Source organism: Rutidosis leptorrhynchoides, chromosome 4, assembly GCF_046630445.1.
Source record: "Rutidosis leptorrhynchoides isolate AG116_Rl617_1_P2 chromosome 4, CSIRO_AGI_Rlap_v1, whole genome shotgun sequence".
Taxonomy (NCBI): domain Eukaryota; kingdom Viridiplantae; phylum Streptophyta; class Magnoliopsida; order Asterales; family Asteraceae; genus Rutidosis; species Rutidosis leptorrhynchoides.
Genome location: NC_092336.1, coordinates 42,115,673 through 42,187,761, shown reverse-complemented (window position 1 = coordinate 42,187,761; position 72,089 = coordinate 42,115,673). Strand labels below are relative to the sequence as shown.

The window sequence follows — 72,089 nt, the reverse complement described above, 5'->3', positions numbered from 1 at the left end:
GTAACAATTTCTCCTTGAAGTCTCACGGCTTTAGATGCCGGAAAGAATCTTTTAAGAAATTTCTCAACTAAAACATCCCATGTGTCAATCGCCCCTTCAGGTAACGATTCTAACCAATCTTTGGCTTCTCCCTTTAAAGTCCAGGGAAACAACATGAGATAGATCTGTTCATCCTCAACTTCTCGGATTTTGAATAGTGTACAGATCCTATTAAACGTACGAAGATGTTCGTTTGGATCTTCCTTCGGCGCACCACTATATTGGCACTGATTAGTTACCATGTGTAGGATTTGTCCTTTGATTTCATAATCTGGCGCATTAATGTCTGGCTTAATAATGGCGTGACCTTGGCCCGTGCGTATGACTCTCATTCGGTCTTCCATACTTAGAGGTTCCAGATTTTCCATAATTGAATTTGTTGAATACGAATCACTAGAAGATTCTGATTTAATGGTTTGTGGTTCAGGAGGAATGATTAGTGGTTCTGGATCTTGGAATTGTCCCTGAATATTCTCCGGATTCTCAATTGTGAGGTCGGGTTCAAAAGATGGATTATCGGAAATTTGAGTTGGAGTTCTTGGTCGACTAGATGATGATTCTAAAGAAAAATCAACGGCGACAATATTGGCTAGATGTCTTGATCGAGTTATAGGTGGAGAACGTATGAAAGGTGGTGAACGTTTTACTCGGTGCATTCACTGAATATCCTATTAGTTTTTAAAAGGAAAGAAAAATTATAAAAGTTATCCAATTAATAGACTTTTCTGATTTTGCCCACGTTTCGAATAGCCAAAAGATGCAGCAGAGGGGCAGGATTCGTTTGGTCTCAATATAATTGAGTACTGTTTGGCTCCAATAACCCGGTCCATGTACAAATCCAACTATTACTACGAACCAGAAAATTTTGATGTCTATCAATTTAACCACTTAAAATAAATTTTTGTAATTTTAAGAAATTTAGATAAGAAGTAGAATAAAAATCTTATCCTAAAACTAGAATAGCGAGAAATAAGAAAGAAAAAAAAAACGCGTCGAAAAAGGTCGAAAAATAAAAGGTCGAAAATAGGCGTCGAAAAATAAAAATAAGAAAGTAGCGCGAAAAACGGCGTCGCAAAATTCTAATGCACATAAATCTTAGTCTAAGGAATAAGCACTTAAGGGATTTTACGGCAAACCTAAAAATTCTAGAAATAAAAATAACTATGGCAAAACTAAACTTAATACTAAAAATTGTAACTAGAGATACTATTAAATACGATACATTTTTACACAAGATATTTATTTATTTATAGAATGGATATACTTAAACCTTGCTACAACACTTATAGGCAGTGTACCTAATCGTACAGTAGTGTAGTTTGTAGTAAGTCCGGTTCGTTCCACAGGGAATCTTTTTAAACAAAGCTTAACGCTATATTAGTTTACTTTTATAAAAATACAAATATATATATAAGTAATATTATTATTATAAAGGGGGGTTTTTACCGTTTAATGACCGGTTTGTCGATTTTAAAATTTTAGTCGCAGTTAAAACCAAATGTAAAATAATAAATAAATACAAGACTTAATTTAAAACGTAAAGTAAATAACGATAATGAAATTGCGAATAATAAAAGTGCGATAAAATAAACTTGCGATAATTAAAAAGTACGATAATTAAAAGTGCAATTAAATATAATAACAATAAATAAAAATGCGATAATTAGAAGTGCAATTAAATATAAAATAAAGGAAATTAAATATGAAATAAAATAATTATGCTTATTTAAACTTCTGTAATCATGATGTTTGACGTGTTGATTTTAGTTTTATGCCCATGGGTTAATTGTCCTTTGTCCTGGATTATTTAATATGTCCATACGGATTTGTCCATAATAGTCCATCAGTCATAAATATAAAGAGCGAAAGCTTTCGTCAAACTATTCTTATTCCCGAAGTCAAATATTCCAACTAATTGGGGATTCGAATTGTAACAAGGTTTTAATACTTTGTTTAATTAATACACCAGGTTATCGACTGCGTGTAAACCAAGGTTTTACTACTTTGTTAACAATTACACCAATTACCCTTGAATGTAATCCACCCCTATTTTAATGAGTCCATTGACTATTAATCCATCCCCGTGTCCGGCAAATGAACAATAATTCGTACTTATAAATATCCCGCCCATCGTGTCCGATTAAGCGTATGTGGTTATATATAAATACGTCGAATTATAAGTTTGTATATTAAATTAACAAGGTATTGTTTAGTTAATATAAAACCCATTAATAGCCCATATTCTAATTTCCACAAGTGTCGTTCTTTTATTCAAACCCCAATTATGGTACAAAGCCCAATTACCTAATTTTAGTAATTAGCCCAACATCATGATTACTTCGGATTAAATAAGCATAATAATAACTTAGCTACGAGACATTAATGTAAAAAGGTTGAACATAACTTACAATGATTAAAAATAGCGTAGCGTTACACGGACAGAATTTCGACTTACACCCTTATAACATTCGCTAACATACCCTTATTATTAGAATTATAATTAAAATTAAAATTAAAATATAAATAAATATAAATATTACGATATAGATAGAGAGATGGATGGATTTTTTGTTAATTTTTGCGATCAGAATTCGTTTGCTTTTATAGGGATTTTGAAATTTTGGGGCTCCGCGACTCGCGGCATTTTTGCCTTCAAACTCCGCGAGTCGCGGAGATTGAAATTACAGCTCAGTCCCTTTTGGAGTCTTTCTTGCCGACGGTTTTAATTATAAATATAATATATTAAATAATTATAAGAATTATTTAAATATTATATTATATTTATGTGCATAGTTGACTTGTAATTTTTAGTCCGTTGCGTCGAGCATTGAGAGTTGACTCTGGTCCCGGTTCCGGATTTTTGAACGTCCTTGCGTACAATTTAATATCTTGTACTTTGCGTTTTGAATCTTGTACTTTTGTAATTTCGAGACGTTTCTTGTCAATAATTGGAACCTTTTTTATTGTCTTTTGTACTTTTGAGCTTTTTGGTCGTTTGCGTCTTCAATTCGTCGAATCTGTCTTTTGTATTCACCTTTTATTATTTAAACGAATATCACTTGTAAATAGAACAATTGCAACTAAAAGCTTGTCTTTCTTGAGGAATAATGCTATGAAATATATGTTTGTTTTTAGCATTATCAAATATTCCCACACTTGAGCGTTGCTTGTCCTCAAGCAATATCGTCTTGCAATACTAGAATCACTTCTTTATTCTTCACACTTTGTACATCAGTGATTTCTATACGGCGGTATAAACAATGGTAGTAACGATATGGTTTACAGTCCCACATGACTATAAAAATTTAGATCCATTAAGAAAATTGGATCTTTATGAAAACATTTGATCTTTTGAAAATTAAATCTAGTTTTTACCCTAGATAAGTTTTCCGAAATAACCCTTTACCGGTGTTTGCAAAATATTTTTGTGGGTTTGGTGGGTTTCAGATTTGAAAATTTTAGCTCAAAACTTGCGGTTTTGTGTCACCCACTTGCTAACCTTGTATTTGGAAAGCAACACGTCCAGTTTACTTGTCCCGTATATTACCTTTCGGTAAACTACCGTTCGGTTGTAAAGGAAAGCGTTGTACAAGCAACTGTTAAGGCAATGTCCCCTGACATGCTTTTAATTGTGGTCTATAACGTGTCGGACGCAATTACTATCCTTGGTAGGAGCAATAGTAAAGCTCACCCTTATGATTTTTCGGTCTGGCACAAGGTCTTGTCTTTGACCATGCTATGCAACCACCGTTCTTACGGTTAACACCCGATTTAGTTCAGGTGACCTAATGAATTCCAGGTGAATTCCTAGGATTTTACGTTCAAAGGTAATGAACGCATTGAAAATAGGGTTTTCAGAAAACAAATCGGTTTATAATTTTGATCAAAATATTTTCTCGTTCAAGCTCGAGTTTAGATATCATTGAATTCCATGAGTTTGTAATTCTCAATCTTTAAGGTCAATCTCAAGGATTGAGTTATATCAGGCTTAAAAGCTGATTTTTGATCTTTTAAGGAGATTATCCTTTCGGGGGATCTGATTCATTAGTCTTATCAAGCTAATTTGCATGGTGCCCCCCCATTTTACGAGATAAATCCTTCTCATTGTTAGGATAAATCTGACCACTTGGCGACCCTGTTTAATGCTGAGGTCCGTGGATTTCCTGCTGATTTTAGTGATGACTTTTCTAGATTTTTCGTCAACCTACAGCTGGTCTGGACGACAACTTCCTGACCTAAATCAAGAAGCGCGTTTCTTTTTCGGAAGACTTTACTTCCTTTTAATGATGGAATTGATTCATCGTGTAGATCCATCTCTTCTTTTCTTTCATCGGGTAGAACAGTTTAGTTTAGTTCAAAGCAAAAGTATTTTCAGTTATTTGTTACAGATATATGTGACATATGTTTAAGATAACTTGGTAAATTTTCCCACACTTGGCTTTTATTTTCCTTTTTATCGTCCTCTATTCCATTTTAAATGAATTTTAACATTTTGGTTTGTTTCTCAATTTATGTCCTTTCCGAGGTTACAATAATTTCGGTGTTAAAACCTAGTTTTATCGTTCATAAATATGTATAAACATGATTTTGAGTTCATTTAATTGAAAATTTTGAAAAATTTTACTAGAATTGGGTAGTCAGTATAGTATATAAGACTAGGGCTGTTCTTTATTATCAGAGAGCACTAGATTCTAATACAACTACTGCTTTACTAGTATTTTTAATGGTAACCAAGTTTTAAGATAAAAATTTTAAAATCCGAAAGAATTTAACCCCTTCCCACACTTAAGATCTTGCAATGCCCTCATTTGCAAGAAATCAGTAACAATTTAAATTATTGAGGGTGATTTGTGTGAAAATGATTAAATTTTTACCAAAGTTTCCAAATATATTGGCGTTTGTTTGCTGAATGATAAATGGTGCACATCATTTGTTCATTCCGTCTCGTTGTTATTTCACATATATTTTGCATCTTGTCGTCAAAATTAGTTGCTTTTGCTGAACTTAATGCCAGTCTTTGAAAATGCGTTGTTTTACCCTGTTCTGTACATAAGATAAACTGCAAACATATATACATATTTTTGAAGTTTGGAATATTACCCCACATTCAAAAATTATTAAAATCTAAGAATAAAAGTTAGAAAATTATAAAAACTATTACAATATTAACATAAGTATTAAATGTATCAACATTACAAATTACAAAATAAAAAAAAAAACTAAGTAGACTAGGGATGATACTGGTACCAATAGGGGTTCCAGGCATAACCATAGGTGCTATAGAATGCTTCGGCAGGGTTATACGTTGGATACGGTGGTTGCATCTCTATAGACCAGGGAGGGAAGATGAGTTTCGGTGTAGGAATATAGTTTCTACCTATATGTTGGCAATGAGCTATGATTTGGTTCTGATGAACTTGCCAATCTTCAAATGCTCTCTGTCTAGCATTTTTGTACTCCTGTGAAGCTATAAACCTTTGCATTTCTTGCATCTCATTTCTCCCTCCTACATTACCTTGCTGTTGGTTTCTCTCAACCTGTGGATGTCTACCATGGTATGGTACTGCGGCGTTATTTCGCCTCTTCAAAACTTTCGCACCATGGTATACATTTAAACCTATAGTATCGCGGGGTTCTGGTTCTTCTACTAATAATCCCCCCCGACTTATATCCACACCGAGATATTCACCAATCAAAGTAATAAAAATACCACCTCCTATTATGCTATGCGGTCGCATCCCCCTAACCATAGCTGATAAATAATAACCCACACAATACGGTATACTTACAGCGCTTTGTTGGTCTCGAATACACATATGGTAAAACAAATCCTGTTCATTTACCTTTTCCTTGTTCTTACCTCTTTGTGTAATCGAATTAGCTAAAAACCTATGAATCACTCTTAATTCAGCTCTATCTATATCCAAATAAGAGTAATTTCCCCCTTTGAAATGGTGATGGCTTGTCATTTGACTCCACACACCGTGTGTATCAAAATTTTTATCTATCTTTCTACCGTTTAGTATCAACCCTCTACAATCAGCAGATGCTAACTCCTCAGGCGTATATATACGTAAAGCCTGAGCCATGTCTAGTAAAGACATGTGGCGCATCGAACCGCCTAACAAAAATCTAATAAAAGATTGATCGATTAAACTAGTTACCCGATCATTCAACTCTATACTACACAACAATTCTTCACACCATACTTTATATACAGGTCTACGCATGGTGAATAAACGTACCCAGTCATTAAAAGTAGAATTACCATACCTCTGTACAAGTAATTCCCTAATTGGCCCGGCCAATTCTACAGCTTCTAAGGGTCCCCATTCTATGACCCTCGGTACCTCAACAACCTTAGAATGAAGAGTATGCAAACCCCTTTGGTATTTTGGATAATCTATCCAAAGTCTGTCAAATCTCAGGTTCGGGTGCAACTCTTCCAAGTGCATATCAGAAAAGGTCATGACTGGATGAGGTATATCCTGCTTGTAGTAGTTATCCACCTCCTGTTGTTCTGCATTCTCAGCAGGAGCATTGCGAGCTTGGGATGAAGATTCACCCCTTTCAGTCTGCAAAATACATCAAACACAATTTTTGTGCATCCATATATGCATTAGTGTCAGCAAAATCATCAATCAAAATAATTACAATGACATGATCAATTTATATCAAACTTAAGCTCATTTTCACATTTTTATCAAATCTACACTTTTTCAAATAAGCATATACGAAAATGTTCGTCAAGTTCATAAGCATTCAACTCAAATAACATGTCAAAATAATCATTACTAGCAATTAAACAAGTTTCAAATGGCATTATCTTTCAAAAATCAAGTTCATGAATTTTTGGACTTGAAAAAGTCCACTTTAATTCTCAAAATCATGTTTAGGCTCAAAGTTTGGATCATTTAACTACCTAGACATGTTACACTACTTAATTTAGCAACAATTCATGACAAAAATCGGCCTTAACCTGTTTATATCAAAAAGCCCCAAATTTGCTCAAGAACACAAACCCTAGATTACTCAAAATTTGAAGTTTAAGGCTTCTAATCATGTTAAACAGCATCAATCTAGGTTATACAAGCATAATACATAAAGAATTTAAGCTTAATTACACTAAAAAGCATCAAAATTAAATTGGGGAAAAATTGCTCAAGAACACTAATTTCGGATTAAATGGTGTTTAGGTGTAGAAATTTACCGTTTTTCTTGAGTAATTCCTAGATAGCATCCTTCTCAACATGATTTTAGCAAAAGATTTGATGATTAACGGTTAAAAATTGTGATTTTGGGGTGTATTTTTCGGGTTTTTTCGAGCAGTTTTCGCAGTGTTTTTTTTTTCTGTGTTGGGACTGATCAGTTCGGGTGTTTATATTTTTTTTCTGATTTTTGGTCCTCCCACGACTCGCGGTGTTTGGACCCTTCAAACTCCGCGAGTCGCGGAGTTTGCTTTTTTTTTTTTTTATATCATTAACTTATAAAACAATTAAGTAAATAATTTTTAAAATTTTTGTTTCCCTTGTTATTTAGGACGAGGTCATTTCGGATCGATGTCCTAGTCCTTCCTTCGACAAAAATTTTAAAATTTGTCTTTTTGTAGCGATTGTTTTAAAGGCTAAGATTTTTGGGTTTTTTTTTTTTTTATGTTTTTGGCATACTTTAATTCAATAAGATTAAAAATAATGATTATAAAAGTTCCCGTCCCTCCCTCGGGTAAAGCAATTTCGGTTCAAAGACCTAATCTTCAACTTACGACGAATTTTAAAAATCATATTTTTAACTTAATGAGATAAAGTAAATTTTTGTTTTTAAATTCACACAATTTAAATATGAAATTCAAAATTAATATTAAAAATTCACACCAAACTTAAAATTTAAAATGCATAAAATTAAAAATTCATATTTTAAAAATAAAAAAAATTCACACCAATCTTAATTTAAAAATTCATATTATAAATTCACACCAAACTTATATTAATTTTTCAAATATTTACAATTTTAAATATATTGTTTTTACAAAGTTTACAATATTAATTTAAGATTTAAATATTAATTTTAAAAAACATGGTAAAAATAAAATTAAAAATCTTTTTGGCTTTTTATCCCACTTTAATCAATCAAATATTATCAAAAATATGCGCCCCTCTTTTCGGTAAAGTAATTTCGGTTTCAAAACCTAATTTAACTCATGACGAATTTTTGAAATATTTTGGGTTGATTGATTAAAGATATTTATACCTTAAGAATAAACGTTAAATTTCGCAGTGATGTAATAAATTTTTGTATGATATCAATAATTTCGGTCGCCAAACCTAATTTTATTCAATACCAATTTAATACTTTTTAGCGAACAAATTAGCGTTTATTATCAAAAGGTAAAAAATAAAAATAAAAAATAAAAACTGTACAGACTTACCTGTGAAATAGATTTCTTAGTTATATGATCTATCCCATTCATAAGATAGTCGGTTTAATTGGTTTTCCATAGCTACATAGGCGTAACCCCTAGCATTCAGTGTCTTTTCTTCTAAACATATGAACGGTCCGTCTCTGCATAAAGTAACAAATTCGGTGTTTGAATAGGTTTGATTATTTGAACATTTACCTCCATGTGACCATTTTCCGCATTTGTGACATCTTTCTAGGTGTCGTGCTCTTCTTTTCGCTGCGGATTTTGATTTTCCTTTATCAAATTGTAACTTATTATCTTTGCATCTGGATTCTTTTCTAACTCCGTCCATTCTTTCTCTGATTACTGATACTATTTCACTCGGAAGTGTGTCATTATTACGTTTAGTGATCAAAGCGTGTAGCATTAGACCATGGTTTAGTTCACAGGCAGTCTTCATTTCGTAAAAACCTAAAAAAATAAAAATTCAGAATGGGGGGAGAAGACTAGTTCTTTAGGGTCTGCTAGGGAAAGACCATTCGGATTCCATTTTCGAGAACTACACGAAAACAGACAATCTAACTCTAACAGAAATACATAAACCTTTAAAGACTTGATTCTCCCCACACTTAGTTACCTGTGGTGTCAAAATTGTGATTAACATTATTTTCAATTGAATCATCAACAACTTGTATATCTTTGACTTTTACTTCAATCCATTTGTTGATTTCCTCCGTAACTTTCACAAATTCAACTAACATTGCCTTTTCTTTTGACGATAAATTGGATATTAATCGGTTATATAACTTAAAGTTTCCTTTAATCTTAGCATCGTGAATCCGTTTATAAAGTTTCTTCGTTGAATTGTTAAAAATGGGTTCATCTAATTTCGTATCATCAACGGCATTCTTTGTGATTGGATCATCATTAAGTGTTTCTTCATCTTCCCCACACTTATGCATTTTTATTGGTCTAACAGTTTTGGTTTGTGGAGATCTAAACTTTTGGTTCACAAAGGTGATCGATGTATCACCATCCCTAAGTGTTATTCTACCTTCTCTTACATCAATGAATGTCTCGGTGGTTGCTAAAAATGGGCGACCTAGAATTAGAGGAACATCAAGGTTTTCCTCTATATTAATCACTATGAAGTTTGCAACCAAGGTCAAACTTCCCACGTTAACAAGTAAATTATTTGCTATTCCACCCGGGTGTTTAATGGTTTGGTCAAATGATTGAACACCTATTTTGGTTGGTTTTAATTTACCCATGCCTAATCTTTTGTATAAGGAAAGAGGCATAATATTTGCACTTGCTCCTAAATCTGCGAGTCCATTATATACAGCACCATCATTAAGTAAGCAAGAAATGATAAATTTACCCGGGTCTCCTGCTTTAGTAAGTCGAGTTGGTTTGTAAACTTTTTTCGGGTGTTCTTTCCTTGGTTCTTTCATTTCTATTTGAATTTCTTGTTCACATTTTTCTTCGTTTCTTGGAATGGGAGGTTTGTATAGGAATTCTTCTTCATCAATCAAATTTGAATCCTCCCTATATTCCACTTTTGATTTTTCATATGTTGTTGATAACATATTTATGTTTTCATTTTGAAGGTTTTCTTGGGTGGTGAAATTATGATTAACTTCATTGTCAACTTCCATCGGACCATGTATGTAATGTTTAACTCTGTGACCATTAACTTTAAATTCAATCCCATTTGAATTTATTAATTCTATCGTTCAGTATGGGAAAACTCTTTTGACTATGAATGGTCCAGACCATCTTGATTTCAATTTTCCAGGAAATAGCTTGAATCGTGAATTGAAAAGAAGAACTCTGTCTCCTTCTTTAAATTCTTTTGAACTTCTGATTCTTTTATCATGCCATTTCTTCGTTCTTTCTTTATAGATTAACGAATTTTCGTATGCTTCATGTCTTAATTCTTCTAATTCGTTTAGTTGACTTAATCGTAGACGTCCGGCTTCATGTAAATCAAGATTACATGTCTTCAAAGCCCAAAATGCTTTGTGTTCAATTTCTACTGGAAGATGACATGCTTTTCCATAAACAAGTCTAAAAGGTGTGGTTCCAATTGGAGTTTTGTAGGCTGTTCTAAAAGCCCAGAGTGCATCCTCTAATTTAATGGACCATTCCTTCGGATTTGATCCTACGGTTTTCTCTAGAATACGTTTTTAAGCTCGGTTGGTATTTTCAAGTTGTCCACTTGTTTGTGGATGATATGCGGTGGAGATTTTATGAGTTACTCCATATCTTTTAAGAACTTTCTCAAGTTGATTATTACATAAATGAGTACCCCGATCACTTATTAAAGCTTTCGGTGTTCCAAACCTTGCAAAAAGACGTTTTAAAAAGTTGACTACAACTCGTGCATCGTTAGTTGGGAGAGCTTGTGCTTCCGCCCATTTAGATACATAATCAATGGCTACGAGTATATATAGATTATTATGAGATTTTGGAAATGGACCCATAAAGTCAATACCCCAAATGTCAAATACTTCACATACTTGGATGACATTTTGTGGCATTTCATCACGTTGACTTATTTTTCCGGCCCTTTGACAAGCATCACAGGATTTGCAAAGAAGGTGTGCGTCTTTGTAAATTGTAGGCCAATAGAATCCAGCATCATAAACTTTTCTTGCTGTTAGTTGAGGCCCATAATGCCCTCCTGTTGGTCCTGTGTGACAATGGTTTAATATTTTACTAGCTTCATCTCCAAATACACATCGGCGTATTATTCCATCGGGACAACTTTTAAACAGATGTGGATCTTCCCAAAAATAGTGTTTTATATCACTGAAGAATTTCTTTCGTCTTTGGTATGATAATCCTTTTTCAAGGAATCCACATACTAAATAGTTTGCATAGTCTGCAAACCATAGAATTTCATTATAATCTATCTTCAATAGATATTCATCAGGAAAGTTGTCTTGTATGGCCGATTCATTTAGAACTTCTAATTCGGGATTTTCAAGACGAGAAAGATGATCAGCGGCGAGATTTTCTGCTCCTCTTTTATCTCGGATTTCAATATCAAACTCTTGTAAGAGTAAGATCCAACGGATTAGTCTTGGTTTAGAATCTTGTTTTGAAAATAGGTATCTAAGAGCAGAATGGTCGGTATAGACCACCGTTTTTGCTAGAACGAGATATGATCGAAATTTGTCAAAAGCAAAGACAATAGCAAGGAGTTCTTTTTCAGTAGTTGTATAGTTTGTTTGTGCTCCTTGTAACGTCTTACTAGCATAATATATAGGTTGAAATCGTTTTTCAATCCTTTGTCCTAAAACGGCTCCCATTGCAAAATCACTTGCATCGCACATTAGTTCAAATGGTAGATTCCAATTTGGTGTTATCATGATCGGCGCATTAGTAAGTTTTTCTTTAAGAATATTAAAAGATTTGATACACTCATCTGAAAAGATGAATGGAGCATCCTTTCGGTAAACTACCGTCTGGTTGTAAAGGAAAACGTTGAACAAGCAACTGTTAAGGCAATGTCCAATGACATGCATTTGTTCATGGTCTACAACGTGTCGGATGCAGTTACTATCCTTTGTAGGAGCAATAGTAAAAATCACCCTATAATTTTTCGGTCTGGCACAAGGTCCTGTCTTTGACCATGCTATGCAACCACCGTTCTTACGGTTGAAATATGTGTTCGTTTTTAGCATTATCAAATATTCCCACACTTGAGCGTTGATTGTCCTCAAGCAATATAGAACTTGAATATACACTTTACTAGAATCACTTCTTTCTTCTTCACACTTTGTACATCAGTGATTTTGATACGGCGGTATGAACAATGATAGTAACATTGTGGTTTACAGTCCCACATGACTATAAAAATTTAGATCCTTTAGGAAATTGGATCTTTATGAAAACATTTGATCTTTTGAAAATACATTCTAGCTTTTACCCTAGATAAGTTTTCCGTAATAACCCTTCACCGGTGTTTGCAAAATGTTTTTGCGGGTTTTCTTGTTTTTTTTTTAAATTTTAGCTCAAAACTTATGGTTAAGGCAATGTCTAATGACATGCTTTTGATTATGGTCTATATCGTGTCGAATGCAATTACTATCCTTTGTAGGAGCAATATTAAAGATCACCCTATAGTTTTTCGGTCTGGCACAAGGTCCTGTCTTCGACCATGCTATGCAACCACCGTTCTTACGGTTGACACCCGATTTGGTTCAGGTGACCTAATGAATTCCGGTGAATTCTTAGGATTTTACGTTCAATGGTAATGAACGCATTAAAAATGGGTTTTTAGAAAAAAAAATCGGTTTTAATTTGATCAAAATATTTTCTCGTTCAAGCTCGAGTTTAGATATCATTGAATTCCATGAGTTTGAATTCTCAATCTTTAAGGTTAATCTCAAGGATTGAGTAATATCAGTCTTAAAAGCTGATTTTTGATCTTTAAGGAGATTATCCTTTCTGGGGATCTGATTCATTAGTCTTATAAGCTAATTTGCACGGTGCCCCCCCATTGTACGAGACAGATCCTCTCATGGTTAGGATAAGTCTGACCACTTGGCGACCCTGTTTGATGCTGAGGTTCGTGGATTTCCAGCTGATTTTCGAAAAAAAATTTCAAGGTTTTTCGTAGTCTCTACAACTGGTCTGGACAACAACTTCCTGACCTAAATCAAGAAGCACGTGTCTTTTTCTCTTGGAAGACTTTACTTCCTTTTAAATTCCATTTATATTACAATAAACTGGGTAAAACTGATTAATATCGTCCAAAACAAAATTATCTTCAATTATTTGTACAAAAATATGTGACATATGTTCTAAATAACTTGGTAATTTTTCCCACACTTGGCTTTTATTTTCCATTCTTTATTTTTTTATTTTCCTCTATTCCATTTTAAATGAATTCAAGCGTTTTGAGTTGTTTCTCAATTTATGTCCTTTCCGAGGTAGCAATAATTTCGGTGTTAACACCTAGTTTTATCGTTCATAAATATGTATAACATGATTTTGAATTCATTTATTTGAAAATTTTTAAAAATTTTACTAGAATTGGGTAGTCAGTATATAAGACTAGGGCTGTTCTTTATTATCAGAGAGCACTAGATTCTAATACAACTACTGCGTTACTAGTATTTTTAATGGTAACCAAGTGTTTAAATTTAAAATTTTAAAAATCCGAAAGAATTTAACCCCTTCCCACACTTAAGATCTTGCAATGCCCTCATGTGCAAGAAATCAGTAACAATTTAAATTATTGAGGGTGATTAGCGTAGAAAAATGATTAAATTTTACCAAAGTTTCCAAACATATTGGCGTTTGTTTGTTGAATGATAAATGGTGCACATCATTTGTTCATTCCGTCTTGTTGTTACATCATATTTTTTTTTCGTTTTGTCGTCAAAATTAGTAGCTTTTGCTGAACTTAATGCCAGTCTGTGAAAATGCGCTGTTTTACCATGTTTTGTACATAAGATAAACTACAAACATACATATTATTATTATTATTATTATTATTATTATTATTATTATTATTATTATTATTATTATTATTATTATTATTATTATTATTATTATTATTATTATTATTATTATTATTATTATCATTATTATTATAAATTTTTTTATAAAATCTTTATTTATTAAAACAATTTAAATGAATAATTTTTTAAAATTTTATTTCCTTTTACTTTAGGTAGTTTCGGTATGTTTACCTAGTCCGTCCCTCGACAAAATTTAAAATTTGTCGTTAAAGCGATTGTTTTAAAAGCTAAGATTTTTGGGTTTTTTTTTAATTTTTTTGGTATACTTTAGATCAATAAAATTAAAAATAATGATAATAAAATTTCTCGTCCCGCCCTCGGGTAAAGCAATTTCGGTTCAATGACCTAGTTTTCAACTCACGACGACCTTTAAATATCAAATTTTTAACTTAATGAAATAAAGTAAATTTTTGTTTTTAAATTCACATCAAACTTAAATTTAAAATGCATAAAATTAAAAATTCAAATTAATATCATTAATATTTATATATTTTTTACAAACTTATATTAAAAATATTAATTTTTTTTAAAATATTAAAAAAACTTAAATATATTGATTTTGAAAATTTTACATTATTAATTTAATATTAATATAAAAACAAGGTAAAAATAAAATTAAAAATCTTTTTGGTCTTTTATCCCACTTTAATCAATCAAATATTATCAAAAATATACGCCCCTCTTTTCGGTAAAGTAATTTCGGTTCCATAACCTAGTTTTACTGCTGACGAATTTTTGAAATATTTTGGGTTGATTGATTAAAGATATTTATACCTTATGAATAAACGGTAAATTTCGCAGTGATGTAATAAATTTTTGTATGATATCAATAATTTCGGTTTCGCATGCCTAATTTTATTGAATATCAATTTAATACTTTATAGCGAACGATTCAGCGTTTATTATCAAAAGGTTAAAAGCAATAAAAAAAAAAAAAAAAACTGTACATACTTACCTATGAGATAGAATTCTCAGAGACCTGCTTTAGCCGACTCATAGGAGAGTCGAGTGATTTGATTTTCCATAGCTACATAAGCGTAACCTCGATTCTTCAATAACTTTTCTTCTAAACATATGAACGGTCCTTCTCTACATAGAGTAACAAATTCGGTATTTGAATATGTTTGATTGTTTGAACATTTACCTTCGTGTGACCATTTTCCGCATTTATGACATCTTTCAAGGTGTCGTGCTCTTCTTTTTGTTGCGGATTTTGATTTTCCTTTACCAAAATGTATCTTATGATGATCTTTCCTGAGTTCTCTCCTTACTTCGTCCATTTTTCCTCTTATGAATGATACCAGTTCACTCGGGAAGATGTTACTATTACGTTTAGTAATCATAGCGTGTAGTAGTAGACCATGGTTCAGATCAAAGGAATTCTTCATCTCGTAAAACCTAAAAAAAATAAAAATTCAGAATGGAGGGAGAAGACTAGTTCTTTAGGGTCTGCTAGGGAAAGACCATGCGGATTCCATTTTCAAGAACTACACGAAACAGAATATCTAACTCTAACAGAAATAAATATTATCCTTAAAAAGACTTGATTCTCCCCACACTTAGTTAGCTGTGGTGTTGAAATTGTGATTAACTTCATTTTCAATTGGACTATCAACAACTTGTATATCTCTGACTTTTGCTTCAAGCCAATTGTTGATTTCCTCTGTAACTTTCACAAATTTAACTAACATTGCCTTTTTTAGGCGACAAATTGGATACTAATCGGTTACATAACTTAAAGTTCCCCTTAATCCTAGCATCTTGAATCTGTTTATAAAGTTTCTTCATTGAACAGTTGAAAACGGGTTCATCTAATTTCGTATCAATAACGGGGTTCTTTGTTGTCAGGTCATCATTGGTTGTTGCTTCATCTTCCCCATACTTAGGCATTTTTATTGGTTCAACGGTTTTGGTTGGTGGAGATCTAAACTTTCGGTTCACAAAGGTGACCGATTTGTCACCATCCCTTAGTGTCATTCTACCTTCTCTTACATCAATGAACGCCTCAGTGGTTGCTAAAAATGGGCGACCTAAAATTAGAGGAATATCAAGGTCTTCCTCCATATTAATAACTATGAAGTTTGCAACAAATGTCAAACTTCACACTTTAACAAGTAAATTATTTGCTATTCCAACCGGGTATTTAATGGTTTGATCAAATAATTGAACACCTATTCTGGTTGGTCTTAATTTACCCACACCTAATCTTTTGTATAAGAAAAGAGGCATAACATTTGCACTTGCTCCTAAATCTGCGAGTCCATTATATATAGCACCATCGTTAAGCAAGCAAGAAATGATAAATTCACCTAGGTCTCCTACTTTAGTAAGTAGAGTTGGTTTGTTAACTTTTCCTAAGTGATCTTTTCTTGGTTCTTTCACTTCTACTTGAACTGCTTGTTCACATTTTTCTTCGTTTCTTGGAATTGGAGGTTTGTATAGGAATTCTTCTTCATCACTCCAATTTGAAGCTTCCCCGTCTTCCAATTTTGGTTTTTCATATGTTATTGATAACATATTTATGTTTTCATTCTGATGGTTTTCTTGGGGTGGTGAAATTATGATTGACTTCATTGTCAACTTCCATCGGACTATGTATGTAATGTTTAACTCTGTGACCATTAACCTTAAATTCAATCCCATTTGAATTTATTAACTCTATTGTTCCATATGGGAAAACTCTTTTGACTATAAATGGTCCAGACCATCTAGATTTCAATTTTTCAGGAAATAGCTTGAATCGTGAATTGAAAAGAAGGACTCTGTCTCCTTCTTTAAATTCTTTTGAACTTCTGATTTTTTTATCATGCCATTTCTTCGTTCTTTCTTTATAGATTAACGAATTTTCATATACATTATGTCTTAATTCTTCTAATTCGTTTAGTTGACTTAACCGTAGACGTCCGGCTTCATGTAAATCAAGATTACATGTCTTCAAAGCCCAAAATGCTTTGTGCTCAATTTCTACTGGAAGGTGACATGCTTTTCCGTAAACGAGTTTAAAAGGTGTGGTTCCAATTGGAGTTTTGTAGGCTATTCTAAAAGCCCAGAGTGCATCCTCCAATTTCATGGACCATTCCTTCGGATTTGATCCTACGGTTTTCTCTAGAATACGTTTTAATGCTCGGTTGGTATTTTCAACTTGTCCACTTGTTTGTGGATGATAAGCGGTTGAGATTTTATGAGTTACTCCATATCTTTTAAGAACTTTCTCAAGTTGATTATTACAAAAATGAGTACCTCGATCACTTATTAAAGCTTTCGGTGTTCCAAACCTTGCAAAAAGACGTTTTAAGAAGTTGACTACAACTCGTGCATCGTTAGTTGGGAGAGCTTGTGCTTCTGCCCATTTAGATACACAATCAATGGCAACGAGAATGTAGAGATTATTATGAGATTTTGAAAATGGACCCATAAAGTCAATATCCCAAACGTCAAATACTTCACATACTTGAATGACATTTTGCGGTATTTCATCACGTTGATTTATTTTTCCGGCCCTTTGACAAGCATCACAGGATTTGCAAAGAAGGTGTGCGTCTTTGAAAATTGTAGGCCAATAGAATCCAGCGTCGTAGACTTTTCTTGCTGTAAGTTGAGGCCCATAATGCCCTCCTGTTGGTCCTGTGTGACAATGGTTTAAGATTTGACTAGCTTCATCTCCGAATACACATCGGCGTATTATTCCATCGGAACAACTTTTAAACAAATGTGGATCTTCCCAGAAATAATGTTTTATATCACTAAAGAATTTCTTTTATTTTTGGTACGACAACTCTTTTTCAAGGAATCTACATACTAAGTAGTTTGCATAGTCTGCAAACCATGGAATTTCATTATAATCTATCTTCAATAGATATTCATCAGGAAAGTTATCTTGTATGGCCGATTCATTTAGAACTTCTAATTCGGAATTTTCAAGACGAGAAAGATGATCAGCGGCGAGATTTTCTGCCCCTCTTTTATCTCGGATTTCAATATCGAACTCTTGTAAGCGTAAGATCCAACGGATTAATCGTGGTTTGGCATCTTGTTTTGAAAATAGGTATCTAAGAGCAGAATGGTCGGTATAGACCACCGTTTTAGCTAGAACGAGAAATGAACGAAATTTGTCAAAAGCAAAGACAATAGCAATGAGTACTTTTTCAGTAGTTGTGTAATTCGTTTGTGCTCCTTGTAACGTCTTACTAGCGTAATAAATAGGTTGAAATCATTTTTCAATCCTTTGTCCTAAAACGGCTTCCATTGCAAAATCACTTGCATCGCACATAAGTTCAAATGGTAAATTCCAATTTGGAGTTATCATGATCGGTGCATTAGTGAGTTTTTCTTTAAGAATATTAAAAGATTTGATGCATTCATCCGAAAAGATGAATGGAGCATCATTTTCTAGGAGTTTATTCATAGGAGTGGCAATTTTAGAAAAATCTTTTATGAAACGTCGGTAAAAACCGGCATGCCCTAGAAAACTCCTAACTCCTCTAACATTGGTGGGATGTGGAAGTTTAGCAATTACATCTACTTTAGCTCTATCCACTTCAATTCCTTCTTTTGAAATTTTATGACCAAGAACGATGCCTTCTTTAACCATGAAATGGCATTTCTCCCAATTAAGTACTAGATTTGATTGTTCGCATCTAATAAGCATTCGTTCCAGATTAACTAGACATGATTCAAATGTATCACCGAAGACTGAAAATTCATCCATGAAAACTTCCATGCATTCTTCTATCATGTCGTGAAAAATCGCCATCATACACCTTTGAAAGGTTGCAGGGGCGTTACAAAGTCCAAATGGCATGCGTTTGTAAGCAAAAGTACCATAAGGGCACGTGAATGTGGTTTTCTCTTGATCTTCGGGTGCTATTGGAATTTGAAAATATCCGAAAAATCCATCTAGAAAACAATAGTAACTATTTCCGGCTAATCTTTCCAACATTTGATCTATGAAAGGTAAGGGAAAGTGATCTTTTCTGGTGGCGTCATTTAATTTTCTATAATCAATACATACACGCCATCCTGTTACAGTCCTAGTAGGAATAAGCTCATTTTTCTCATTTGTAATGACAGTCATGCCACCCTTCTTAGGCACGCATTGAACTGGGCTTACCCATGGACTATCAGAAATTGGATATATCAAACCTGCATCTAGCAGTTTAATAATCTCTTTTTTAACTACATCTTGCATATTTGGATTTAGTCTTCATTGGCGTTGCACATACGTTTTATGACCTTCTTCCATAAGGATTTTATGTGTGCAATACGAAGGACTTATTCCTTTAATATCATGAATCTTCCATGCAATGACTGGTTTATGAGCTTTCAACACAGAAATGAGTTGTGATTTCTCATTTTCAGTAAGAGAAGATGATATTATTACAGGTAATTCAGATTCACCATGTAAATAAGCGTATTCCAAATGGTTTGGAAGTGGCTTTAACTCTAATTTCGGAGGTTCTTCTATAAGTGTAGCTATAAGTGTAGCTAACATTTCAGCTTCATCAATTGGTTCATTACCTTCTCCTAAAGAACATTCTCCTGTTCCTTGTAATTCTGGAAATTCTTCTAATAATTCTGCATGTGCAACTATAGTTTGAATATAATAACATGTATCATCTTCAGATTGCGGTTGTTGCATTGCTCTATCAACTGAAAAGGTAACACTCTCATCCTCTATACATAGGGTCAATTTCTTACCGAACACGTCTATCATTGCTTTAGCCGTGTTTAAGAATGGTCTTCCTAATATGAGAGGAACTTGAGAATCTTCTTCCATGTCCAAAACAACAAAATCTACTGGAAATACTAAAGTACCAACTTTAACTAGCATGTTCTCCATTATCCCTCTAGGATATTTTATTGATCTATCGGCTAGTTGTATGCTTATTCTGGTTGGTTTCAATTCTCCAAGGTCTAGTTTAGCGTATAGTGAATACGGCATTAGATTTATACTAGCACCTAAGTCTGCCAATGCTTCTATTGAACTAAGACTACCCAGAAAACATGGAATTGTGAAACTTCCTGGATCAGATAGTTTTTCTGGTATCTTATTCAACAGCACTGCTGAACAATTAGCATTCATAGTAACAGCCGAGAGTTCTTCCATTTTCTTTCTATTTGAGATTAGATCTTTCAAGAATTTAGCATATCTAGGCATTCCTGAAATCACATCAATGAAAGGAAGATTTACATTTATCTGTTTAAACATATCCAAGAATTTGGATTGCTCGGCTTCAAGTTTCTCTTTCTTCATTTTACTCGGATAAGGAAGTGGTGGTTGGTATGGTTTAACATAAGGTTTAGCCTTAACTGTGTTATCTTCATTAACCTTTTCAACTATCGGTTCTTTTTCCTTATCTTGTTCAGGTTGTGGTTCTTGTGGAGTAGGAATAGCTTCATCAGAAGTTACAGGTATTTCAGGTGGTTTAAGTGTTGTACCACTTCTTGTGGTAATGGCTTTAGCTGTTTCATTTCGGGGGTTAGCATTTGTATCACTAGGTAGACTTCCCGGTTTTCTTTCACCTATTAACCTTGCTAGGTTACTTACTTCTTGTTCCAGATTTTGAATAGAAGCTTTTTGATTTCTAAATGCTTGAGCATTTTGTTCATTAGTTTGTTTCTGAGATGTGAAAAACTGCGTTTGAGTTTCAACTAGCTTCGTCATCATATCTTCTAAATTCGGCTTTTTATCTTCGGTTTGTTGTGGTGGTTTGTTTTGAAAATTAGGTCTTTGCTGATTGTAAGTATTATTGGATACTTGTTGATTGCTAGGACCTTGTTGGTTGTTGTATGGAATATTTCTGTTATAATTTTGGTTTTGATTGTAAGTTGGTCTTGGCGGTTGATAATTATTCTGATAATTATTTTCAGGCCTTTGGTTTATGTATGAAATATTCTCTCTTTGTTCCATTGTTAATTCAATACTGAGACAATCTTTTGTCAAATGTGGTCCTCCACACTGCTCACAACTAATTCGTATTGAGTGAATATCCTTAGTCATCTTTTCCATTCGTCTTTCCACAGCATCTATCTTTGCGGAAATGGAATCTAAGTCATGGCTAGAATCGGCTCTAGCTGCTTTAGATGATCTAACGATATCTTTTTCTTGGTGCCACTCATGTGAGTGGGAAGCAGTGTTATCAATAATTTTGTAAGCATCAGTTTCGGTTTTCTTCATAATAGAACCACCAGCTGCTATATCTATGTCTTTTCTTGTAGTGATGTCGCATCCTTGGTAGAATATTTGTACTATTTGACAGGTGTCTAAACCATGTTGCGGACATCCTCTTAATAACTTTCCATATCTAGCCCACGCCTCATATAGAGTTTCATTCAACTTTTGTGTAAATGTAACAATTTCTGCTTGAAGTCTTACGGCTTTAGATGCAGGAAAGAATTGTTTAAGAAATTTGTCAACTAAAACGTCCCATGTATCGATCGCCCCTTCAGGTAACGATTCCAACCAATCTTTGGCTTCTCCCTTTAAAGTCCAGGGAAATAACATGAGATATATCTGTTCGTCCTCCACTTCTCGGATTTTAAATAGTGTGCAGATCCTATTAAAGGTACGTAAATGTTCATTTGGATCTTCCTTCGGCGCACCACTAAATTGGCATTGATTAGTCACCATGTGTAGAATTTGTCCTTTGATTTCATAATCTGGCGCATTAATGTCTGGATGAGTTATTGCGTGACCTTGGCCAGTGCGTTTAGCTCTCATTCGGTCTTCCACACTTAAAGGTTCCAGATTCTCCATAATTGAATTTGTTGAATCGGAATCACTAGAGGATTCTGATTTAATGGTTCGTTCCTCAACAATCTCTGTTTGAATGATTGGTGGTTCCAGAGGAAAGTTTAGTGGTTCAGGATCTACGAATCGTTCCTGAATATTCTCCGGATTCTCAATTGTGAGGTCGGATTCAAAAAATGGATTATCGGAAATTTGAACTGGAGTACTTGGTCGACTGGATGCCGATTCTAAAGAAAAATCAACGGCTGTAATATTTACTAAATGTCTTGATCTAGTTACAGGTGGTGAACGTACAAAAGGTGGTGAACGTCTTGCTCGGTGCATTCACTGAATATCCTATTAGTTTTTTTTTAAAAGGAAAGAAAAATTATAATAAGTTATCCAATCAATAGACTTTTCTGATTTTGCCCACGTTTCGAATAGCCAAAAGATGCAGCAGAGGGGCAGGATTCGTTTGGTCTCAATATAATTGAGGACTGTTTGGCTCCAATAACCCGGTCCACGTACAAATCCAACTATTACTACGAACCAGAAAATTTTGATGTCTATCAATTTAACCACTTAAAATAAATTTTCGTAATTTTAAGAAATTTAGATAAGAAGTAGAATAGAAATCTATGTCCTAAAACTAGAATAGCGAGAAATAAGAAAGAAAAAGAGCTCGTCGAAAAAGGTCGAAAAAGAAAAATGTTTGAAAAATAAAAGGTGACGGAAAAATAAAAGAAACTTGTAAAACTTAAAAACAATTGACTAACCTAACCTTATTACTACAACTAACTTAAAATTATAATTGCAAATTGAGATTACTAATTGGAATGATAATTGATACATAGTAAAAGGTGTCTAAAAATATTAAAGCTTACAGGAAAAACTAAATCTCAAATGGTAAAAGGAAGAGTAGAAACCCCGACAAGAATGATGCGTAAGGTACAAGCTAGACTTGTTTTACCAACAGCATCAGCAGTACCCTTAGCCTCACCAACACAGTCAGTGCTGTCAACATCGTTAGAATCGTCAGCAACTTTAACATCACAAGCTCAACCAGTTCAAGAATCACCGTGGACATCATCAATAACGCGTATATTGCATCAACGAGTTATGAAGTATTAACTCATTCTTCTGAAGAATTTATATAAATATTTTATATATATGAATTCGGAAACCAAAATAAATCTTTTCGTACTAAGCTATTAAGTATGAATTGAAAAAGGGTAGATACTACTCATTTAAATTCATACTACAAATATGCAATGATGTACGTCCTTCGTCAGCAACTTAATCATCGTTAACTACAATCCCTGTTTCAATTCAATGAATTTCGTTTTATAATAAACCAAGTGTATTATTCAATAATATGTTTGATTTTACACTTTCATCTTTAATGTACTCGAAGCTTACTGGGAAACAACATTCATATCTTGCGAAGTTAGCAAGAGTTCATTGAGTATCAGCATGATTCACTAAGGAAATATATATAAGAATAAATAATGAAGTATTGATCCATAACTTCATTAATATTCTGTGAAGAATATGTGGTTCCTAATCGTTTTAGAGATTACTTATTCTAGCTCAAACCGAAAATCAAATGAGTCTAATATTATATTGACTTATTAAATTCATGATTACATCTGAAGAAGATATATATGTACATATATTTTCATAAAGATTGTAATAAAATTCTCTGGTACAAAACATTACTTGTGAAATTTTTTTTTAACGGGTAGGTAATACCCGAGAGATATATAAATTCACAATTAATATGATTATATTCTTCGACTCTGATTCAACAATCATCAACTATACTCACTACCTTCACAATAATATACATTCTTTCATAGAAATCAAAACAACCATTCTCATCCAAATTTGATTACGACAAAATGAAAGCCAAGTCAAGACTTAACAGAAGACATCACTTTTAGGACTCTTACATCTTTCAAAACTATACTTTGACTTCAAAACTATGCTAGAACATCATTCGATTCTTGGAACCCAGAAAAATATTTGTATCATTCAAAGTCCTAAAACATCATATGTATATTAACAATTACAATCTATGATCAAACCCTTCGAAATTCCTGAAGACACTTCAAATAATGGACAATCGAGATGATGATCCAACCACACATTACCCGCAGTCTTGCACCTGAAAAGCTCTCGAAACCAAGGACATAATTTAACACGTATCCGCGTTAAATCTTTTAGCATTTATTAGCAAAAATAACTTTGCGATTCCTTTTCAAAATAGAAAATTTTGTCACAGTTTCAGCAAGTCAACCTCGACTTTCCATTCGAAGTAGCCTTATTATAACCTGTAATACATACGATTACCCTTTTGTTACCAGGGAACCTTTTATATTCCACGACATTATCAGCAAATGTACCAGCAACTCGTTACCCCTTTGGCGGAATCAACAATTGGTATTTTGAAATCTCGCAGCATTTCTATTTCGGCAGTTATATATATATATACAACGTCTATCCACAAGAATTACATATTTCAAATGTGAAGTTTCTGAAAAATGCTCCAGTCTACGAATTAGTGCTATTTAGTTTTGGAAAAGACTGATAAAGTGGTAAAGACAGTAGACAACAATTACGGTCAGAAGTTTGACAATAAAGAATAATAGATTGGAAAAGCTCGAACGAAAAATTTGGTACTGGAAAACGGATTGAGCAAAGTATAAATGAGGTCGTGGACAAATCACAATGACAAAATCTACCTTCAAAGGATTCAAATGATTCAGTGTCTGCTGAAACCGTTAGTAAGAACCTTACTCCTTATTCTAAACCTTCACAGACAGATTTTCCGCGTCATTCCCTGATCTTAGATATTCTAAGATATCATCGTATTTTTCATTATAAGTATCTCCGATATTCCTGAAGATATATTCCCAACTATCCTCATCAAAAATCATTTATCTCTTCACAATATTTGCGTTACAACATAAAAGAAACTGTGTTAGTTTCTAAATTCTGAAAAATTCGAGTTTAAAATATGAATGTTTTGAAGTAGTGTTGGAAACTGAAGCATGAATTAGTATAATATAATGACACTTGATCAACGTGATTATATTACAGTAATTCATGCTGAGTTTCTAAATGGAACATAATGATTCACAGATCATAACGTCATCATGTGCCATGTTACACAACTCTTACATTCTACCCAATCTCCAAACATATTAAGAACATATCTCCTTGATAATTCTATCTTTTCGGACATTCTGGTAACTTACCAAATCAAGATCGTGCAATTACTATTTCCTTCTTAGAACATTAACTATGTTTATTTCAAAATTCATACCTACGAATTCCGGACCATTATTCGCTTGACTCGAAGTCGGGAAGAGGAAACAGAAGTATGGAACTGTTGAATATAAAAGAAAATATAAAGCTCGACAACAACAAATAAATTACAAACCGTGTATATCAATACGTATTGCAACGTAAAGGCACGGGAGAATTAACAATACTATAACCCCAAGGTAATAGTAGAAATAAATAAAATCCTCCGGAGGTAGATGAAAAAGAAGAATGACAGAGATGAAAGTTAAGAGTATATCCAGGATCAGTACTGGATGAAGCATACTGATAAATGTTTTAAAGTATGAATTCAGGGAGGAAGAATAGAAGGTATGAGTTGTAAGGAAATGAAAGGAGGTGGATTTATAGTAAAAGATCCGACAGAGCAATTAAAATAGATGATCGCATTTAAAGCGGATTCTAATTTCCTTGATTATCGAAGAATCAAATCTCATTATGAATATTTTACTCCAAATCTTTTGAACTTGGAAATCAATCTTATCTACGTCAAAAGATATGACGAATCTATACCTACTCATTTCACCCTTTGGTGATAGCCTCACTCGTACTCTTCACAAAAATCAAATTGCTTTATCAATATTACTTGATGATAATAAAACTCTAATTTTCAACTCGTATACGTCATGAAAACATACTTATTGTCAGCCATGACCATCCCATTCAAATTTCGGGACGAAATTTATTTAACGGGTAGGTACTGTAACGACCCGGATTTTTCCAATCATTTTATACTTATGAGATTAATATTTACATAAGTTAAACCTTACCAACATGATAAGCAATCCAAATTGTTGAGACTTGTGTTTTTGAAAAGAGTTTTACACAACGTTTGATCGTCCAATTTGACCGATGATATCACGAACTATATAACATACGATAATTATACGCTTGTGTATATATATGTATTTATATATATTTAACATGATCTAAGGATGGTTTAACATCTCATTGTGTACTAATGACAATGAGTTATAAGTATATTTTGAAACTACTAACTTAAGTTTTCAAAACGATAACTATACGTAACATTCTTTGATATATATACTTATAACCTATAATGCTTATACATGTATCGTATATATAATGTATCTAATCACTTTTTAAGAACTTAAATACATAAAACAATATAAGTATTTTCACAAAAGATAGCTATATTTGAATTCTCATTCCGTTTCCTCAAGATTTCTATACGTATATCTAGGGTATATGTACCCGTATCATACCCAGCTTCTATATGTATTTACTATTGGTATATACACATCAAATCAACATCCTAATCAACATTATTACTGCCCTAGATATGAGGTAACTAGGATTTGTCAAGTAGCATGAATTATTAGTAAGAAAACAAAATTAGGAATCCTTTTCTTTCTTTATAAACTAAAAACGTTTTTATGAATGAACACCATTTCTTCACTCCATTTTCTCATACCTACACCCTCATTTCTCTCTCAAAATACTCTTAACTTCATACTTGATCATCTCCAAGCATTTTACCCATCATTTAGCTTCAATTACAAGCCTTAAACACCATAAGAAAACTCTTTCAAGAACATATCAAATTAACCACCCATTTGAAGAAGTATATTTCCAACCTTTTGATCTAACTCCACCACTCTTTGATTCCAAGATTTTTTCTTATCTCTTACAGTAACTTTGTCCAAGTAACTTGAGGTAGTAACCTTGTTCATAATCTTGTTCGATTCATAATTATATAGCTATCTTATTTTATGTTGTAAAATTTTAACAACAAGAACATAGTTTGAATGATTTCAAACTTGTTTGCAAACTAAATAGATCCTTCTAACTTAACTTTTAAAACACTTCAAGACCTGTAATATATCATAATGATATGCTAACTTAACAAGATATAACTTGGTTTTACAAAGAATACCTTAAAAACTGAATCTACTTCGTCGGAGTGCAACCGGGGGCTATTTTGGGTTGGATAATTAAAAACCATCTTGAACTTTGAATTGGAAGTTCATGTTCTGGAAAAATGATATTTATTATGAATATGTTAACACATAAAAATTTTATGGTTTAACTCAAAGTGTAAGTATTTTTAGAAAAATGATCATTAAATGTTGTTTTTATGATGGAAAATGATCACTTTCATAAGTTTTACCAAAGTTTGACCTATAACCTGTGATTTCGAATAAAAACTAAGGTATTTTTAGTTCATATTCTTAAAATTTGACTCGATCCAAGGAGGTGGCAAGTTGAACCAACAAAAAACGGAGTTGTAATGAAGAAACTACGACTAAAACAAGATTGGGTATCCGAAACTAGTTTAGCTACGAAAATATTTGGAGATAAAGTAAATTAATCATATCTTTTCTAATTAATATGATATTTTATATATAATTACTTATGATTTGATTTTATATATTTCAGGACCACCCGTAAACAACACGAGAAGATTAATCATAAGACCTCATGATTGTACGCAACACGTCATTTGACAACACGGTACTTTATGTACGCAACACGTCATTTGACAACATGGTACCATGGGTCGATATTAATTCTGATCAATACGAATATGATGGGGTCTTTATTTATTTTGTTGAGCAACTAATTGTGGACCACTAACATCAGACTGCTAACTACGGACTAAGAAAATATTAAAAGTATTATAAGTATGTATATATATATATATATATACATATATATATATATATATATATATATATATATATATATATATATATATATATATATATATATATATATATATATATATATATATATATATATATATATATATATATATATATATATATATATATATATATATATATGTAACGATTACTTGAAAAGAAAATATGTTGATATATTATATATATATATGGTTAGGTTCGTGATATCTATCGGAGACCAAGTCGAGTTAAATACCTTCAAGGCAAAAGTGAGTATATAGTCCCACTTTTAAACTCTAAATATTTCGGAATGAGAATACATGCATTTTTTGATTTACGTTATGGACACAAGTGATTAAAAATATATATTCTACGTTGAGTTGTACCACTGGCATACTTCTCTGTAACTTGGTAACTACTATTTACATGAGGTATTGTAAACGCGAATCCTGTTGATAGATCTATCGGGCCTGACAACTCCAATCGGACTGGACGACCAGTATTCAAAGGTTGCACAGTACTTCGTTTCGGTGACTACACTTGGTACGGTGTAGTAATATTTCATAATAAAGGGAATATGCAACGTTGATTAAATGTTAAGTATGGTTATCAAGTGCTCAACAACTTAGAATATTTTTTATTAAAACGTTTATGTATATGAAATCTTGTGGTCTATATTTATAACGCTGCTAGCATTAAACCTATATCTCACCAACTTTATGTTGACGTTTAAAGCATGTTTATTCTCAGGTTCCTAGAAGTCTTCCGCTGTTTGAATATATGTTAGAGAAACCATGTGCATGGAGTCATACATGTTTTATTCGAGGAAGCATTGCATTCACAAAATCATCACCGTGTATTTATTTTGACTGCATTGTCAACGGAAGTATTCTTGTAAACTGTTATTTACGGTGATTGTCTATATGTAGAAATCATCAGATGTCGAAAACATTGAATTTTAAATATTCATTTATGGTATATCTTTTCAAAAGAATGCAATGTTTATAAAACGTATCATATAGAGGTCAAATGCCTCGCGATGTAATCATATGTTATTGTATTCGTCCCTATGGATTGGGTCGGGTCGTTTCATAAATGCAGGATTAGGGCTTCCTGTTGGTGTCAGGTCCCCTCCGCGAGTTGCGGTATTCAAGGCACCAAACCCCGCGAGTCGCGGGGTTCAGAAATTCAACTGACAGGTTTAAAATTCGGCGCGTTTTTCTTTATTATTATTATTATTTTTTTTTATTTTCTGTTTTCTGTTTTTATATTTTCTGTTTATATTATCTAATTAAAATATTTATATAATTTAAATAAAACTTATCTTTAATAACTAAGATAAAAATAAAATACTTTATAACAATAAAAAAATAGATTTATATATATTTATATTTTTTTTTCGGTTTTTTATATTTATAAAATATATTTATAAAATAAATTAAATAAAACTTATATTTTTACAAACTAAAGAAACTTTATAAAACTTAAATATTTATCAAACTCCTAAAAAATTTAAATTTTTGTTTTTGTTTTTATATTTTCGAATAATTAAAACGTATTTTTACAAAAACGAATTTTAATAAAAGTTAACTAAATTTTTTTTTTTTTATATTAGCGTTACACTTCCGGCTTTTAAAAGAGTTCCCCGGCAGCGGCGCCAAAAACTTGATGATGTAGCGTGAGGGTACGAAATAGTATTATTTTTAATACAAAATACTACAAAATATGACACAAGTTTTATTAATTTACGGATGGGATATACCTAAACCTTGCTACAACATTATAGGCAGTGTACCTAATCGTAGAGTAGTGTAGTTTTTAGTAAGTCCGGTTCGTTCCACAGGGAGCTAGTGATTACGTACTATAATCTTTTAATCAAAGCTTAACGCTATATTAGTTTTATTTTATAAAAATACAAATATATATATATGTAGTAATATTATTATAAAAGGGGGTTTTTTACCGTTTAATGATCGGTTTGTCGATTTTATATTTTTAAGCGCAAAGATAAATGACAATAATTAAAGTGCGTAAAATATATAAATGACGATAAATAAAATAACAATAAATAAAATTGCGATAGAATATGAAATAAAAGGATTATGCTTATTTAAACTTCCGTAATCATGATGTTTAACGTTTTGATTTTAATTAATTGTTACTCGGGTTAATTGTCCTTTGTCATGGTTTATTTGATACCTATCTGGTTTTTATCCATAATAGTCCATCGGTCATAAATATAAAGTGCGAGTGTCCTCGTCAAATTACCCTTATACCCGAAGTCAAATATTCCAACTAATTAAGGATTTAAACTGTGACGCAGTTATCACTTCTGTCAACAATTACACCAGTTATCACTGTATGTAATCTACCCCTGTTTTAATTAGATATGAATATTAATTTACCCACTTGATCAGTTTGAATAATCAATTACCCAACCCGAATAATTAATTAAATGATTATAATAGATTCCATATGAACGTCACTAAATAGGACAACCATAATCATTATTAATTATTAGGATAATTAATTTGAAGATAGGTTCGACAGACTCCAATGAGTTGTCACTCAATTAGACAATACCCCCCATCTATTAATAGTCAATAGTCCAATTTCCACAAGTGTCGGTCTTTTGCCCAAACCTTAATTATGGTACAAAATCCAATAACCCGGTCTTAATATTTAGTCAAACATCACGATTACTTCGGCTTAAATAAGCATAATAATAACTTAGTTACGAGAGATTAATTTAAAAAGGAAGAACATAACTTACAGTGATTATTAATCGTGTAGCGTTACACGGACAGAGTTTCGACTTTAAAACCCGTAAAACATTCCTTACAATAACCCAATTATTATTAAACTTAAACTAAAATTAAAATTAAAATTATAAATATATATATTACATGTAAAGAGAAAGAAAGAAGAAAAGGTGTACATAAATCGATCAAATGAATTGCCTTTTATAGGCAAATATTGAATTGAAATTTTCACTTATGACCCCTTAACTATGCTCAATTAACAACTTTTTATTATTTATTATTATTCTTATTATTAATTATTTAAATATTATATTATATTCTTGTGCATAGTTGACTTGTACTTTCAGCTCCGTTGCGTCGAGCGTTGATAGTTGGCTCGGGTACCGGTTCCGGATTTTCGAACGTCCTTTCGTATAATTTAATATCTTGTACTTTGCGTTTTGTAACTTGTACTCTTGTCATTTTTAGACGTTTCTCATCAATAAATTGAATCTTTTGAATTGTATCTTGTACATTTGAGCTTTTTGGACGTTTGTGTCTTCAAATCTTCGTTTTCGCCTTTTGTCTTCGCACTTATTTATTTAAACAATTACAATGAAAATATAATGCAATTACATATGAAAACCTATTATTTAGAAGGGATATTGCTATGAAATATATGTTCCTTTTTAGCCTTATCAAAATGCCTCATTGAAGTTGAAACGAGTATTAATGGTAGTTGATGCAAGTATTTGGAACATATTGGTTTGGTTATTATTATTGTCATAACGCTAACTTTTCAAGGTTCGGTGTTTGGTTTGGTTTTTTTATTTTGTTTCATGTGTGCAGAGAAGCAGAGTTGATGTTCCCTCGTCCTCCACATCTCAATCCTGAAGGGATGAAGAGAGAAGAATGAACCCAGAAATTTGGTTGCAAAAAGTTGGAGAAAATTACTCCCAATATTTTGAATTTATTTCGGTTCGGAATATACAAGCGACCTGGTATTTTAGTTGGGATGAGTTGGATAGAGCAACTAGTGAGATCAGGGATGAAATTACTGATATGTTAGCAATGTCGAGAAACAGAGTCTATCTTGGCACGTGGGAACGTGCTATGTCTTTGAGAGACGACCTTTATCGTGAGTTAGTTGTTGAGTTTTTCTCCTCTTTAAGTGTGCGTTCAATAAGGGATCCTACAGATTAAGGGTTTATGATATTTCAACTAGGGGGAGAGAACCGAGCCATGAGTCGAATGGATTTGGCTCGAGCACTCAATTTGTATGAAGAATTGGATGAGAAGTCTTTAACACGATATTTGAAAAAAGAAACTGAATTTGTAGGACATCCGGAGGATTATAACGAGCGAGACTTTTTTTTTTATGAAATTTCGGGTTTGATTCCGTTTGTTTCAAATGAGTCGAAAGGGTCCGATATTCGGAGCAGATAGCTACGGTTACTCCATAAACTGTTGTCGTGTACTTTTTGTGGTCGAAAAAATGGGAACGATAAAGTGAATTCGACCGAGTTGTGGATTATGCATCGAGTTAGGGCTAATTCACATGTTGATTTGTGTATGTTAATTGCTACTTATTTATCTAATCATGCGAGGGAAACAAGAGCAGTAAGGCCACTTCTTGGTGGTCATTTTGTAACAAAAATTGCGAGGTTTTTCAACATTGATTTTAGCAGGTGTACGAAATTGACCGACCCATTACAGATTATGAAACCTTTTAATTTAAGGTTTTATATTAGTGCAAATTTTGTAATGTGGGATGCGAATCAAGTTGGCTTGGTTGAGTATGTTCGGCAATAAGCACCTGAGGCCGGTGGTAATAATCAAGGAGGTGATGAGGCGGAGCAGGTTGCTCCGAATGTTCCTGCAGGGGTTAGCCGTGGGGTATTTCCCAAGAAGTTTGGGATAACTTGGTCTCGAGGGTTGATAATGTGCAAATCGGTGTGTCGGATAGTTTTAATGATTTTCGGGGTGATCAACGGTCACAAAATGACCGTATGTGGGCTAGTCAACAGCGGGTCGAGGAGAGTACGTTACGTCAAGAAGAAAGGTTGGCCGAGTTCGTGCATGACCAGCAATGGATTGCTTATGGGAACGATTGGCAAAGGCACAATGATCGTCTTTTCTACTTCAACCAGGATCATTATTATGGTACTACTGCTCAGACACCCGTGTATTATCGTAGTCCAGTTCGACCACGAGTGCAGGCCCCAATCTATAGTGAGCAGGAAAGGTTGGAGGATGCGCGTCAGAGGTTTCAGCAGTAGTATCCGTACGGCAATTGGCCGTTTGATGGTTTTCAGTGAGGAGGGCCTGCGAGCCCGTTGATTATGTTGTAATTTGTTTAAAACTATTTCCTTTTTGTTGGTCTGTATTTGGATAATTATATATTCTGCTTATGTACTTGAAACTTATTTTGGGACAAGGCGTTTCGGCATCGGGTGGTGCCACCTTGTCCTGTTTATGTAGTTCTTTTGTTTTTCTTTTCTTAGGTTTGTTGGTGAAACGATTTTTCAAGTCTGGCATTAAGTTCAGCAAAACTACATGATTGATGATATTGGTGTGATGATCGGGAATGGACGATGTTCTTATGCTGGCAGTCAGTTCAGCGCCATCTGTCACTGGCATTTCGCGATAAGTGGTTAAGCTCGATAAGTTTTTATATTTTCTTTCTCACATAACCCTTTCGATTTTAATCTATTTTTTAGCTCAAGTGATGGGGACATTACTTGATCTCAAGTGTGGGGTGGGGGATGTAAAATCTCTCGGGTTGGTTGTTAATGGAATCATCATCATATTAGTTTTGATCTAAAAAGACTTGACGTTTCATGGGTTTTGGTCGTAAAAAAAATTGAAAAAATTAGGGGTAAAATAAAAAAAATAGAAAAGTTAGTTTAAAAATAAAAAAAAAGTAGAAAAACAATTGATAATTCGGCCAACACCTTTATTATGAAAATTGGCTTGGTATTTTATGACATATTTCGTGATTTTAAAGAAGCCAAAATTGTTCCACATGTTCATTATTTTGGACATGAAATCCTACGAGTTCGGGGAACTCAATAGTAGGTCACATGTACCAAAACGGGTGTAAACCGTGAGAGAGCGGTGATTGCATAGCGTGATTGTGATCGAATCACGTGCCAGATCAAAAACTTTTGGTTACTTGGTATAGCAGAGTTCCGAAACTATACCATTTTATTATTACATCATCTAATGGTGTGATACTGTGGGAAGAGGAGCCTTGAGCTTCACCAGTGTTGTCCTTTTTAAGAACAATAGCTACGTGCTTGTGTTTTCTTAGACAACACAACCCATAGTCAAAAACACCAAAAGGTTTTGGGATTTATCGGAAGGGTAGTATCTACTTCCTACCTTTCTTAAAACAAGTAGAAAAGCTTGTCATGTGGGAAGTAGGCAACTTGGAATTAATTCCAAACACGTTCATTTCCATTGAATGTGAAATCCTACGAATTCTTTAAGAATTCAATCGTAGGTCATCTGCACCAAGGTGGGTGTCTACCGTATGAACGGTGATTAGTAGCGTGGTCTAAGCCGGACCATGCGCTAGATCGAAAACTTTAATAGGGCGATCCTCATTGTTTCTTCTAACAAGGACAATGTTGCACCCGACCACTTTGAATAACCATAGGAGTAAAGTCTCCAAATCGACACACTTGCTGATTTATTTCAGAAGTTATAGTCCAGACCAGTTGTAGGGTGACGAAAAATCTTGAAAAATCATTGCTAAAATCGACTGGAAATCTACCAGGCCTCAACATCAAACAGGGAAACTGGTAGTCAGACTTATCTCGATGAGGGAGATCTGTCTCGCCAAATGGGAAGCGCACCATGATACACAAATATGTGATTGATCAGATTCCCAGTGGATAACCTCCGGAAAGGTAAAATATCAGCTTTTAAGCCTGATGAACCTCAATCTTTATGATTGACTTAACGGATTAGATGATTACCTCATGATTATCGATGATATCTGGACGTAATGTGTATACTCCTAAGCACATTATTTTCTTACCAACATCTCACGATGTTAGGTACTGTGGGAGGCATTGGCTTGACCAATTGCGGGGTATCCCGTGCGTTCTTTTTGGCACACATGTTCGATAGCTATATTTTTGGTGCTCGGTTCCCACTTGTGAAATGTCCCGCTCTTATTGATTAAAAACGTTCCATATTAATTGATTTCGTTGCGAGGTTTTGACCTCTATATGAGACGTTTTTCAAAGACTGCATTCATTTTTAAACAAACCATAACCTTTATTTCATCAATAAAGGTTTAAAAAGCTTTACGTAGATTATCAAATAATGATAATCTAAAATATCCTGTTTACACACGACCATTACATAATGGTTTACAATACAAATATGTTACAACAAAATAAGTTTCTTGAATGCAGTTTTTACACAATATCATACAAGCATGGACTCCAAATCTTGTCCTTATTTAAGTATGCGACAGCGGAAGCTCTTAATAATCACCTGAGAATAAACATGCTTAAAACGTCAACAAAAATGTTGGTGAGTTATAGGTTTAACCTATATATATCAAATCGTAACAATAGACCACAAGATTTCATATTTCAATACACATCCCATACATAGGGATAAAAATCATTCATATGGTGAACACCTGGTAACCGACATTAACAAGATGCATATATAAGAATATCCCCATCATTCCGGGACACCCTTCGGATATGATATAAATTTCGAAGTACTAAAGCATCCGGTACTTTGGATGGGGTTTGTTAAGCCCAATAGATCTATCTTTAGGATTCGCGTCAATTAGGGTGTCTGTTCCCTAATTCTTAGATTACCAGACTTAATAAAAAAGGGCATATTCGATTTCGATAATTCAACCATAGAATGTAGTTTCACGTACTTGTGTCTATTTTGTAAATCATTTATAAAACCTGCATGTATTCTCATCCCAAAAATATTAGATTTTAAAAGTGGGACTATAACTCACTTTCACAGATTTTTACTTCGTCGGGAAGTAAGACTTGGCCACTGGTTGATTCACGAACCTATAACAATATATACATATATATCAAAGTATGTTCAAAATATATTTACAACACTTTTAATATATTTTGATGTTTTAAGTTTATTAAGTCAGCTGTCCTCGTTAGTAACCTACAACTAGTTGTCCACAGTTAGATGTACAGAAATAAATCGATAAATATTATCTTGAATCAATCCACGACCCAGTGTATACGTATCTCAGTATTGATCACAACTCAAACTATATATATTTTGGAATCAACCTCAACCCTGTATAGCTAACTCCAACATTCACATATAGAGTGTCTATGGTTGTTCCGAAATATATATAGATGTGTCGACATGATAGGTCGAAACATTGTATACGTGTCTATGGTATCTCAAGATTACATAATATATAATACAAGTTGATTAAGTTATGGTTGGAATAGATTTGTTACCAATTTTCACGTAGCTAAAATGAGAAAAATTATCCAATCTTGTTTTACCCATAACTTCTTCATTTTAAATCCGTTTTGAGTGAATCAAATTGCTATGGTTTCATATTGAACTCTATTTTATGAATCTAAACAAAAAAAGTATAGGTTTCTAGTCGGAAAAATAAGTTACAAGTCGTTTTTGTAAAGGTAGTCATTTCAGTCGAAAGAACGACGTCTAGATGACCATTTTAGAAAACATACTTCCACTTTGAGTTTAACCATAATTTTTGGATATAGTTTCATGTTCATAATAAAAATCATTTTCTCAGAATAACAACTTTTAAATCAAAGTTTATCATAGTTTTTAATTAACTAACCCAAAACAGCCCGCGGTGTTACTACGACGGCGTAAATCCGGTTTTACGGTGTTTTTCGTGTTTCCAGGTTTTAAATCATTAAGTTAGCATATCATATAGATATAGAACATGTGTTTAGTTGATTTTAAAAGTCAAGTTAGACGGATTAACTTTTGTTTGCGAACAAGTTTAGAATTAACTAAACTATGTTCTAGTGATTACAAGTTTAAACCTTCGAATAAGATAGCTTTATATGTATGAATCGAATGATGTCATGAACATCATTACTACCTTAAGTTCCTTGGATGAACCTACTGGAAAAGAGAAAAATGGATCTAGCTTCAATGGATCCTTGGATGGCTCAAAGTTCTTGAAGCAAAATCATGACACGAAAACAAGTTCAAGTAAGATCATCACTTGAAATAAGATTGTTATAGTTATAGAAATTGAACCAAAGTTTGAATATGATTATTACCTTGTATTAGAATGATAACCTACTGTAAGAAACAAAGATTTCTTGAGGTTGGATGATCACTTTACAAGATTGGAAGTGAGCTAGCAAACTTGAAAGTATTCTTGATTTTATGAAACTAGAACTTTTGGAATTTATGAAGAACACTTAGAACTTGAAGATAGAACTTGAGAGAGTTCAATTAGATGAAGAAAATTGAAGAATGAAAGTGTTTGTAGGTGTTTTTGGTCGTTGGTGTATGGATTAGATATAAAGGATATGTAATTTTGTTTTCATGTAAATAAGTCATGAATGATTACTCATATTTTTGTAATCTTATGAGATATTTCATGCTAGTTGCCAAATGATGGTTCCCACATGTGTTAGGTGACTCACATGGGCTGCTAAGAGCTGATCATTGGAGTGTATATACCAATAGTACATACATCTAAAAGCTATGTATTGTACGAGTACGAATACGGGTGCATACGAGTAGAATTGTTGATGAAACTGAACGAGAATGTAATTGTAAGCATTTTTGTTAAGTAGAAGTATTTTGATAAGTGTATTGAAGTCTTTCAAAAGTGTATAAATACATATTAAAACACTACATGTATATACATTTTAACTGAGTCGTTAAGTCATCGTTAGTCGTTACATGTAAGTGTTGTTTTGAAACCTTTAGGTTAACGATCTTGTTAAATGTTGTTAACCCAATGTTTATAATATCAAAATAGATTTTAAATTATTATATTATCATGATATTATGATGTACGAATATCTCTTAATATGATATATATACATTAAATGTCGTTACAACGATAAACGTTACATATATGTCTCGTTTCAAAATCATTAAGTTAGTAGTCTTGTTTTTACATATGTAGTTCATTGTTAATATAATTAATGATATGTTTACTTATCATAATATCATGTTAACCATATATATGTCATCATATAGTTTTTTTACAAGTTTTAACGTTCGTGAATCACCGGTCCACTTGGGTGGTCAATTGTCTATATGAAACCTATTTCAATTAATCAAGTCTTAACAAGTTTGATTGCTTAACATGTTGGAAACATTTAATCATGTAAACATCAATCTCAGTTAATATATATAACCATGGAAAAGTTCGGGTCACTACAGTACCTACCCGTTAAATAAATTTCGTCCCGAAATTTTAAGCTGTTGAAGGTGTTGACGAATCTTCTGGAAATAGATGCGGGTATTTCTTCTTCATCTGATCTTCACGCTCCCAGGTGAACTCGGGTCCTCTACGAGCATTCCATCGAACCTTAACAATTGGTATCTTGTTTTGCTTAAGTCTTTTAACCTCACGATCCATTATTTCGACGGGTTCTTCGATGAATTGGAGTTTTTCGTTGATTTGGATTTCATCTAACGGAATAGTGAGATCTTCTTTAGCAAAACATTTCTTCAAATTCGAGACGTGGAAAGTGTTATGTACAGCCGCGAGTTGTTGAGGTAACTCAAGTCGGTAAGCTACTGGTCCGACACGATCAATAATCTTGAATGGTCCAATATACCTTGGATTTAATTTCCCTCGTTTACCAAATCGAACAACGCCTTTCCAAGGTGAAACTTTAAGCATGACCATCTCTCCAATTTCAAATTCTATATCTTTTCTTTTAATGTCAGCGTAGCTCTTTTGTCGACTTTGGGCGGTTTTCAACCGTTGTTGAATTTGGATGATCTTCTCGGTAGTTTCTTGTATAATCTCCGGACCCATAATCTGTCTATCCCCCACTTCACTCCAACAAATCGGAGACCTGCACTTTCTACCATAAAGTGCTTCAAACGGCGCCATCTCAATGCTTGAATGGTAGCTGTTGTTGTAGGAAAATTCTGCTAACGGTAGATGTCGATCCCAACTGTTTCCGAAATCAATAACACATGCTCGTAGCATGTCTTCAAGCGTTTGTATCGTCCTTTCGCTCTGCCCATCAGTTTGTGGATGATAGGCAGTACTCATGTCTAGACGAGTTCCTAATGCTTGCTGTAATGTCTGCCAGAATCTTGAAATAAATCTGCCATCCCTATCAGAGATAATAGAGATTGGTATTCCATGTCTGGAGACGACTTCCTTCAAATACAGTCGTGCTAACTTCTCCATCTTGTCATCTTCTCTTATTGGTAGGAAGTGTGCTGATTTGGTGAGACGATCAACTATTACCCAAATAGTATCAAAACCACTTGCAGTCCTTGGCAATTTAGTGATGAAATCCATGGTAATGTTTTCCCATTTCCATTCCGGGATTTCGGGTTGTTGAAGTAGACCTGATGGTTTCTGATGCTCAGCTTTGACCTTAGAACACGTCAAACATTCTCCTACGTATTTAGCAACATCGGCTTTCATACCCGGCCACCAAAAATGTTTCTTGAGATCCTTGTACATCTTCCCCGTTCCAGGATGTATTGAGTATCTGGTTTTATGAGCTTCTCTAAGTACCATTTCTCTCATATCTCCAAATTTTGGTACCCAAATCCTTTCAGCCCTATACCGGGTTCCGTCTTCCCGAATATTAAGATGCTTCTCCGATCCTTTGGGTATTTCATCCTTTAAATTTCCCTCCTTTAAAACTCCTTGTTGCGCCTCCTTTATTTGAGTAGTAATGTTATTATGAATCATTATATTCATAGATTTTACTCGAATGGGTTCTCTATCCTTCCTGCTCAAGGCATCGGCTACCACATTTGCCTTCCCCGGGTGGTAACGAATCTCAAAATCGTAATCATTCAATAATTCAATCCACCTACGCTGCCTCATATTCAGTTGTTTCTGATTAAATATGTGTTGAAGACTTTTGTGGTCGGTATATATAATACTTTTGACCCCATATAAGTAGTGCCTCCAAGTCTTTAATGCAAAAACAACCGCGCCTAATTCCAAATCATGCGTCGTATAATTTTGTTCGTGAATCTTCAATTGTCTAGACGCATAAGCAATCACCTTCGTTCGTTGCATTAATACACAACCGAGACCTTGCTTTGATGCGTCACAATAAATTACAAAATCATCATTCCCTTCAGGCAATGACAATATAGGTGCCGTAGTTAGCTTTTTCTTCAATAACTGAAACGCTTTCTCTTGTTCATCATTCCATTCAAATTTCTTCCCTTTATGCGTTAATGCAGTCAAGGGTTTTGCTATTCTGGAAAAGTCTTGGATGAACCTTCTGTAGTAACCAGCTAGTCCTAAAAACTGGCGTATGTGTTTCGGAGTTTTCGGGGTTTCCCACTTTTCAACAGTTTCTATCTTTGCCGGATCCACCTTAATACCTTCTTTGTTCACTATGTGACCGAGGAATTGAACTTCTTCCAACCACAATGCACACTTTGAAAACTTAGCGTACAATTCTTCCTTCCTCAATACTTCTAACACCTTTCTCAAATGTTCACCGTGTTCTTGGTCATTCTTTGAGTAAATAAGTATGTCATCAATGAAAACAATGACAAACTTGTCAAGGTATGGTCCACACACTCGGTTCATAAGGTCCATGAACACAGCTGGTGCATTAGTTAAACCAAACGGCATGACCATAAACTCGTAATGACCGTAACGTGTTCTGAAAGCAGTCTTTGGAATATCATCTTCTTTCACCCGCATTTGATGATACCCGGAACGTAAGTCAATCTTTGAATAAACAGACGAGCCTTGTAGTTGATCAAATAAGTCGTCGATTCTCGGTAGTGGGTAGCGGTTCTTGATGGTAAGTTTGTTCAACTCTCGGTAGTCGATACACAACCTGAATGTACCATCTTTCTTCTTGACAAACAAAACAGGAGCTCCCCACGGTGATGTGCTTGGTCGAATGAAACCACGCTCTAAAAGTTCTTGTAATTGACTTTGCAGTTCTTTCATCTCGCTGGGTGCGAGTCTGTAAGGAGCACGAGCTATTGGTGCAGCTCCTGGTACAAGATCTATTTGAAATTCAACGGATCGATGTGGGGGTAATCCCGGTAATTCTTTCGGAAATACATCGGGAAATTCTTTTGTAATGGGAACATCATTGATGCTCTTTTCTTCAGTTTGTACTTTCTCGACGTGTGCTAGAACAGCATAGCAACCTTTTCTTATTAGTTTTTGTGCCTTCAAATTACTAATAAGATGTAGCTTCGTGTTGCCCTTTTCTCCGTACACCATTAAGGGTTTTCCTTTTTCTCGTATAATGCGAATTGCATTTTTGTAACAAACGATCTCCGCTTTCACTTCTTTCAACCAGTCCATACCGATTATCACATCAAAACTCCCTAACTCTACTGGTATCAAATCAATCTTAAATGTTTCGCTAACCAGTTTAATTTCTCGATTCCGACATATATTATCTGCTGAAATTAATTTACCATTTGCTAATTCGAGTAAAAATTTACTATCCAAAGGCGTCAATGGACAACTTAATTTAGCACAAAAATCTCTACTCATATAGCTTCTATCCGCACCCGAATCAAATAAAACGTAAGCAGATTTATTGTCAATAAGAAACGTACCCGTAACAAGCTCCGGGTCTTCCTGTGCCTCTACCGCATTAATATTGAAAACTCTTCCACGGCCTTGTCCATTCGTGTTCTCCTGGTTCGGGCAATTTCTAATAATGTGGCCTGGTTTTCCACATTTATAACAAACTACATTGGCATAACTTGCTCCGACACTACTTGCTCCGCCATTACTCGTTCCGACACCATTTGTTCCTTTCGTTCTATTAACTCCTGGTCCGTAGACCTCACACTTCGCCGCGCTATGACCATTTCTTTTACACTTGTTGCAAAATTTGGTGCAGAACCCCGAGTGATTCTTTTCACACCTTTGGCATAGTTGCTTCTGATTGTTGTTGTTGTTGCGGTTATTATTGTTGTTGGGATGATTGTTGTAGTTGCTGTTGTTGTTGTTGTTGTTGTTGTTGTTGTTGGGCCGTTTGTTGTAGTTGCGATTGATGTTGCGATTGTTGGGATAATTGTTGCGATTATTGTTGTAATTGCTGTTGTTGTTGTATTGGTGATTCTTATCACCGTTTTCCTCCCACTTTCTTTTGACTTGCTTCATATTGGCCTCTTCAGCAGTCTGTTCTTTAATTCTTTCTTCAATCTGGTTCACTAGTTTGTGAGCCATTCTACATGCCTGTTGTATGGAGGCGGGCTCGTGTGAACTTATATCTTCTTGGATTCTTTCCGGTAATCCTTTCACAAACGCGTCGATCTTCTCTTCCTCATCTTCGAATGCTCCCGGACACAATAGGCACAATTCTGTGAATCGTCTTTCGTACGTGGTAATATCAAATCCTTGGGTTCGTAACCCTCTAAGTTCTGTCTTGAGCTTATTGACCTCGGTTCTGGGACGGTACTTCTCGTTCATCAAGTGCTTGAATGCTGACCACGGTAGTGCGTACGCATCATCTTGTCCCACTTGCTCTAGATAGGTATTCCACCATGTTAACGCAGAACCTGTGAAGGTATGCGTAGCGTACTTCACTTTGTCCTCTTCAGTACACTTACTTATGGCAAACACCGATTCAACCTTCTCGGTCCACCGTTTCAATCCGATCGGTCCTTCGGTTCCATCAAATTCCAAAGGTTTGCAGGCAGTGAATTCTTTGTAGGTGCATCCTACACGATTTCCTGTACTGCTAGATCCAAGGTTATTGTTGGTATGTAGCGCAGCCTGTACTGCGGCTATGTTTGAAGCTAGAAAAGTACGGAATTCCTCTTCATTCATATTCACGGTGTGTCGAGTAGTCGGTGCCATTTCCTTCAAAATAGTTAAATGGAACAAGTTAATCATACAGAATATTAAGAGTAGTTAATAGTATTTCGTAGCATAATATGAACTCATTTATAAAAGCTTTTTCTTCATATTAGCGTTTTATAAGTTTAAATTCGGGTAGTACCTACCCGTTAAGTTCATACTTAGTAGCTAATATACAATTCAACTACTACAATTCTATATGAAAAACTGATTATAATAATATTTCGCGTTCAAACTTTTATACAATATTTTACAAACTTACAATACCGCTTATTTTACATAAAGCATGAAATATAGCACACAATAACTTTGATACAAGATAGTTGTGAAGACAATTCTAGCTAGTACACAAGTCGTTCAGCAAAGGCAATAAAGACACGTAATTCATACGTCCAGAAACAAGTCATGCATTCTGGTTTTACTAGGACTACTTCCCATCCTTGGTCTTGTGCAACATAACCGTTATGGCCGTTGATAAGACAGCGTGTTGTAACGTCATCAAAGGGACGAGGGTTACGTAATGTCCAACAGTCCCGTAATAATCTAAAAACCTCATTTCTTACCCCAATTACCGACTCCGTCACTTGTGGAAACGTTTTGTTTAATAGTTGTAGCCCGATGTTCTTGTTCTCACTTTGGTGAGAAGCGAACATTACTAATCCGTAAGCATAACATGCTTCTTTATGTTGCATGTTAGCCGCTTTTTCTAAATCACGAAGTCCAATATTCGGATATATTGAGTCAAAATAATTTCTTAACCCGTTGCGTAAAATAGCATTTGGGTTCCCCGCAATATATGCGTCAAAGTAAACACATCGTAACTTATGGGTTTCCCAATGTGATATCCCCCATCTTTCAAACGAAAGTCTCTTATAAATCAAGACATTCTTGGAACGTTCTTCGAATGTCTTACAAACTGATCTCGCCTTAAATAGTTGTGCCGAAGAATTCTGGCCGACTCTAGACAAGATTTCATCAATCATGTCTCCGGGTAGGTCTCTTAAAATATTGGGTTGTCTATCCATTTTGTGTTTTTAAACTGTAAAATAGACAAGAGTTAGATTCATAAAAAAAATACTTATTAATACAAGCAATTTTTACATATATCATAAAGCATAAGAACACTATATTCCATATATTACACCACACGAATACAACTATCTTATTCCGACTCGCTCGTTTCTTCTTCTTCGGTTTTGGTTCGTTTTGCCAAGTTTCTAGGGATATATGATGTTCCCCTAATACGAGCCGTCGTTGTCCACATTGGTTTAGAAAAACCTGGCGGTTTAGAGGTTCCCGGGTCATTGTTACAACTTAAGGACTTCGGGGGTTGACGATACATATAAAGTTCATCGGGGTTGGAATTAGATTTCTCTATTTTTATGCCCTTTCCCTTATTATTTTCTTTTGCCTTTTTAAATTCAGTTGGGGTAATTTCTATAACACCGTCGGAATTCTCGTCGAAATCCGATTCATCGGAGAATTGGTAATCCTCCCAATATTTTGCTTCCTTGGCGGAAACACCATTGACCATAATTAACTTTGGTCGGTTGGTTGAGGATTTTCTTTTACTTAACCGTTTTATTATTTCCCCCACCGGTTCTATTTCTTCATCCGGTTCCGATTCTTCTTCCGGTTCCGATTCTTCTTCCGGTTCTGACTCTTCTTCCGGTTCCTCTTCGGGAACTTGTGAATCAGTCCACAAATCATTCCAATTTACATTTGACTCTTCATTATTATTAGGTGAGTCAATGGGACTTGTTCTAGAGGTAGACATCTATCACATAATATCAAACACGTTAAGAGATTAATATATCACATAATATTCATATGTTAAAAATATATAGTTTCCAACAAAAATGTTAAGCAATCATTTTTAAAGAAAACACGGTCGAAGTCCAGACTCACTAATGCATCCTAACAAACTCGATAAGACACACTAATGCAAATTTTCTGGTTCTCTAAGACCAACGCTCGGATACCAACTGAAATGTCCCGCTCTTATTGATTAAAAACGTTCCATATTAATTGATTTCGTTGCGAGGTTTTGACCTCTATATGAGACGTTTTTCAAAGACTGCATTCATTTTTAAACAAACCATAACCTTTATTTCATCAATAAAGGTTTAAAAAGCTTTACGTAGATTATCAAATAATGATAATCTAAAATATCCTGTTTACACACGACCATTACATAATGGTTTACAATACAAATATGTTACAACAAAATAAGTTTCTTGAATGCAGTTTTTACACAATATCATACAAGCATGGACTCCAAATCTTGTCCTTATTTAAGTATGCGACAGCGGAAGCTCTTAATAATCACCTGAGAATAAACATGCTTAAAACGTCAACAAAAATGTTGGTGAGTTATAGGTTTAACCTATATATATCAAATCGTAACAATAGACCACAAGATTTCATATTTCAATACACATCCCATACATAGGGATAAAAATCATTCATATGGTGAACACCTGGTAACCGACATTAACAAGATGCATATATAAGAATATCCCCATCATTCCGGGACACCCTTCGGATATGATATAAATTTCGAAGTACTAAAGCATCCGGTACTTTGGATGGGGTTTGTTAAGCCCAATAGATCTATCTTTAGGATTCGCGTCAATTAGGGTGTCTGTTCCCTAATTCTTAGATTACCAGACTTAATAAAAAAGGGCATATTCGATTTCGATAATTCAACCATAGAATGTAGTTTCACGTACTTGTGTCTATTTTGTAAATCATTTATAAAACCTGCATGTATTCTCATCCCAAAAATATTAGATTTTAAAAGTGGGACTATAACTCACTTTCACAGATTTTTACTTCGTCGGGAAGTAAGACTTGGCCACTGGTTGATTCACGAACCTATAACAATATATACATATATATCAAAGTATGTTCAAAATATATTTACAACACTTTTAATATATTTTGATGTTTTAAGTTTATTAAGTCAGCTGTCCTCGTTAGTAACCTACAACTAGTTGTCCACAGTTAGATGTACAGAAATAAATCGATAAATATTATCTTGAATCAATCCACGACCCAGTGTATACGTATCTCAGTATTGATCACAACTCAAACTATATATATTTTGGAATCAACCTCAACCCTGTATAGCTAACTCCAACATTCACATATAGAGTGTCTATGGTTGTTCCGAAATATATATAGATGTGTCGACATGATAGGTCGAAACATTGTATACGTGTCTATGGTATCTCAAGATTACATAATATATAATACAAGTTGATTAAGTTATGGTTGGAATAGATTTGTTACCAATTTTCACGTAGCTAAAATGAGAAAAATTATCCAATCTTGTTTTACCCATAACTTCTTCATTTTAAATCCGTTTTGAGTGAATCAAATTGCTATGGTTTCATATTGAACTCTATTTTATGAATCTAAACAAAAAAAGTATAGGTTTCTAGTCGGAAAAATAAGTTACAAGTCGTTTTTGTAAAGGTAGTCATTTCAGTCGAAAGAACGACGTCTAGATGACCATTTTAGAAAACATACTTCCACTTTGAGTTTAACCATAATTTTTGGATATAGTTTCATGTTCATAATAAAAATCATTTTCTCAGAATAACAACTTTTAAATCAAAGTTTATCATAGTTTTTAATTAACTAACCCAAAACAGCCCGCGGTGTTACTACGACGGCGTAAATCCGGTTTTACGGTGTTTTTCGTGTTTCCAGGTTTTAAATCATTAAGTTAGCATATCATATAGATATAGAACATGTGTTTAGTTGATTTTAAAAGTCAAGTTAGACGGATTAACTTTTGTTTGCGAACAAGTTTAGAATTAACTAAACTATGTTCTAGTGATTACAAGTTTAAACCTTCGAATAAGATAGCTTTATATGTATGAATCGAATGATGTCATGAACATCATTACTACCTTAAGTTCCTTGGATGAACCTACTGGAAAAGAGAAAAATGGATCTAGCTTCAATGGATCCTTGGATGGCTCAAAGTTCTTGAAGCAAAATCATGACACGAAAACAAGTTCAAGTAAGATCATCACTTGAAATAAGATTGTTATAGTTATAGAAATTGAACCAAAGTTTGAATATGATTATTACCTTGTATTAGAATGATAACCTACTGTAAGAAACAAAGATTTCTTGAGGTTGGATGATCACTTTACAAGATTGGAAGTGAGCTAGCAAACTTGAAAGTATTCTTGATTTTATGAAACTAGAACTTTTGGAATTTATGAAGAACACTTAGAACTTGAAGATAGAACTTGAGAGAGTTCAATTAGATGAAGAAAATTGAAGAATGAAAGTGTTTGTAGGTGTTTTTGGTCGTTGGTGTATGGATTAGATATAAAGGATATGTAATTTTGTTTTCATGTAAATAAGTCATGAATGATTACTCATATTTTTGTAATCTTATGAGATATTTCATGCTAGTTGCCAAATGATGGTTCCCACATGTGTTAGGTGACTCACATGGGCTGCTAAGAGCTGATCATTGGAGTGTATATACCAATAGTACATACATCTAAAAGCTATGTATTGTACGAGTACGAATACGGGTGCATACGAGTAGAATTGTTGATGAAACTGAACGAGAATGTAATTGTAAGCATTTTTGTTAAGTAGAAGTATTTTGATAAGTGTATTGAAGTCTTTCAAAAGTGTATAAATACATATTAAAACACTACATGTATATACATTTTAACTGAGTCGTTAAGTCATCGTTAGTCGTTACATGTAAGTGTTGTTTTGAAACCTTTAGGTTAACGATCTTGTTAAATGTTGTTAACCCAATGTTTATAATATCAAAATAGATTTTAAATTATTATATTATCATGATATTATGATGTACGAATATCTCTTAATATGATATATATACATTAAATGTCGTTACAACGATAAACGTTACATATATGTCTCGTTTCAAAATCATTAAGTTAGTAGTCTTGTTTTTACATATGTAGTTCATTGTTAATATAATTAATGATATGTTTACTTATCATAATATCATGTTAACCATATATATGTCATCATATAGTTTTTTTACAAGTTTTAACGTTCGTGAATCACCGGTCCACTTGGGTGGTCAATTGTCTATATGAAACCTATTTCAATTAATCAAGTCTTAACAAGTTTGATTGCTTAACATGTTGGAAACATTTAATCATGTAAACATCAATCTCAGTTAATATATATAACCATGGAAAAGTTCGGGTCACTACAACTTGATTCCCGGTTCCTTTGAAGACTTACATTATGGTTCGAGACTCTCTGCTTCATTTTATTTGGTACGTTATTCGAGATTATATTTAGCTAATTTGTTCATATTATTTGCTTGAGGTTTGAGAAGTTAATTTCGGGGGAATGCAAGTGGGAGGTATGGTTGATATTTACTCCAAATTGTGCCCATGCTAGTTTTTGGTTTGTTGGTTATTCGTTTGGTTCTACATACATGTTGAAGAAGTTATTATATGGTAGAAGATTATTTTCTAGTTCTATTGCTTGAGGATAAGCAAAACTCTAGTGTGGGGTGGTTTGATATCGCATAATTTATACACGTTTTCCTTAGCGATATCGATCACATTTTAGTCCACTCGGATATGATTTGGCAGTTATTTTGATGATATTTAGAGCGTCTAAGTTTAAAGAGTTTATTGTAAAAGAGTGGCATTTTATAGAGTTTTTGAGGCATGTTGTTGATCGATTATTATTATTGGTGCTTATGGGTTGGAAATGTTAAGTACATATCTGGTATGCTGGTTTTAAGTTAGTATTAGTGTCAAAAAAGTGCAAAGAAAAGTGAGAACCATAATACGTTGAAGGCCGCGGCGCGGAGACCTAGGCCGCGGCGCGGTAATCAAAAGGTTTCGACATCATGAAAGGGTTTAAAGAAGGGTCCAGAATTAGCTATATGTCGCGGCACGAGAATCTAAGCCGCAGCGTGGTGATTGACTATTTTCAAATTCAGAAGAGGATTTAAGAAGGTCCCAGTTTACGTTGTTTGTCGCGGCGCGGCGGTATGTCGGTCCAGGTATTTTTGGCAGGTATTTAAGGCCCGAAAAATACCCTAATTATTCATTCTTGCATCCAGACGAATTCCAGCAGCTTTTTGACGAAAAAGGGTGATTTTTGTGAAATCCCAAGATCATTCTAACGCATCAATCATTCCGGAAACGCGTCTCGATCCGTTCATCATTCAAGAACACAATTTTTATTAGGTTTAATTCTTATCATTATAATGAATACTCTTAATTGTTTATTTGTGATTTTGATTTTAGCCATGGTTGGCTAAGCACTTTAATATTTGTCTAGATTGAATATTCGTATGTGTTTGGATGATACTTTAATGTTTGATTTGATTAATGCATGATAATTATGAGTTTTGATTAAGAACCATTCTTGTGGGTGTTGACTATTGTTACTAGTTGATTAGTGATCTTGTTTGAACAAAGGGAACCCTGTTTCAATTCAGTACACTAGTTTCCAATTGATTTGTCTTAACCAATTGGGTGCTTACTGGACCAAGGGGGTAAACCGGGTAACATAGATTGAACAAAATAGGGGTGAATTGTGTGGAGCGAACGCGTAATCAATTGAATCTTAATCTTATAATTAGTTAATTACTAAGTCACAAACGAAAGAGGTCTTTGGTGAAAGGGAACCCTAAGCCAATAAATCCTAGTTTGACGTGTTTGCTAAAAGAGAACTCTGGGTAAACTGACTCTGTAGTTGCATGTATTGATAAATTGAATTAGTGCTTAATAACAAATTATCTGACACTGCGAATAGGAGATCTAGGCGAACATTCTTTTATCTATTGAATTCAAATATTTTTACTTTTCGTCGAGTCTGCATTTATTTTCCATAAACTTAAAAACACAAAATATTGTCTTTTACTTTTAATCAATCTTTGATTTGGCTAATCGTTAAATAGCCACAAAACAAATTATCTCGTACTTTCAATTTTCATAGATTAACTTAGTTTATTTTCCTTAGTTGCAATCTTAATTCTCACGTTTAAACTGTCCTTGGAACGATTTCGGAATTACCAACTTAATACTATTGCACGATCAGGTACACTGCCCGTTAGTGTGTAGTAATCTTTAACCCGACATTTTCCAAGATAAATTATATACTAGATTTCACACATCACCAATCCAGAGTTACAAGTAATGCAGCGTGGTCTTCAATTTCAATACCTCTTCTAGACAAGTTCTGATGAGTAGGTAACCTGTCTAACGATAATCTCCACACACAAAAAAAAAAAGGTTAATTTTTTGGGAAATAAATTTCACCCACCTTGTATGTGTTTCAATCGAAGAAAGTAACAGCTCATCAATGCGAGCTCTCGTGTAACTAATTGAATAATCTAAATCCTTTTAAAACACCCATTGCCATGAATCTTGGCCATTTGAGAAATCGAAGAAAGTAACAGCTCATCAATGTGAGCTCTCGTGTAACTAATTGAATAATCTAAATCCTTTTGAAACACCCATTGCCATGAATCTTGGCCATTTGAGAACACTACATAACCAAGATCACAAATCAGGTCATGAAGTTTAGCTTCATTCCTTGCACCTATATCTCTAGGCCACAACCACTTCCAACCATTAATTGAACACCTGTCAGCAAGAACACAATTTTTATCGACTTCCGAGTGACATAATCTCCCGTTCCTATCTTTTAAAGCACTGCCACCTTGCCAATTATCCTTTCAAAATCTAATTGTCCTCCCATCACCTACATTCTCAATACATTAACCGGCAAAAGCTGTTTTCGATTTACTTTAACAAAAGCTCGGATGATGTTAATCCAAGTGCCGTTACCACTTGTCTGATATCCCTCAAAATCATTGAATGTTACATATAGCGCCATTAGTCATTACCCATAGAGAATTTGGCTTAGACAAAAAACGTCAAATCCATTTGAACATGAGCACATAATTAAAGGCACGAAGACTCCCTACATTCAAGCCCCCATTTTCATAGGAGGGTAGAATTTGATTCGAATTAACACAATGCATCTTTTTGTGTTGCTTGGTACTTCCCAAAAAAATGATGCACGAAGCTTTTCAAGTTTATCAAGAACCGATTTCGGACATTTAAATAATAATAAATAATACACTCCTAAACTTCCCAAAACCGTCTTTATGAGTGTAAGATGCCCTCCAACGGATAATAAGTTAGCTTTCCAATTAGATAACTTTTTAATAAACGGTTTTCCAAATCTTTCCAATTCGAAATTAAATTCATATTTACACCTAACGGGAGGCTAAAGTATAAAAAAGGAAACGTAGCTTTAGAACACCCCAATTCTTGAACGAAGCCATTCAATATAACCTCATTGACACCAATACCATACAAGTGAGATTTAGCCACATTGAGCTTCAAATCCGAGTATGAATGAAACGAACTGAAAACCACAAGCATATTTCTTAAACTCTCATTGTTCCATCTGGACAAAACAATAGCGTCATCCGCATAAAAAGGTGAGAAATAGTGATACCCGGGCTACCGATTCGAATACCATGGATTGCACCCGAATCAACTTTAGCTTTTAATAAAAGATGAAGTCCCTCTATTAATTACTATTAAAAAGGACTTAATGGGTCTCCTTGCCAAAGTCCATGATGTAATTGGAATTTGGACGTAGGACTTCCATTAACTAATACCGAGGTGCGGGCATTAACAATGCACATACGAATCCATGCTCTCCAACGATCCCCGAAACCTAAAGTGGCGAGCATATAGTCTAAGAAATCTCAATTAACTGTATCGTAAGCTTTTTCGAAGTCAACCTTAAAAATCATCATCTTTTTCTTCTTCTTTTTGTACCAATCTATCAACTCACTAACAATCATCGACCCATCTAGAATTTGTCTTTCTTTTATAAACGCGGATTGTTCTCTAGAGATAATTTTATCAATTACATTTGCCAACCTGCTCGTTAAAATTTTAGTAATTATCTTGTATTGAACACTTATCAACGAAATTGGTCTATAATCCTCTATGCAAGAAGGATTGTTAACTTTCGCTATCAACGTAATGAATGCCGAACCGGCGCCCCTCGACAATCTATTCGATTCGAAGGCTTCTGATATACAAATCTACCTTGACCAACTCCCAATTTTGCGTGGTTGCATTGATTTCCAATTAAATCTCAATTTTCCTATATTTAATATTTAATCATTCTAATAAAATGTATTCATTCAGTCTTATTTCGTTCATGCTTCTCACCTGAGAAGTATTTCAATAACCTCCTGAGGATCAGTAACAAGTACCTCCCTTGTGGTCAGGTAGCTACATTTTTTTTTTTTTAGGAATTTCTCATCTGTAATGTGAAAGTAAAATTCGCGTGATAAACTTTTTTTTTCTTCCGAAAAACACAAATTTAAATTAAATTATATCAAGAGATCTAACTAACCAGTGGCTAAGTCTTAATGTAAATATATTAAAAAGATCCAACAATCCATATGAATTCAATTGATCTAGCAATATCACAATTACCAAGTGCATCAATACAACCTTTGAAACAAAGCTAAAACAACCTTTGAAACAAAGCTAAAACAAACTAATATGACCTAATATAAAATCATATACTCGATGTACGACAAACACACCAACTCGTGAAGCACTTCAATCGAAAACCTCATTTCAAGTCTTCACCAAAACGATACGTTCATCAACAACGAAGAACTAAACACAACAGGAAACTCACCGCAAGTTTCTACCAAAATATGGACAAAAAGTCACTCAAACTACATCCAATAAATCCGGATCACCACCATATTCCCAAGATCCAAATTTTGTCTTCGGTCCACAAAACCTTTTAACTTTCTTTAAGTATTTTTTTTACACATTTTTATCAGTACAAAATCACCAATGAATACACATTTCTAACCAACGATCTCAAATATCTTTGTCTTATTACTAATGGAAACATGTTTGCTTTATGTCACAATAAATCCAAATATATACTACTACTAATTAAACAGAATATAAAAGTTGTAAGGTCTTCCCTGTTCGAGTTACCCGGGAAAAGTGAGTAATTCGACCACATACTCTATTGTACGCATCTCATCCGGAATATTTCCTGACTGCTTCCAACCCTTCCCTGGCCACCTCAAGATTTGAACGACCTCTTGCAAGGATGTCAGAGCTCCACCCAATCACTGAACTATCTTGGGATGGTTAATTAAAGAGATTAAAGTAATCAATAAAATATGAATTTTTGTAAAAATAACCCTTAGACTATCTTGGGATGGTTAATTAAAGAGATTAATATTGACTTTTTGGTGGCTATTATTCAGATGTATAAAATATTTAAGCAACTTAACGACACCGCTAAAAACCAACCTTAATAAAATCCCTAAAATATTAATATAAAAGAATGATAAATAAATAATAAATATTATATAATGGATAATAATATATAAATAAATAAAGGAGTATAATATAGCTAGTTAAATAGATTATATATTGATCGTTAATGCTGCATGGAACAGGAACAGATAAATACCCACAAATGCTTATATATTGATGATATAAATGGAACAGGAAACAAAGAAAAGTTTATCACAATCACAATAGTTATATAAATTACATTCATTCAGAAACACAACACTCACTCTGAATTAACATTCATTCACAAACACAACACTCACTCTGAATTATATAGTTTATGATATTATTTTTCCAGCATCTCTTGAAATTTGATAAGGTGAACAAACCAAATGTGATAAAACGAGTTACATGAATAAAAGATCTTCATCAATCTCAACAGTTATATCATTATGAGGCTTAGCCACCATATATTCCCAAAATAAATATGTTTCTGTTGAGGAATTTGGCTAATCTTGTTCAACTCCTCCTCACTCAATGACCAATCAAATATCTCTAAGTTTTGCTTCATCCTTTCTTGGTTGAAACTCTTTACTACAAAGCCTACACCTTGTTCGTATAACCATCTTAGCGAAATCTGTATATTTCAAGTGATCATAATTACGTACGATACAAAATTAACTGAAATTAGTGTACGTCAATACATGCCATGAGAGGTGGATCTACAAGGAGACAGAGGTGCCCCTTTGCCCCCTAAAAAGTTTCAAAACGTGCAAAAAGAAAATAAAGATGAGATCAAAACCTGTGCTACTGACTTTCCTCTGAATTTAGCAATGTCTTGAAGAACATCTGATTCTATGACACGGTTGTGACCCCATGAATTACCGCCTGCTCCTAAAGGCGAGTAACCAGTGAGAAGGATGTCATGTTTTTTGCAAAATTCATTCAGTTTTTTCTGCTGCCAAACTGGATTCATTTCAACCTTCATCATCCACATGATAAACAACGTTAAGGAGATATAAATAACTAGCATATATTGGCTTGATTTTGGCTTGATTGCTTATTGCTTAATATATTTAAAAGATAACTCAAGAGGTAGCTTCAGGGCTGGAGCTAGAAAAATTGATTCTTTTTCTTCCTATAGATATTTAGTGTTAATATCATTTACAAATTAATAAGGTTCTCTATTCCATATATAGTAATTTCATTCTTTTTTTACTAAGACATAATCTAAATTTCTTTTTCGGCTGAGATTATATTGTTTTTCTATAATAAATTATAAAATATTAAACATAAAAATTAAGCCTCAAAATTGTAAAATGGTAATTCCGTTGATTTTTTTATTTTTATTTTTTTTATATATGATAGTTGCAGATTTAGCTTATTGGAGAGTTGAAAGTCACAACATATATATCTCTTTATACAAATTAAGTTTTTGACAAATGATTAAATATATATGTGATATTTAGCTAATAAATTAATTGTTGAACCTAAAACTCTCTATTGTAATGTGATAAACCGATCAATATGGGTATAAGTAATGAAATAATGAGCGTACTATTGTCACCATATTAAGTTCATATACAAAATATATTAATTTTTTATTTTTTATTTTATTTTTTATCATTGATCGACCCATTATACTTGTCGTCCATGCCACCAAACCTGTCAATGCGTTTTCTTCACTAGGTATCCCTAGTCTAGTGGAGATCCAATTTCAATCCTCAATATATCAAGGAACAAGATAATGTATAAAACATAAAATAAAATAAGGAACGAGATGATAAATGATGAACCTGGTTGACAGCGGGAGGGATTTTAGCGAAGGAAAGGATTTGTTCAAGTTTTTGAGGGTGGAAGTTGCTTACACCGATGGATTTGGTAAGTCCTAGATTTTGACAGTTTTCCATTGCTTCCCAAACTTGCTTAATATTGATAGTTGATACCCACTCATTTGGAATCGGAAATTTTGACTCCTTGCATTTAAGAGTTACTGGCCAATGAATTAGATACAAATCCACATACTCAAGTCTCAGATTCCTATATATAAGTTTAATATTCACTTTAATAGACAAACCTTTCATCCATAAATCATAACATATATACCAAATTACCAATAACACAAATTAATTAATAAGTGATTTTGTTTCATATAATCACATTGTTCGTATTGTTTATGTGTTAAAGGCAAAGTTGATCAACAATCTGTTGCTCGGCTACTCTCGGTTTTACCGACTACTCCCTATAACAGTTCCTTATATATATATAAGGATTTTGCTAACGACACTTTTTAGGGCTGTCGTTAACATGCATTAAATAATTGTATCTAGCAATTATCAAATAATTATTAACTGACAGTTATCAAGATGTACAATAATGTAAAGCATGTTAACAACAGTCTTTAGAACCTTCATTAGTTAAACTCTACAGTATATAAAATAGAAAAGATATACTCAGTATCAATGATGATAAATTAAAAAGATTTTTGACACAATATATACACGGGAGGTCCGGAGGTGGAGCAACCCAATCGACTGCTCGGGGCACAGGGTTTTCAGGACGTCATTTTTTTTATTATATATATTTAGACACAATCGTAGATTTAAGAAACATGATAATTAGGAAAACACGGAAGGTGAAACACAATAGACCTAAAATCAACAATAAAAGGCTACAGAAAAAAATCAAAGTCTACTAACACTCTAGCAAGGCCGAAATGGCTTATTTAAATAGCTTATATTATTTGTTAGGGCTTAGGGGAATTTTTTTTAAATAGTTTATATTATTCGTTAAGGCTTCGTTACGGTCTAACATCATTCTTTTTAAATAGGTTATATTATTCGTTAAGGCTTCAAAACCTTTTTTCCAACTCGTTCTAGATACATAAATTCTCAGGACCAACCCTGAAATTATACCTCAACGACACTATAGTAAAACAAAATATAAATAGTTAAACGACTATATATGGCCAATGATAGAAAACATGAAAAAATAATATATAAATCATGCATGAAGAGGATTAATTCGTTATGTCATCTTACTTTAAACTCTGCTTTATGGCTGGCAACACAAGGTGGCCTTCAGTAGCGGTACACCACAGTTTGGTCGTAACAAAAAGCTCGGTTTGCGACTTTATCAAACCGAGTCTCAAAGCTTCCTCGATGGCTTCTCCAAGAGGTTGTTCAGTCCCGTACACTGCTGCAGTATCGAAGTGTCGATAACCAACCTTGATGGCTTCAATAATTGCAGTTTTCACGTTTTCAGAAGTGATATCAGTCGTCGATCTACCCAAACCCATTCCGATCAAGGGAATTGGTCGTCTACCATTGCTAGAATTTATGGTCGTCTCCGGGATGCTAATTGCCATCTTCATCTTTCTCAGTTTTGTTGGTTGAAATGTGTGTGTGTTTTGGAAAGCTTGTATATGTGATTAATTTATACTACTCGTAATACATGATGATTAGTGGGGTTAAAAAAATTCTTATTAATCGTAAATGCGAACTGTACATACGTAATCTTTTTTATTTTTTTTTCTTGGCAAAATATTTATATATACATATAAAGATCAAATGATCCAGAGATACAACCTTGTAATAGTTCAGACACAATTGAAATCCGACCCTAACCATTGAAGCTGATCACTCTACACTTTTCAACGCGAGATTAAGAATGAGCAATTGAGACCAACCGCATTTGAATGTTAAATACAAACATACACAAATATCACCGGTACACTAATCTAACAATAAATATACACTCGATCCCGAAACCCAAATTCGCTTCCAGCACTCTTCGAGAATGCACATACATAGTTATCAGTGACTACATTCAGCTGATTAAATATCTGTATATAACTATCGTATATGTACTAAAAATACTCATGATGATGTTATGAAGATGATTTATCTTTTTTTTTTTTAATTAATTAAGGTTTTGAAAATGATATGTTATCTTTTTATCGAATGCTAATGGCAAAATTTTTGTTTATTTTGGCTTGATAAAATTATTTTGTAACATCGAAAACGTAGTTTTAAAGTTGTATCTGTTTTTTCAAAATTAACAGTTTTCTTAAATTAAAGAAGTTAAAAATAATACACAAATAGTTACTTTGCGGAATTAATTAACATACATGTGGTTATCATTTTTGATAAATGAATGTACTTTCGATAAATAGGGTAAGCAGGAAATGGAAGAAAAGGTTTTGGATCAAAGAATTGTATTTTGTGAACAAAGTTACACTTTCTTGGGATCTAAAAATAAATAAAATGACTCGTCTTGACTTATTCAACATCAAGTCAATGGGGGTAGTTAATGTTAGAAAACAAAACCATAAACAACAAAATAGGAAATAAAGGAATATTTTGATAGCGTGACTTTTGGATCATAAAAAAAGATTCTTCATCATTTCCATGTATAGGATATTACATGCCAACACATGATTCAACATTCAACATATACATGAAATCAAGTTCACAAAGAGTCATCAAAATAGAATGATTTCTCTTTTATAATTTTTAAATAGAAGGCTCCATGCCTCTTCTACTTTTATAAATGTAAAACCTTTGTAACAAGCTTCTATATGCATGTATCAATTCAAGTGAATAAATCACTAATCAATAATATTAATATTAGAGCTGACGGTGTCGATCTTGAATCAAAACACTCGTATTTAGCTTCAATCGTTTACCGAAATTATGGTTCCATGTCAGAAATTGACGGTAGCTTAGATATACAGAAGCAAAAAATTAGCTTCCTGAACTAAACTGACATGTCAAGAGATAACGGTAGCTCGATTACTTATTGTGATGCTCATCAAACCCCTAAGACAAAGTCAAACAAAACACCGCCAGAGGTGGGCAACATATATCTCATATGATAAAACAAGAACCACTATCGGTATCCGCAACAACTACTAAGGTGTACACAATGTGGCAAGACAAAGCATATTAAAAATATGTGCTTTGAACTCATTAGTTACCCCAAATAGCGGAGTCACCTGAAGCCTAACAACGTTGCAAGTACAGATGCAGCAGAAATCGACAGCAACCGTGCAGTCGCCTAGAACGATGCTAATAAAGTTGGCTTGAAAAATAACAATCCATCTCAAAAAACATTAATATAGCCCTAATCCATCTCAAACGACAAGAGGTATTTCTAGCCCCAATACATCTCAAAAAACGACAAAATGGGTGAGAGAAAAACCCTCATAACCTAAGTCGAATATAATTACTATCATGCGGCTGGAGCAAAAAAGGAACACCCTAATCGCTTCAAAACGGCCGGAGCAAAAAATGCGTGCCTAAAATCGGTCGGGAATGAAGCAACATGGGAAAATCCTAATCGCTTCATGTGCCTTCAAGAAATAATCTAAATGGGAAGACTGTGATGACCCGGGAATTTCCGACTAAATTTAAACTTAATCTTTATATAAGCTCGACATGATAAGCGAAGTCTGTAATGTTAAAGTCTCAAAATCCTTTGAGCTGCGTTCATGTATACATTTGACCTTTGACCATGCCCGACGATTCACGAACAATTGTTTGTAAATAAATATGTATATGTAAATGTAAGTATACGTATATTAAATTGAAATTATAAAATATAATTTAAACATTTGAATTAAATACGTAAAATAGAATACGTAGTAATTGAGTGTAAATTTAAAATGAATCTATATATATAACTATAAATTCTATGATTAATTATTATTATATGTGTATTATAATATATATATAATTTATAAATAATAAATATTCATTAAAGGCTATCATATTATATTATGTAATTAATAATATAAAATACAATTTAAAATATAGTTGTTGTATTAAAATTAATATCTTCATTATCAATATAAATATAAATATTAATATTAATATTAATATTAATATTAATATTAATAACAGTATCATTAATGATATTATATGAAATCTGGTACATTTGATTTATGATTATTATTTAATATTATTAATAGTATTATAAATATTATTAATATCATCATTATTATAACTAGTGGTAAAAATTAAAATTTTATTTATGATTAATATTGTATTGTTATTAAATTTTGTTATTAACATCAGTATTATAAATATTATTGTTTTAATAAGAGATTTGATACATGTAACTTGATATGTCTTAATTATTATTTGTAGAATTATCAAATATTATTAATACCTAAATCATTAAAAATAATTATTTTTAACATTAATAATATTATTATTATTATCATTTTATTATCATACTTACCATGATTTATTTTAATCATTATTATTAATATAATAATTATTAATATTATTATCACTATTTCTATTATTACCATTAGACTTAATTTGATTAATAATATTATTTTTTTTTATTATTATACTTATCAGTATTTTTATAACATTAATATATTTATATTTAATAACTATTAACCTTATTATTAATTATAAACAAAATGATATACAACATGAATTTCGGGTATGCATCATAATCAAACTGTTTTATATTTTTGTTTATGTCTCAAAACCAATACGTAATACACGAATTTAATCAGATAGGGTTAAAAATCGTTAGCCATCATATTCAACTTTTTTTTATATTTTTAATTTATTTTCTGTACTGAGGGTAAAATTCTGTCGACCAGCGAATCCTTTTATAAACGATCCAATTCAGTAATAAGTGATACCATTTGATTTTACATTATCAACTATATTACAAACACATGATTACAACTTTAAAACTTTGTAAATTTTATCAAAAACACGATGAACACAAGAAATACTCTGTATATGCAACTTTTTGGTGAAAACGCGAAATCGAAATATTTTTAAAAATGTAATAAAGCAATCTTGTTAGAAATCCTTCAAGAAAACTTTCTGTAAAATCTAAGTTCTCAATTCCTTGTATCGAGTTCCAATTATAGAGTCAAAGTTTAAAATTAAATAGTCAACAGACGTGTTCTTCATAAAAATTTGGCTTTGTGTTGATGTTTCTGATCCAATTGATAATTCAGACAGTTTCTTGGAACAATTTGGAAGATATTTCATGAAGATGGCGAGTTCTCAAAACATCTCTATTTTAAAAATTGAAGTTGTGTTCTTCATTTTTTTTTCTTTTCAGCGACTGTTTTGATTTCTTTTAAATTCTCGTTTGTTAATTTGTTTAAAACATGTTTTAAAGGTTTCTGTTTCTATTTTAAAAATCATATTGAATCTGGTAACTCAATTGGGTAATTACCGAATGGAATTGAATCACTGTGAGGTTGAAGAAGGAGAAGGAGGAATACAGAAATAAATATTAAATATAATTGGAATTCGAATATAATCAGAAAAGCATAAATGGCAGAATGGTTTAGAGGGTTAGCGGGTGAGCGAGAGGTCATGGGTTCGAGCCCGGTCGCGTGCAAATCTTTTTACAGAATCTTTTAAAGGGTATACACTTTTTATTTCTTTTTATTATTATTATTATTATCATCATTTTCATGATTATTATTATTATAACTATTATTATTATTATTATTGTTATTGTTGAGAAGTATTATTATTAGTGTTAAGTTAATTATTATTATTATTACTATCATTATTATGATTATTTGTAGAATCATGATTTTAAGTATTATTTTGATTGTTATCATTATTATTGTTAATAATATTATTACTATCATTATTATTAATAATATTACTAATATTATTAGTATTGTTATTATTAGCAATAACATTATTATCGCTACGATTATTACTAAGGTTATAAATATTGATACTAAAATCATTTTACTTATTTATTTATTACTAATACAAAAATATTTTAATTTAACACATTAACAATTATAAATCACCTTTTTAATTTAATATTAGGTAATTACTTCAAATTTTTGAAAATAAATATATTTAACTTATAATGAGTTATAAATCATTCTTATTACCATGTTATTAACAATATAATTAGTATTATCATTAAATGTTATTAGTATTAACATTACAAACCTTATTATTATTAGTACTATCTTTACCATTAATATTAAAATTATCATTATTATTATTATTATTATTAGGATTACCATAACTTTTACCATAATTAGTATTATTTTTTATCATTATTATCATTAGTACTATTAATATATCAAATGTAGATTTTTCATATAAAAATATAATTGTGACATAAAACCTAACCATATTAATACTTTTGTAAGAAATGTTAATTATCTATATAAAGATAAATATATCTAATTAAGTTATTAATAATACACATGATATAAAATAACAAATAAAATCACTAATAATATAAATATTTGTTCGATTACCATTACGTGTATTAATATACATGATTGAATAATAGGTTCGTGAATCTGAGGCCAATCCTGCATTGTTCGATATAGTCATATGTATTTTTACTACAAAATACATTAGGTGAGTTTCATTTGCCTTTTTACCCTTTATATTTTTGAGCTGAGAATACATGCGCAATTTTTATAAATGTTTTACGAAATAGACACAAGTAACTGAAACTACATTATATGGGTGAATGATCGAAGCCGAATATGCCCCTTTTGCTTGGTAACCTAAGAATTAGTAAACCGATCTACTAATTGACGCGAATCCTAAAGATAGATCTATTGGGCCTAACGAACCCCATCCAAAGTACCGGATGCTTTAGTACTTCGATGTTGTTTATATCACGTCCGAAGGATTTCCCGAAATGATAGGGGATATTCTTATATGCATCTTGTTAATGTCGGTTACCAGGTGTTCAATCCATATGAATGATATTTTGTCTCTATGCATGGGACGTATATTTATGAGAACTGAAAATGAAAATCTTGTGGTCTATTAAAATTATGAAATGATTATTTATGATAAACTAATGAACTCACCAACCTTTTGGTTGACACTTTAAAGCATGTTTATTCTCAGGTGTTGAAGAAATCTTCCGCTGTGCATTTGCTCATATTAGAGATATTACTTGGAGTTATTCATGACATATTTCAAAAGACGTTGCATTCGAGTCGTCGAGTTCATCAAGATTATGACTAAGTCAATTATAGTTGGTTATATTATGAAATGGTATGCATGCCGTCAACTGTCGATGTAATGAAAGTTTGTCTTTTAAAAAACGAATACAATGTTGTAAAATGTATCATATAGAGGTCAAGTACCTCGCGATGTAATCAATTGTAATGTATTCGTCCAGATGGATTAGGACGGGTCGTTAGAAAGTAAAACTCAGTAATCAAAGTTTTGGGGTTAAACCTTAGTTGCTTATCTAAAGTGAGAAGAATTGAGAAGAAGCAACCACATATGTCTACTGAATCCAAGCCTTACCCTACGTTCTCAAATAACACCCATAATTCCTATAATACCCCTAATCCTTTATATAAAATACAACAATTTCCCTCAACTCTGAGTTTATTGAATGAAGTCACAAAAACTCAATTTTCAAAGGACGACATTTCATATGCAAACCTCGTTACAAATAGAAGGCAAAGTAACAAGTGGATCTATGATTACGGTGCCACAGACACCATGAACTTTGAAAAATCTGATTTTTGTTTGGAAGAAACACCGAGCAAAAACCGAATTCAGACAGTCACGGTGGAATTGTTTAATTCAAAGGGGCGGGAACTATTGAAATTTCACCAACCATAAAATTATCAAATTGTCTTTATATAAATTGAACTTGTCTCACAAAATATTATCAGATAGCCACGTCACAAAGGAATTAAATTGCACGGTATTACTTCATCCAACATGTTGTGCACTACTAGACATCCAAACATAAGGTATTATTGGTCGTGGTACTGAGAGAGGAGGTCTCTACTATGTTAACGAAGTCACCTGACAAGGTACGATGATGTTTGCTCATGGAAAATCAAGCAGGGAGGTTTGGTTATGGCATATAAGGTTAGGTCACCCCTCCGAAAGTTATTTAAATCTTCTTTTTTCGAAATAATTTTCACCAAATTCCGTTCTAACTTGCGAGACTTCTATTATGGCAAAAAGTCATAAATGTACTTTCAAGCGGAGTAAAACGAGGAAAAGTATTTATTTTTTCATTAATTTACTCAGATGTTTGGGGTGCAACTCCAACTAACATGGGATTTTTTTTTTGGTATTTCTTATTCTTTATTGATGATTTCACATGAATGACTTATGCTTATTTTTTTACAAGTAAATCAGAAGTATTCGACAAATTCTTTATTTTTTATACGATAATTCAAACTCAGTTTTAAAGAAGCATACAAGTTTTAAGATCAGATAACGGAGGAGAATTCATAAACACTTATATGAAACAATTATGTCATGAAAAGTAATTATTCATCAAACTTCGTGTGCTCATACCCCTGATCAAATTGGAGTAGCCGAAAGGAAAGATCCGATTTTTTTAGAAATAACTCGGGCCTTACTGAGAGAATTAAATGTTCCGAGAAATTTTTGACCAGAAGCACTTGCCACGACAACCTATCTTACTAACCGACTTCCGACCAAAATTCTTAATAATCAAACTCCACTTCAATCAGTATCGAAATTTTATGAATTCCCATCTAATCTTATCACCAAACCTAGAATATTTAGTTGTTCTGTCTTTGTTCACATACCTAAACAAGAACGAACCAAACTTCATTCATGTGCTAGAAAATGTGTTTTGTTAGGTATGGAGTCAACCAGTAGGGGTATGTGTGCTACAGTTTGAAAAGATGTCACATGTTCACTACGATGAATTGTGACTTTCTTGAGACCGGGTATTATTATAGTTCCAACACACAAGTTAGGGAGAGTGAAACTAGTGACATTATGAGTTGGTTGGAGAGGATTCCCTCATCGGAAGAAGGTAATCACAATAATGAAATATCTAGACAAACCGAAGCTGAGAAAGAAATACTGGCACAAGATGAACCAGAATGTCCAAGTCAGGCTGAAGCAACTCGACAAATTCTAGACGAAACAGATAGTTCAAGTCATGAATTAACTCAACAAACACCAAACGAACCACCAAGTTCAAATTCGGAATCAACTCAAAAAAGATCAGTTGAACCAGCTCAAGCAGGTCATGATGAATCGAACGAAGGTTATGTACTTCCTCCGAGAGCTAACAGGGGAGTTCCGCCTAAAAGATATGATCTCAAAAAAGAAGCTCACAGATCGAGATATCTGATGGCGAATGTTGTCAAAGGGAAACTTTATTAGAAGAAGCAAAGAAATTCAATTCCGCGATATACTCTGAAGAAATACCAACTTCCATAGAACAAGGCTTAAAGTCAAAGAACTAGAGAAAGGAAATGGAAGCTTTGAAAAAAGTGATACTATAGAAAAATGAATTCTTCCCCGAGAAAAGAATCCAGCAGGATGTCATTGAGTGTTTACAATAAAACACAAACCAGATGGTACAATTGAAAGATATAAAGCACGACTAGTTGGCAAATGATATACTTAGAACAACGGGATAGACTATTCCGAGACTTTGTCACCGATGGCTATAATTGACACCATTATAGTCCTCTTCTATGTGGATGCAAATAGAGGATGACGCCTTCACCAATTTGACGTAAAGAATGCTTTTCTACATGGCGAGCTCAAAGAAGAGGTCTATATGGAAACTCTATCAAGATTCGTAGGAAAATTTAAAAACAAGGAAGTTCGTCACCTTAAAAAACCTTTATATGGTCTGAAGCAATCTCCTCGGACCTGGTTTGGGAAATTTACCGTAGCCACGAAAATATGGCTATAAAAAAAGTAATTTAAATCACACAATTTTTCTCAAACAAAGGAACTAACTGATAACTTTCTTGATTATCTATGTCAATTACATGATAATTATAGGAAGTGACAAAGATGAATTTTTCAGCTGAAAAGAAAATTTATCAAACGAATTTAAAATGAAAGATCTTGGAAGGTTAAAGTATTTTTTAGGGATCGAAGTTCTTCAATCTCAGCAAGGAATATTTATATGTTAAAAGAAACATGTTCTTGATCTACTTGCTGAAACAGGAATGATTGACTGCAAAAGAGCCGAAACCCATGCAGTTCCAAACCAGAAGTTGTTTATTGAAGAAGGATTTGAACTTGCAGATCAATAAAAACATCAAAAGATTATTGGAAAGCTGATCTACCATGTTCATACTCGCCCAGATATTGCGTATGCAAGGTTGGAGAACTCGGATCTCAGGAAGATCTAGTTTGGACTTTTTAGGGGGATCTCGGCATCTCGGAATGATCTCGGGGAGATCTCGAACGTTGACTTTGTAGTTTTTTTAATAAAAATACACATAAAAACATAAATATATGTATATTTATATACTTTTTACGAGATTTTACAAAAATATCCGAAAAATGAGTGAGAAAATCTTAGAAATTACGAATTTTACAAGAAAATCTTACAAACTAGCAAGAAAATCCGAGAAATCGTGGCTTTGACTAAGTTTGACCCCGTTGACCGAGAAATCTCGGGAGATGAACATCTCGTCTCGGTTGCCTTCTAAAAACGAGATCTCGGGGGAGATCTCGGGGAGATCTAGGGAGATTTACAACACTGAGCGTATGCAGTAGGGATTGTCACCCAATATATGCATCATCCTCAAGTACTTCACATGGAAGCTGTGTGGAGAATCATCAAATACCTAAAAGGAACAGCTGGACATGGATTTGTATGCAAAAATAACAGATACCTAAAACTCAGATATACACAGATGCATTCTGGGAAGGTGAAAAAGGAGACACAAAATCCATGTCAGGGTATTTCACCTCAGTTGTTGAGAACATGGTACGTGGAAAAGTAAAAATAAAAAAAAAAAGTTGTAGACCTTTCAAGCGCTGACGCCGAGTTCAGAGGAATAGCACGTGGAGTACAAGAAGCTTTATAGATCCGAAAGTTATTAACAGATATCATATTTCCACCAGAAGACACTAGTGAGATATTTTTGCGACAACGAAGCAAAAATTGCTATTTCAGAAAACCGAGTTCAACATGATCAGACAAAGCATGTTGAAATTGACTGATACTTTATCATGAAAAAACTCAAAGCAGAAATCATCTCGCTCCCATTTGTGAGATCAGAATACCTGCTCGCAGACATCCACACTAAAGCAGTCAACGAAATACTTTTCAATGAAGTTCTCGTCAAGTTAAATATCAAAAACCCCACCATTCAACTTGAATGAGAGTGTTAGAAAACAAAATCATAAGCAACAAAAGCATGCAAACAAAAGAATATTACCTTTTATGATAGCGTGACTTTTGGATCAAAAGAAAAGATTCTTCATCATTTCCATGGATTCAACATATACAAGAAATCAAGTTAACAAAGAGTCACTAAAATAGAATGATTCCTCTTTTGTAGTTTTTTTCATAGAAGGCTCCATGCCTCTTCTACTTTTATAAATGTAGAACCATTGTAACAAGCTTTTGTATCAATTTAAGTGAAATAATCACTAATCAATAAAATTAATGTTCTCAGCTTATGATTTCAACATGGTATTAGAGTTGATGGTGTCGATATTGGATCAAGACACTCATATTTAGCTTCAATCATTTACCGAAATTATGCTTCTATGTCAGAAAATTGAGGGTAGCTCAGAAATACAGAAGCAAAAAATTAGCTTCCTGAACCATACTGCCATGTCAAGAGATAACGGTAGCTCGATTACTTATCGTGATGCTCTATGTAATCAAACCCCTAAGGCAAAGTCAAACAAAACACCGCCATAGTGGGGAAACACATATCTCAGATGATAAAACAAGAACCACCATGACAAACCACCATCCGTAACCACAACAGCCACTAAAGTGTACACAATGTGACAAGACAAAGCATATTAAAAATATGTGTTTTGAACTCATTGGTTACCCCAAATGGCGGAGTCACCTGGAACCCAGCAACATTGCAAGTACAGTTGTAGCAGAAATCGGCGGTAACCATGCAGTTGCCCGGAACGATGTTGATTAAATTGGCTTAAAAAACAATAATACATCTCCTCAAACGACAAGAGGTATTTCTAGCCCTACTACATCTCAAAAAGACAAAATGGGTGAGGGAAAAACCCTTAAAACCTAAGATCGAATATAATTTCTATCATGCGGTTGGAGAAAAAGAGAAAGTTCATTATTAAGAGGCATGTATGGGAATTTGATTTCTACACTGGATCCCGGTGTGTTAAAATAAGATAGAATACAGTGCCATGACAACTTCATGGGGCCAAAAGCAATGCGAGCTTATGGCGCACCCAAGACCCCCACGCTCTTAGCAAAAAATGTTGCATGACGCCTTACAAAGCATGCCTCGCAACCCCCCACGATGATCATTGGCTCGCCAACCTAAAACATCATCGATAAAAGATCCTACACAGAAACAGCAGAATCAAGAGCAGCATCTGCAAGAGTTTGGATTGAAATGTTCTCTAGCGCCTTGCTGAACTCAAGTAGCTTCTCGTATGCATCTTTTTCAAGTTGATCTGTGATGATTTGGGGAATGACAGCTGGTATTTCAATGTTCTTTGAGATCAGATCCCAGAAGCGCTCCCTCTCTAATGCCTTAGTCGCCTTAAGAGCTTGTGAGTAAAGCTCTGTAACAATGGAGGCGCTCAGTGCATGAGTTGCAATGGTTGGAAGTGCTGCGCGTAGATCTGCATAAGTCCGTCGAATGACGTCACGGCTCACAGACACTTCAGTAACCTGGGTGGCAAGATCATTCTTCTCAAAGGTTAGCAAATCAACATTTGAGGTATCAACAGCATGCTCCTCTCTCAGTACCATGTTCTCCTCTTCATAGTCAACCTGCGATGTTAGAAGATCAACCTTATCCTTTTTCAAAGATTCAACGGTGGCCTCAGCTGTTTCAGCGCGTCATTGGCCACTTTAAGCTGTGTTTCAAGAACCTGCACCCTATCTGTAGTTGCCCGGACATGTGGATATCTGCGCGATGAGTGTGACGACCCGAAAATTTCTGATCAAATTTAAACTTAATCTTTGAATGATTCTGACACGATAAGCAAAGTCTGTAATATTGAAGTCTCAAAAACTGTGAACTATTTTCATGGATTCATTTGACCTTCGACCAATTCCGAAGATTCACGAACAATTAATTGTAACTTGATATGTGTGTGTGTGTGTGTATATATATATATATATATATATATATATATATATAAATAATTAGAAATATAAATTTAAATATTGTATGTTGTTATTACCAAAATTTATCTATGTAAAAATAAAACAAAAATATAATAATTATTATTTAAAACATATATATATATATATATATATATATATATATATATATATATATATATATATATATATATATATATATATATATATATATAAAAGTATATTAAAAATAAATATTTAATGATTGTAATACTCGTTGGACGATTCGATTATTATTTAGAGAAGTTTAATTCAAACTATTATTATTTTAAAATAACAGTGATCCGTAAATGAGTAATATAAATTTTAGGCTTATTAAAAATGTATTTAGGAACTATTTGTTAAATTCTAAAACTTTTCATATTTTACTTGGGGTTGGGAGTGAATAATTAATGTAATTTTTATTTAATAATTAGTGATCCAATTTTATACCATAATGACCAAAATAAATAAATATACTTAATTTAAGAATATAGGATTTTTCTGAGGACTTTTATCCGCCACTGAATTAATCAACGGGGCACGATATAATATCTCAAATAAACTGTCGGTAGCTAAAATACAATTGAACCGGCTGCTTATCTGTTACAAAAGTTGAGATTCACTGCGCGTCACTGTTTGCTTTTCAATTCATTCACTATCAAGAGTTCATATATATATATATATATATATATATATATATATATATATATATATATATATATATATATATATATATATATATATATATATATATATATATATATATATAGAAAGATGGATATGTATATACTCATTCGGGTAACTTATGATCAACAAAACCACAAAACCTGTTGTTACTCATTCAGTTTTTTCAATCAAGCCAACCCACAGTTCCTGTTGCTGCTATAAACCACTAAAACATATATTTTTTTACTGCTGCAACGCTGCTACACTTCCTGTTTACTACCTGTTTCGAACACCAACACCACCACGTTTTATCTATTTTTTTACGAACTCAAACCAAACAACACCGCCACTGTTTCAGCTGTTCTTTTCTATTTTTTTCCTGTGAACTGTCAACCGCCAATCACCATCAATTACATGTTGAGCTGTTGGTTTTTTTTTTTGGTTTTCTGCTAATGCTATGTGAAGATGATGAATACTTTTTGGCATGATGATATAAATGATGTGGACAAGTTGATATTGATAATGATAGTAGGGACGTTTGCTTTCTGTTCAAAGTAGACCCACAACCGGCTGCTGTACGCCACTAGCTTTTGCTTTCTTCTATCTTTATCGAATAAACAAACTGCCACCTATTTCCAATTTCTTCTATCGGGCCATTTAAAACAATTGGGCTTGTGAATTTGTTATATAGGCCTTGCTTGCTAAATGGGTTGCAAATGATTTGGCCTCAAATATTATGATTCCTTTTGTTTTTAGAACGATGATGATGATGATTAGAAGCCGTTGTTAAATGTGACGATTGTGAATTAATGATATGATGATAGTTATGTTAATCGAATGATGATTATGATACGGCCCTGAGGATATAATCGATGATGATGACGTGAGTTTATGATAATAAGGATGTACGATGTTGATGATGATTCTATGAAGATCATGATGATAATAGCGATGATTAATGATGTTATCATGATGATGAATCATGACGTACGTATAAGTTTATGATGATGATGGCATGATGATCATAATTAGGATAATTATGAAGTGATGATTCGATATCATGATATAGAATGATGTCGATAGAACGTGAATATGATGATGATAATGAATCATTGATGGTGATAACGAGATGTATGAAGATGACAGAGCAAGGAGACAATGATACAGTGATGAGTTGAGGGAGATGACGTTACCGGAGGTTAACATTGATGAGGAGAAGGATATCGATAATTGCCTGCATATTATTCGGTTTCTACCTCTACTATCGATCGAGACTTCCTGTTACCAGATAAAACCTACGACATGAGTTGGTGGATCAGACTCTCTTGGGCTCTTGATGCAATATGGGCCGAAACCCACTACACAACTTGTTTTATTTCTTTTATAATAAAATAAAAAGGTATTATTAAATTTTAAATTACTAATATTATTGTTATTATTAACTCTAATTATTATTATGATTAAATATTATTAAAGTATTAAAATTATGGTTAATATGGTTACTAATACATTTATATTAATGAGTATAATACATTATGGATTAATAATGTAAATTTAGAATGATATAATATAACTATAACTATTATAATAAAAATGATGATAATGATCTTAATATTGATAATGAAAATAATAAGATGATGATGGAATAAAAAGATAATGACTAGATAATTATGATTAGGAATTAGAATTTTAGAAGTTTTTAATTATAAATTTAGGAATTAAACGCGAAGATAATTATGATTATGTTATTATTAGTATTATCATTAATATCATTATTTATTAAAAATGTTCATTTTTTTTATCATTTTTATAAAGTATTGTTATTATTACTATTAAAATTTTCATTAATATATAAATTACATTATTATTATTAGAATTATCATTAAAAGAACCATTTTTGATGTTATCATTATTATTATTAATTTTGTCATTATTAATATTATTATTATCATTATTAATATTATTATTATTATTATTTTCAAATCTAACTATTATTATTATTATTATTATCATTATCTTATTATAATTATTTTTTTTACAAAAAAAAGATTTTTATATAAAAATATATATATATTACATATATCATAAGTAAACTAATATTAGATTTTTTTAATATATTAACTAATATAATATTAATTATATTAATATAGCATTTATTAAAGTATATATATCATATAAGTAATATAACAAATTATAAGGATTAATAAAATTATATATAAGGATATTAATTTATATATATTATAAAATATATATAATCTTAGTGGATCAATGTTACAATGTGTTAATATATATACTTGATATATGTTCGTGAATCCGAGACCAACCCTACATTGTTCAATGTCGTCATATGTATTTTTACTACAAAATACAGTATTGTGAGTTTCATTTGCTCCCTTATTAAATGCTTTTGCAATATATATTTTTGGGACTGAGAATACATACGCTATTTTTATAATTGTTTTACGAAATAGACACAAGTACTCGAAACTACATTATATAGTTGAATGATTGAAGCCGAATATGCCCCTTTTAGCCTGGTAATCTAAGAATTAGGGAACATCACTAATTTTGAGAATTAGTGCACCCCTAATTGATGCGAATCCTAAAAATAGATCTATCGGGCCCAACAAGCCCCATTCTGGAATTTGGAATGCTTTAGTACTTCGATTTTATCATGTCCGATGGGTGTCCCGGAATGATGGGGATATTCTATATGCATCTTGTTAATGTCGGTTACTAGGTGTTCACCATATGGATGATTTTTATCTCTATGCAGTTTGCGAAATGCCTGATATGAGATGTTTGTTTATGAAAATGAAAATGAAATCTTGTGGTCTATTAAAATGATGGAAATGAATATTTATGATAAACTAATAAACTCACCAACCGTTTGGTTGACACTTGAAAGCATGTTTATTCTCAGGTTTGAAAGAAATCTTCCGCTGTGCATTTGCTCATTTAGAGATATTACTTGGAGTCATTCATGACATATTTCAAAAGACGTTGCATTCGAGTTGTTGAGTTCATCAAGATTATTATTAAGCCAATTATAGTTGGATATATTATGAAATGGTATGCATGCCGTCAACTTTCGATGTAATGAAAGTATGTCTTTTAAAAACGAATGCAATGTTTGTAAAATGTATCATATAGAGGTCAAGTACCTCGCGATGTAACCAAATGTAATGTATTCATCTAGATAGATTAGGACGGGTCATTAGAGTTGGTATCAGAGCGGTGGTCTTAGCGAACCAGGTCTTACATTAGTGTGTCTAACTGATAGTTGTTTAGATGCATTAGTGAGTCTGGACTTCGACCGTGTCTGCATGTCAAAATTTTTGCTTATCATTTCGTGTCGAAAATTACCTGCTTTGAAATGTCCCGTTCATATTGATTATAAACGTTCCATATTAATTGATTTCGTCGCGAGGTTTTGACCTCTATATGAGAAGTTTTTCAAAGACTGCATTCATTTTTAAAATAACCATAACCTTTATTTTATCGATAAAGGTTTAAAAAGCATTA

At 33.0% G+C, this 72,089-nt stretch overlaps 1 protein-coding gene across 1 annotated transcript; it reads right to left on the bottom strand.

Annotated features, from left to right (window-relative positions):
- Positions 1-53,241: 53,241 nt before the first annotated feature.
- On the bottom strand, positions 53,242-56,166 carry LOC139843499 (D-galacturonate reductase-like). Its single transcript, XM_071833598.1, has 4 exons — positions 55,841-56,166; positions 54,596-54,839; positions 53,602-53,781; positions 53,242-53,436 (listed from the first exon to the last, which is right to left on the bottom strand). Exons 1-4 carry the CDS (start codon positions 56,164-56,166, stop codon positions 53,242-53,244), a joined length of 945 nt encoding a protein of 314 aa, XP_071689699.1.
- Positions 56,167-72,089: the final 15,923 nt, after the last annotated feature.

Coding starts and splice junctions, on each gene's coding strand:
- LOC139843499 (XM_071833598.1), bottom strand. CDS start 56,166: ATGGCAATTAGCATCCCGGAGACGACCATAAATTCTAGCAATGGTAGA. Junction 53,782..54,595: donor TCCCTCCCGCTGTCAACCAG/GTTCATCATTTA, acceptor TGGATGATGAAG/GTTGAAATGAATCCAGTTTG. Junction 53,437..53,601: donor GAGGAAAGTCAGTAGCACAG/GTTTTGATCTCA, acceptor TGAAATATACAG/ATTTCGCTAAGATGGTTATA.